The sequence below is a fragment of the Callospermophilus lateralis genome, unplaced genomic scaffold (genome assembly GCF_048772815.1).
Source record: "Callospermophilus lateralis isolate mCalLat2 unplaced genomic scaffold, mCalLat2.hap1 Scaffold_63, whole genome shotgun sequence".
Taxonomy (NCBI): domain Eukaryota; kingdom Metazoa; phylum Chordata; class Mammalia; order Rodentia; family Sciuridae; genus Callospermophilus; species Callospermophilus lateralis.
The window spans coordinates 6,788,106-6,855,158 of NW_027514713.1; the positions used below are offsets into that span (position 1 = coordinate 6,788,106).

The 67,053-nt window shown below is 50.0% G+C and overlaps 1 protein-coding gene across 1 annotated transcript; it reads left to right on the plus strand.

Moving 5' to 3' along the window:
- The first annotated feature begins 2,475 nt into the window (after positions 1 to 2,475).
- Positions 2,476 to 55,671, plus strand: LOC143389490 (MYND-type zinc finger-containing chromatin reader ZMYND8-like). The gene is given in 20 exon segments (XM_076842518.1): positions 2,476 to 2,526; positions 2,846 to 2,938; positions 4,050 to 4,137; positions 6,322 to 6,377; positions 8,887 to 8,964; positions 10,615 to 10,730; positions 15,511 to 15,992; positions 24,997 to 25,096; positions 25,098 to 25,132; positions 31,610 to 31,762; positions 33,845 to 34,336; positions 38,299 to 38,682; positions 40,999 to 41,192; positions 44,390 to 44,470; positions 46,199 to 46,277; positions 48,035 to 48,274; positions 49,593 to 49,753; positions 50,665 to 50,731; positions 51,765 to 51,820; positions 55,591 to 55,671. Coding segments are annotated over 20 exon segments (3,087 nt in total).
- The last annotated feature ends 11,382 nt before the right edge of the window (positions 55,672 to 67,053 follow it).

Sequence of the window (67,053 nt, forward strand, 5' to 3'; positions counted from 1 at the left end):
AAAGCACTGCACTCCCATTTTCATTGTAGAATTATTTAAAAACCTGGTAAAAGAACTAAAGCTCCTTCAGGTTAAAGGTAGGCTGGGAAGTTTCCACAGTTTTAAAGGCTAAAAGTGGAGGGTCAAAAGTTAAAAACTAGCCTCAAAAAGTTAGTGAGCCACTAAGCAACTAAACAAGATTTTAACTCAAAAGACTATCAACACTTTTATCTGGTTAGTTCCGTCAATTGTGAAATGAGTCCTGCTGCACAGCCTTTGCTACTTTTGGAAACTGTATGACAGCAATGCTGCCAGGCTTGGCTGTGCCCTCACATGGCACCCTGCTGGGAGTGCCCACCATACCCTAGGTGTGTGTGTTATTATTATGATAGTTTTCAGGAAAATGGCAGAGGGATGTCTTCTGTCAAAAATAATATGATGATACAATGGACATATTATGACTCTGTCTCCCTCCAGATGAATCTAAAGAAGTTTAAGGATGGGTCCCTCCTTTATGATTTGCTTTCTAAGTGCATAAGTAGTAGCCGAGTATCTCACTGCTTTTAGTGACCACTGTGGTTTTGTTTCTTTAAACAAATAAAAGTTTTGCTTTGAGATATTCTGAAATTTGTTATGATGAAGAAATTTAAGATGTGCCAATTAGATATTGAATTAGTTACCTATTTATCTCTTGAATTAAATCTCAATTGATGGAAGCAAAACTGTGCTAGTAGCTTTAGTTTAGTTAAAAAACAAAAATCTTGGGCCAGGGAAGGAGCTTGCCTAGTATGTGTGAGGTCCTGGGTTCAATCCTTGGAACCATAAAAAAAGAAAAAATCTTTTAATTTTTTTTTTTTAACCGTGGAGTGATTGAACATGATGACTATTTACAAAAAGACGGAGTATGTAGATTTGTCAACTCTGTCAAGTTTTAAAACAAAGGACACATAGAAGAAAGCTTTACTTTCTCACTCTGTTTGATGTAAAGTCACCGATTTTGTTGAAACCTCCATTCTGGAACTCAGGGCCTGGCACACGCTAGGCAAGTGCCTTTTACATGAGCCATACCCCTGCTCTGGAGCATTTTTTAAATTTACAGTGGTCAAACTTTCTTTCTGGATTGAAGTGAACACAGGTAATTGCAAATTAAATCTGTCCCGATTCTTTGCTTGGGTATAATTTGGTATTTAATTAAATCTTTGGGAAAAAAAGGGGTCTTTCCCACAGATCCTGCTCTTCCACTTTGCCTGGCCAAGGACCACGGGGCAGAGGGGTCTTGTCAGGACAGTGCCCAAATATGTGACTGTCATTCAAATCATTGGTATGCCAAAAAAGGGACTACTGCACTAAATTGCTCAAGACCCCTCTGCCCTGTGGTCCTTTGATAGGAAGCAATTTTCTAATTAACAGGATATGTTGATTGAACAGATTTTGGAAGTACATTTTTCTACAAAAGAAAGAAACAGTTTTTGAATAGAAAACTGTGGAAATATGTTTCTTGCTATTACAATGATTTAAGAAAATCTCTAGTGTTTGACCAAAGCAAAAATCCTATCAACTGAAATCCTCGCTTCATTCTCAAGATTTTATCTAAGAAATGATTTTTATGCCATAAAATCTGCTTTTCTCAATTTTCTTATTTGGGAATTGAAACCACTCTCTAATGTTACTGTTCTTTAGTGAATCCTGGGTCTCTGTTGATGATTCTAATCCTATGTTACCACCCCTCAAGACTCAGAGATCTACTTTTAATATCAGCAAACTTAAAAGACACTGAAAATTCACTGGGAAGAGACCACATTGACTAATAACACATTAAGCCTCTCTTTGCTTTTGGTTAGAATTGTATTACCCTAGAGTGGAACAAATTACTTGCTATTTAAGTTACTTCAGTAAACACTTGTAAAACACAAGCTGTATGGGAATAGAAAAATAAAAGAAACCACCAAAAAATAATTTATCGCTCTGACAAAACTTTAAGTTACAATTAGTGTTTCAGGTTCTTTATATACTGGTGCAAGGGTTCTCAAGATGCACACAAGATTTGTTTAAAATAATAACTGAATATCAAATAAACATGCAATGATGCCCAAGTAAGAGTCAATCTTTTGCTCTTCTGGATAATGGAATTTACGACTCTAGTCTCCTGAGAAGTGACTGAATTAATTTGGGTTGCTTTCAGTTTATGAATTGGTATCTTGAGCATAATGTACTCAATAGATATTTGTAGAATAAATAAACAAGAAACCAGTTTCAAAAAGCTAAAATAAATAAATAAATAAATAAATAAATCTTTGGATTTAAAAAGAAAAAAAAATGCTAAGTAAATACCACGCAGCCATCTTGAGCTGAGTCAAGTTAGAGCTTAAGCAAATGGGTGAAGGTAAAGACTTTTTGCACACTTCTTGTACTGAAGGCAATTTGACCTCTGAAAACAGGAACGAAATCTCACTGTCTAGATTTCCCATCATATCAGAAACATCTGTTGGCACCCAAATGACTTTGTCTGATGTGTCATCTTTAGATGTGAACATATTTCCCCCTCAAGTCAGTTTTGGTGATGAGTCCGTCTAGGGTGTGGCCTTGCTCTAAAGTGACCCCTGGTGTGTTGGGACTCTCAGCCTCACTGGAAGGGGACAGAACCTACTACTTGGGTGTATGTTGATAGTAAAGCAAATAACAAAACCCCAACCAGTTCATCTGGGCCCAGGATTATCAACATCCAGGCAGCCTGGGATGGTGGCCAGTGGAGCTGCCTACGGCCTCCTTCCTGGCAGTTTCAGAGAGGTTCTCTTCAGCTTCTTGGTCCAGTGTTGGTTGGAGTGTGGTCTTCCTGGCCTGTGCATGTGTACCTTTTCTCTTACAGACAGATGCATTCCAGAAGCCCATTCCCTTGGAACAGTATCCCGACTACACAGAATATATTATCCACCCCATGGGCCTTTGTACACTGGAAAAGGTTGGCCTTTGTCTCAGAGCCTCCCGTGTTGGCCCCGGGTGTGGAGATGCCAAGGCAGCTCCTCACTTCCAAGTTAGATCAGTTTTATTTGGAGAGAAAAACTCTTGGTCCTCTCACTTCGTTTCCTCTGTGACATCCTTCCAGGGGATGAGGGTGTCCTGGGAGATGTGCTCACTGCTCTTCTGGGAGTGATTCCAGCTTCTACCTGAAAGAGCCATACTTCTAGGAATTAGCAATTTGATCAATTCACCCTTACTTCCTCTTCTCTTTTTTTCGAAGGTGCTAATGAGAGCAGCAGGAAGGAAGAAGAGAACATTTAAGTAGCTGGGAAACCTCCAGATTAGCAATAAGGACGTGGCTTCTTAGAATCAACTTCTCAGCCGATAAGTCTATTTTGTTAATGCCTGAAGGTGTTTTTCCAAGTTCACGCTAAAATTCCATGGTGAAAATTATATTTGTAACACTTTAGATTGCACACACCACCATGATGCTGATCTCAACATGGGTAATGAAAAGTATCTATGAAGAGGATACATTGCTGGGTGTGTTGGTGCATGCCTGACATCCCAGTGACTCAGGAGACTGAGGCAGGAGGATCACAAATTCAAGGCCAGCCTCAGCAACTCAGTAAGACTCAGACTCAAAATGATATAAAAAATGAAAAGAAGGACTGGGGATGTGGCTGAGTGGTAGAGTGCCCCTGGTTTCTTCCCTAGTAGTCCCACCAAAGAAGAAGAGCATACATCTTTAATACTGTTGGCATAGTGTTGTGTGAAGTGGGGATGGTGATGTGTGCTTCCTTGAGTTTTCAGGAGGCTCATGTGAGACCTCTTTATAATAAATACAAATAGAGAAATCAACCTCTTCTTGGAAGGAACCTCTTAACAAATGACAGCTGCGTTAAGATGAAAAAATTCAAGTTCCTGTGATGAATTCAGTGGTGACTTTTTTTAAACTAGGGTCATAGATCTCACAATAATAGGATCATGGGAAATGAGTGGATGAGCCTTAATCAATTTGCCAAGTGGTGGTGAGAGGATGGTGTGAGGGGCAGGTGGTTCTGCTGGGTGTGAAGCCACTGCTTACTGTGCCCCGTGGCTTCTCTTACCAGAACACTAAAAAGTAAATGTACAGCTGCAAAGAGGCCTTCTTAGCTGATGCCAAGTGGATCTTGCACAACTGCCTCACTTATAACGGGGGTGAGTGGTCGCGTGGCACCAGAGAGGGCACCCCCCGCCTGTTGTGCGCTCTGCTGCGCCTCGGGAAGAACCCGGCTGCAGAGTCCAACATCAGGCTTCGGGGGACCGAGGACACTGTGTGCGTATTGCCGTGGCATGTGAACCAGGCCAGTGTGACCTGCACGGTAAGGCATGAGCCGACGTCCATGGCTCCGTGATGCGTGGTTTGCGCTCGGACGGTCATCTCCAAACTCCGTAATTTTACGGAGGTAGAAATGTCAGTGAAATGCACAGGCTAATGAGCACGTTCAGTGACTTAGACGGGCTCAGGTCAGGTGGAGGCTTTGCAGTCCACCTCCTGTTTCTGCTGGAGCTCTGCTCTCCCTCTGTGGCCTAGAGTTTCAGATGGTTGGGTTGGGGGTGCTCTGGGTATCAGGGCGCACACCCTGCGTTGAATTTGGTGTGACCGAGGATCATGCTTTTGTTGTTGCCCGGTGATCTTTCGTGCAGTCAGCACGCCGCGGTCAGTCCCTTGCCCTGGTTAATGATGGATGATCCTGTGGTCTCCGTCTTTGGGTTCCGTCTTTGAGTTGTTGTGGAGGAAGCTGCCAGGGACTCCTGTGGTGCCCGTGGTCTAGGCAGGTGTGCCCATGGCTCTTGGCTGTCTGGTGCTGGACCATCCAGTGCATCATCTTAGCTTCAGGAGCACTCTTGTTCCAGTGTGTGTGCACAGGGCTCATGTCAGTGTGCTCCACGGGAGGGCATGTGCTCTCCAGCCACCCCACATCCTGGCCCTGCCTAGCTTTTTGACATGGCCATTCTTGGGTGACATGAAATGTCTCCTATGTCACCAGGGATTTTGATTTGCCTTTTCCCCATGGCCAGGAACTGAGTCGTCATTACATGAACTTCACAGTGATTTGTGTGTTAGGGTGAAACCCCATGACTGTTCATTCAGAACTGGGCTGTTGTGCTCTGTGGCTCACTGCCGGCGTCCTTGATGAGCTGACGGTTGTGTTCATGGATTTGGAGGATGGAGCCTTCTGGCCAGAACGGAGGAGAATTTCCACTGATTTTCCTCTTTCAACCTCCCTTAAGGTTCTTTTCTGTCTGCCTCTGGCTGGGCAGGTCTCTTTCCTGGGCTCTCTACTGGCCTGCCTGCATCACCACAATTCCCGAGTGGTGCTGTTTGTATGTGCTTGATCTCTGCACCCGGAGGGTGACTCCTCCAAGGGTGGGTCTGACTGTTGTGCCCTGCGAATGAGTGGCCAAGTGCAGACCCTCAGCCAGCGTTCCAGGGGAGCTCCCTGAGCAGGAGTCTGCATACTGCATTGTAACTCCTCAGCCGCAGGGCCTGGAGAAAGGGGAGGCGCTGGGCGGTGAGCACAGAGAGACCAACCAAGCATGTGAGAGAGTGAGTGGGGTCAGGGTGAAGGAGAAGACCAGCAGCCGCAGGGATGGCTAGTGGGGTGAGGAGAGCAGGGACTCCTGGTTGTTTGGAGAGGCTGCTGTTGGTAGCTCCCAGGGCTTGTTGGTTAAAGGGTCATCAGACTTAAGGAGTTGGATATCTAGGTCGTGTGTGCGTGTGTGTGTGTGTGTGTGTGTGTGAAATCTCTTTGTCAACAAATGTAAAACTTTTGAAAATATTCTAAGGGTCAAAGAAAACATGATTTTTTAACCACCTTATCCCCTGCTTTAGAGCAAAGGTGAGGATTTGGGTTAGACCTGTCCAGGTCTCTGCTTTGTTATGAGTGTCCTGGTGGAAGAACCTGACCTTGGCTTAGTTGATAATTGAGCTTGAACACTCTTCCCTGCTTGCTGCTGTGGCTCCTGGAGGACTCTTTGGAAGCCCCTGGCCCAGCCACGTGGTGATGTCCCCGCCGCCTTCTTGGGTTGCTGCAGTCTGGGGTGACAGGTACAGTAAGGCTCCTCTCCAGGACTCTCCAGGAAGATCAAAACCTTTTTCAGATATTAATCCATGATCTGGGGAAAGCCATACCAGTCGCTTGGTTTTGGAGATGACCTTGAGGCATCAAAGACTGGTTGGTCTTGAAGGGTGGATAATTGGAACTGACATTAGAAAGCAGAAACTTTGGTCAGCTGCTGGAGGAAAGCGAGCTAAATGTTGTCAGGGGACATCTAATTGCAAGATGGGGTGTTACAGTGTTTCCGGTAGAATTAATCCTATTTTTTTTATTCCCCTAGGAAATCATAACTTGACGCAAATAGCAAAAGTAGTCATCAAAAGCTGTGAACACAAGGTATGTGTTTCCCGCTGACTTGTAGACACATCCAGAGCAGGGTGCTGGGATCTGAAGGCACGGTGGGGGGCCGTAGCCACTGTGGGCTTGGTTGAGGGGCTGATCGCGTCCCTGTCTCTTGAAGGAAGGGAAGGCAACGGGAGAGGGGCTGCGGTGTGATGAGCACCTTTGCCTCCTGGTGGCCTCAGGGAGAAGATGCTCCTCTTTGGTTTTCTCCCTGAGGTCCTGGCCACCGCCAGGGTCCTGAGCTCTTTTACTGGTTGTCACTAGAGCTTGCTGTGTCTGGCCCTGGCTGCACAGCCTGTGGCTTGGAGTCGGTGTCCTTTCTGTCCTCCTGAAGATGAGGTTTGGGTGAAACGTTCCGTAGGATGCCCGGGGTGTCCTAGAGACACCCACAGGCTGTGCTGGACCTGTTGGGTCTGTGAGCTGTGAGACTCGGTGTGGTGGGACAAGATGACAACCAGAGTGACAGGGAATGGCGTTCTTTAACATATCCCTTTGTAAGAATAGAAACCTAGACCCGTCTTTGTGCGTCTGTCTCTTTCTTCCTAAGAGGACCTGCCTGGGATGGCTGGGGAGCATCCATGAGGCACATGCTTCTGTGCATGTCCACAAAGAGAGAAAATAAGATTTTCTAAACTGCCTTTTACTTGAAGTTTGAGTACTTTCTATTTTCTGTGTAATTGAACACATGGGAAGAACTGAATTTTTCATGGCTGCGTAGTATCCATGGACATTTTTTGTCATTTGAGTGGAACCTACTTGTGACAGCACTTTTTTTTTTTTTTTTTTTTTTTTTTTTTTTACCTAAGGTGACGATGCATGCCATTGTCCCTTCATCTTAGGGTGTCTCATCTGCTTCTGATGGTCACTTTGCACAATGTTTAGATACACAGTGACCAGGTCAGAGGATGTGAACAGGGCAGAGGGCTAGGTAGATGCTTCCTGGTTGTCTTCCAGAAGAGCTGTTACACCTCACACAGCAGCTCAGGAGCTGACAGTGGGGTGGTGGTCTTCCCTCACTGTGGTCACCAATTTGCCTTTGTTGGATGACAGGTGGCTGTATGCGGTGTGCCTCTGGAAGAACCCAGCAGCTGAGTGGAGTGGGAGGAGATGCCCCCTCCCTTCAATTACTCATGTCTTTGGTCACCTGTTAAGTCAATTGGTTTTCAGTAAGTGGCCCCTGGCATGGTGATAGGTGATAAAGAACAAATCGGGGCTGCTGACATGGAAGACAGTAGCAGCAGCTCACCATGCAGTTGGGGAGCTTCAGGGCGTTGAAGCCTGGTTGCCTGGGTTTACTTCCTGACCCAGCCACCTTGGTGCTGGGACCCTTGAACAGGTTCCTCAACTTTTCTGGGCCTCATTTTCTCCTCCTGAAAAATGTTGATAAGAAAAATCTCCCCTCATTGGGAATTGTTCAGTCGATCCTCAGTGAGCACTCAGAAGGGCACCAGTCCCCAAGTCTTCGACAGCTGTTCACTTGTGTGGATACTGTGTCATGTGGCTCATTCCATGTATTTTATTAACCCTGAGGTTGGGAACCAATGGCACCCTTTTTCTTCCAATGAAGAGGGGAAGATCAGGGAATATGGAGCTAGGGAATGGTGGCAATGAAGTTGGATCAAGGAGCTTCCTGGCTATATATTCTGAGTCCAGAAGTTACTTGAGAAGTGTGCTGTCTTCTACAGGAAAGGGACAGAAAAGCAGTTGGATTTGGGGGTTGTTGTCACTGGAAATAAAGTAGGGATGATGTGATTAGAAATGGAAATGGAGCATGGTGTGTTTAGGGACAGAGCAGCCAGAAGGGCTTGGAGAGTGGCACTGGTACCAGGGGAGCTGAGTCCAGGGTGCACGTGACCTTGAGGTGCTTCAGGCATTTAGGTTTCATTGTTAGTTTCTCAAATTGGCATGACTGGTATTTGGGGCCTGGGAACTCTTGGTCAAGCAGCACCCGCCAGTTGTGACAATCCAAAATGCCTCAGACCTTGCCAAGTTCCAGGGGCGGGGGAGGGGTGAGGAACATGCCTGCAGACCCAGTGCAGGGAAGTCTCTGGAAGCTTTTGAAGCAAGTTCAGATTTCTGTGGCTCTGAATCCCGCATGTGGAATGTGCTGTTGTGGGGTGAGAGTCTGGGCTGGATACCTGGGGTGTCCTTGGTCCAGAATGTGATTGTGGTGCCAAGGTTGGATCTATTTCCAAGTGTTCCCACTGTGGCCCAAATCATTAAAATCATTAAGCAAACTATGTGTGTGAGCCTGCAGTATCAGCTGCTCAGGGGTGGGAGGATCCCTTGAGCCCAGGGTTCAGGGACAGCCTGGGCAACACAGCAAGAACCCTGTCTGAAAAACCAACTCCAGCAAACAGCCAAATCACCAAAAAAAAAAAAAAAAATCCCTGGACATTCAAATAAAAGCATAAATACTTTAAAAAAACCATCAAGCATTTATGAAGGCCTCGCAGATGTGAGGCTCCTGGTTGACCTATTCTAATGTATTTTTGTTTTACAGATAAATGAAATTGAAGTATGTCCAGAATGTTATCTAGCTGCTTGCCAAAAAAGAGACAACTGGTTTTGCAAGCCTTGTGTAAGTTGGATTTACTTTCTTTATTTCATTTTCTGAACTCTGTCTTTGATGGCTCAGCCTTCTCCAGGGGGGTTAGGAGACGAAACTTTGGATGAAGTTTTAATATATGTTTTTACTGATAAAATAACCTAGATAGAATAAGCCTCCTAGGCTGTTTGTGTGCGAGAACTAGTTAACCTGGGAGAACTGCAGAACCCAGAGTTGAAGGGAATTTGGTTCAAAGGTGGGATGCAAGCAGGGGGAGGTGTGGGATGTGGGATGTGGGGGGACAGGACATTCATGATGTGGGTCACAGTGTGCATGAATAATGCTGAGAGTTTTGTGAGTATTGATGCGTGTGTCATCCACAAATCTTCTTGGGCCTGTTTTAAGAAGGTTAAAAATCTTTCATGGATTAATGTTATAGACTCTTTAGTCCATGGTGGTATTTTTTTCTTGCTTTCTTTCTTTCTTTTTTTTTTTTTTTAATTAGCAAAGAGCAAAGTTCAGCGTTTTATTGATAATGTTAAGAGCTGTCAAAAAGATCAAAGCTTATGCTTGAACCTTGGATTCTTGGTTTCCATTTTCTTCTCTGGGGCAGAGAGATGGAGGGGAGGGACCTCCTGCTGACACAGCACCTGCTGCTGCAGCGCCCCCACCAGCCCTGATGATGCAAATGCATCTCTCCAGTGTGGACATTGGCCAGGGCCTTTGCAGACAAACCAGGCCAAAAAGATTCAACATTTACACCACCTGCCTCAACAAGGGTATTGATCTTATCCTCTGTGACAGTCACCTTGTACTCATGAAGGATGAGGGCAGAGTAGATGCCAGCTCAGGGACACAGGCCATGGCAGGCTGCAAGGTGAAGTGAGATCTTCACCCCAAGTGGCCTTAATTTCCTTGGAAGGACCAAGTACCTTGGTGGCATCTGAGGAGAGAACAAATCATGGTTCTTAAAGGATCTCAAGACACCTTGATTTCTCACTGTGGATCTGAATTTCCAAAGTGGTGTTTATTTTTTCCCTCTGGGATGCTGGAGGTCAAAGCCAGAGCCTCGTGCATGTCAGCAGGTATTTTGCAGAGAGAAGTGGTGTGGGGTGGGTGGAGGGGGTGGGGATGGAGGGCTGGAGGGGCATGACCGGGCAAATGAAGGGAGAATCAAAACGTGCTTATGTCCCTTCAGGCCTTTGGAGATAAACTCCTGAATAGCTGGGGCTCAGTGGTGGAGCACTTGCCTAGCACCACATAAAAATAAATAAATAAATAAATAATAAAGGTATTATGTCCATTTACAACTAAAAATATTTTTTTAAATGAAAAGAATAAACACAGCCTCTGCTGCCCTCTGTGCTGGCACAGGGCACGTCAGCCCACACTTGAGGGGAGTTGGCATCAGGGCTCTGTGTGGTGCACGGAGGCGAGTGCCTTGCTCACAGCCGTCCAGGTGACAGCGGAGCCAGGACTCCAGCCTGGTTTTGTTGTCCTCGGATTCTGTCCCCTCCCCATTGGAGCCCTCCCCAGTTCTGTGCAGGCACCATGGCCCCCCTCTCTAGGGAACCCCACAGGGGCCTCTGTGGTTACCTTCTCCCCGCCGTCTTGCCCTCCCCAGCTGGGAAGTGTGTCTCACTGCAAAATGTGTGCCAACTCTGGGTTCTGTTTTTCTTCTAGAGCAATCCACATCCATTGGTCTGGGCAAAACTGAACGGGTTTCCATTTTGGCCTGCAAAAGCCCTGAGGGATAAGGACAGGCAGGTCGATGCCCATTTCTTTGGACAACACAACAGGTGGGCATTAAAAACAGGCTTTGAATATGTAGCTTCACTGGAACCTTTGACACTGTCATTGGATAAGAAAAGAGGTGGAGGGTATTGCTATTATTTTTATTATTATTACCATTTTTTAAAAGCTGATTTTTCCTCTTGCTGTTTGCTGGTATGGCTGTGATTTGTTTACTATCGTGATACCAACTCTTGATCTCGTAGTAGAAAATGTTTTCCTGTGCTATGTTAAGCCTGATAATGTGTGAGCTTCAGTTTTTTTCCAGGTACGTCAGAAAATAATCTTACTTTAGTGGATTTGTTGATCTAACTGGCATCAGAATGGATTCCTGGGCTATTTTAAGTGCTGCTGTCCTTTTTTATTTTTTTATTTATTTTTTATTTTTCCCATCATAAATTAAATCTCTGTGCAAATTGCTTTTCAAAATAATGCTTTCAGGGATCAGATGTATTTTCCCAGATTGCCAGTAAATGAATCTCTTATCATCCTGCTGGGTAGTTTCCTCCTGTTCCCTTTTCTCTGGAAATTACCAGGGGATGCTGTTTTGACAGGTGTGAGCCTCCCCTCCCAGCCTCTCTGCCCTCCCCATTTCCACCACACACTGGGAAGTGCCTTTCAGCTAATAGCAGTTACCTTCAGGGCAGAGCACCTGCACTCAGAACAACAGGTAGACAGGGATGAGCAGGTTTATATTGCAGTCCTCTCCTGGCAACTTCCATTAGGGTTAAATGAGGCACAGGCCGGACCTCCCCTGCACCTGCAGTTTGGAGAGAGCATAGGGGAGTTTGTTTAAATACACTCAGCACAAATTATACCCCACACAGAATACACAGAAAATGCAGTTTGTATTTTGAAATTTTGCTTGAGGTCTTGCAGATTAAAGAACAGTGTGAATTCCAAAGTAAGTCACTTCCTTATAAGAAATCCCAACAGTGCTTTGTCAGGAGATGAGATGGAAATTCCTTGAAAGGGTACTGGGCTTGATAGGCGATATCATATTTGGATTTTAATGACTCTTGTTGGAAACCTGCTGGAAATTATTTTATTAAATTTTCATTCAAAGAAGTATACATTTGGAGCCTGCTCAGCCTGGGTGCTGGGTGCTGGGGACGCTGGAGTGAACAGGCAGGCAGACATCATCTTCATCATCGCTGGGAAGATGGGTCACACCCAGGAGTCTGTTGGGCTAGCTATCTCCATCAGGAGGTGGTGGTGGGCCTGGTGCAAAGGTTTGGGCAGAGTGGGCAGCAAGAGCAGAGGTTCAGGCAGGGAAGGGTGGACCTGGTGTGTGATTAGAACAGGAAGCAGGGAGGAGAGGATGGTGGGAGACCGGGTCCCAGGGGTGGGCAGGAGTTGTTGTTCTTATTTGAAGAGCTGGAAGAATCCATGGCAGCCTGTTGATCCCATGTCCTGTTCAGAGCGTGAGAAAGTGAGTGGTCTTGGTGGTTTAGGATTCCTATTCTGTAGGCTGGCACACCGTGGGGACATGCACTGGGATGTAGGTGACAGGGATAGCAGTGCTTGCCCCACATACCAAGTTCACCAGGAGGTGAGTCGATCATCCAGCTGCCTCTTCTGGGACCATCCTGCAGAGACCTCTTGGTCCTTCCCTTGCCAGCCATCCACTGTGAGTGGCTTGGGTTGTGAGAAGGAAGAGCGTGGGCTTTGCTCCCCAATGGGAAGAGGCTGTCCCCACAGCTTTCAGGTTCAGTCTTTGGTTCTAGGTGGGAGCCACCAGGGAGCCCAGTCCTTTGTATTAGGTGGTGAGACTGCCCTGCCCCTCTGAATGTTTCTAGTACCCTCTACCCCGGCAGAGTGACTGTGTTGCCCTGTTGGTTTTAACTTGGGTGAGGGGGGCCCAGGTAGGGAGTTTGGTAAAGACTGTCCACAGTGCTACAGTGACAGAAAAACCCTAAAATGTCCAGCTGTTTTCCGAGTGTCAGAAATGACCGGCATCCGGTGTCCTGACAGTCACCTTTCTGCTCATGTCTGCTGGGGAGGTTCTCCCCAGGGGAGTCCCTCTTTCCAGGAAGGGTTGTTGCCTCCCCAGAGGCAGACACAGGGGGGCAAACTCACAGACAGCTGCTCTGGTGGGACCAGGCAGCATGAGTCCAGGCTCATTGGCACAAAGGCCAATGCACTGTCCCCTGCTCAGGGAGCTCAGAGGTGCACCAGAGGTCAATGCACTATCCCTTTCTCAGAGAGTTCAGAGGTGCACCAGAGGCCAACCTACTGTCCCTTGCTCGGGGAGCTCACATTGGGGTGGAGGAGCCAAAACATAAGCCTGAACACATCCAAGTGAAGTAGGTCGGCAGAGGGAGAACTCAGCGCGCAGCTCCTGTCAGCTTAGTGAGTGCTGGGGTGGGCCTGGGGCCCTCCTGCCCGACTCCAGGCATGTTCCTGGAGTCCCATGTGTGCCTTTTGTCTTTTAGAAGAATTTGCTTGTGTTTTTTTGTTTTTTTGTTTTTTTGTTTTTTAAGTTTTATGATAGACCTGCACATGTACAACCAAGTTAAAAATTTAGGAACTGGGTTGGGAGTGGTGATGCTGGCCTGTCATACCAGCTATTTGGCTAAAGCTAGAGGCTGTCTTGAACCTAAGAGTTCAAGGTCAGCCTGGGTAACATATCAGGATCTGTTTTTTTTTTTTTTTTTAAAGACTAGACAACAACAACAATGAAAAAATAACTATTTTATTAAATACTTGCAGATTTTTTTTCTTTTGGGGGGGAGTTACTGGGGATTGAATTTAGGGGCACTTGACACTGAGCCACATCCCTAGTCCTATTTGTATTTTATTAGAGACAGGGTCTCACTGAATTGCTTAGCACCTCTCTAAATTTCTGAGGCTGGCTTTGAACTTGTGATCATCCTGCCTCAGCCTCCCCAGCCCAGTTGGGGTTACAGGTGTGCACCTGGCTCAGAATTTAATTTTAAGCTAACATTAATTGAGTACTGTTTGTTCACTAGGTACTATTTTAAGGTTTTTTAAATTTTTTTTTGTTTTTTTTGGCGGGGGGGTTATATTTTTGTTTTTGTAAGTTGCATTTATCTATTCTACTGATAAGAATATGGGGGCCTAGCAAAGTCAGTGCTTTGCCCAGGTGACTCAGCTAGCATGTAGCCAGACTGCCTAGAACCATGAGAGTGTGACTCTAGCCCTTGGGCTCTGTAGGGTGCTGCTTGGGACCTCTCATGACATGTCCTCTCCCAGAGACTTTATATAGTAAAGCAGATCTAATTTCCCTTTAAATATTTTCTAGGCTCGTTTTGTGGAAAAGAAGCACTTTCCCAAGGCCCCTTTGAAGGCACCTAGGAACTTGGGAGGAGACAGTTATATACTTGAAGCAAGCAAAAGTCTGGGCAGAAACAGAGTCACAAGATGTGGCTGCAGGCTCAGGAGTCCCTGGTGGTGCCTGACCCTTGGCTCAGGTCCACTGTGTCTGCTCCACTGGGGAGGCCTTGGGGACTTCACCTTCTATCAGATCTGCCCTGTCCAGCCTGAGCGCGACTGAAGAGAGGCCTTTGTCTCCTCCTAGCCCTCCCCAATCCTGAGGGAAGTAAGTCTTCAGGCCTCAGCAGGAAGGTGGCTGGTCATTTCTGACACTCAGAGAATAGCTGGACATTTTCGGGTTTTTCACTTTTGGTTTCTGTCATGAGCCGCTATTGTCAGAAGTCAAGATTGGCAATAAGGCACCTGTGTGCTCCATCCTACCCCCACTGATGGCCTTACTTCCTCTTAAAGCACAGGACTTCAGGGTGGACTGTGGACGAGTGGGAGAGGTAATGCTAGAAGCCCACAGTTTTGCTTCTTTTGAAAGCATGAGAAGGCAGGGACTCTTGGTCCAGGTCCTGCTCCTGCTGCTCTGCACGGCTCGGAGTAGGAGTCCGGCAGATAGTAGGTGTCCGCTTCTCCCTGGGAGCAGGCGCAGGCATCCATTCCCAGCACCCACTTGGCTTCTCCTTGGTTTATACCTGGATTGAGCTCCTGTCTCTGAAACCCAGAGGAATGCCCTAGAAGACCTTATTCCCACCACTTAGCAGTTATAACCTCTTGAGCTGGGTCATCAAAAGTGCTGCAGGCTGTGTTCTGATGTCCCCGTGTGCCAACACCCATAGTGTCTGTTCAGGTGTGCCAGCCCCCTCCTGCAGCCAGTTTTTTTTTTCTTTTTTCCCCCTTGCTATCAGGGGTCTGTGCAGAGTGTGCTGGGCCGTGGGGTATAGATGCTGGGAAGATGACTGGAGGTTGCAGACCTGAAGGCTTGGAGGGCTTCTTTGCAGTGATTTTCCCTTATGAATTATCTCACATTCACAAACATGAACCTCCTTCTAGGAATATGGGTTTCTGAAGTTCTAGTCTCTTTTAGAATAGCAAAAAGAAAGCTGTTTGTGTCCGTGTGCAGTTGAGGGAAATCTGGGGAATACCCTTTTTTGTGGTAGATTGGAGGAATGCAGTAACTTTTTTTTTTTTAATTCTCTACCAGCTAAAAACCAAAGGGGATTTATTTATTTATTTAATGGATTAAAATGACTAAGACTGTAGAGCCTTTTACTATCTTTGCTGAGTTATGCTGTTCTGTGTTCTGTCCTTGTGCCAGAACATGCCTGTTAAGTGGATCATTAATTAAACATTGAAACCAAGTCATTTATTTTAAATGAGAACAAGTATTTAGAATCTTGGCAAACATGCTAGGATAATTTGGTTTGTATTCAGGAAAGAAAAAAGAAAAAAAAAAGCCTTGCAAATCACTAAATTTGACTTGAACTTTCTCTTTTGCCCTCCCAGGGACTGGGTTCCAATAAATAATTGCTACCTCATGCCTAAAGAAATTCCCTTTTCTGTGAAAAAGCCTAAAAGCATCTTCAACAGCACCATGCAGGAGATGGAGGTCTATGTGGAGAACATCCGCAGGAAGTTTGGGGTCTTTAATTACTCTCCCTTCAGGACGCCCTACATGCCTAACAGCCAGTACCAGATACTGCTGGATCCCGCCAACCCCAGCGCCGGCACGGCCAAGACAGACAAGCAGGAGAAGGTCAAGCTCAACTTTGACATGACGGCCTCGCCCAAGATCCTCATGAGCAAGCCCCTGCTGGGTGGGGACGCAGGCCACCGCATCTCGCTGTGGGACATGCCTTGCTCTCCCATGAGCACCAACTCCTTGGTGCACACGGGCTCCGACATGGAGCAGGAAGCCCACAAAAAGGCCACCTCCAGCCACTTCAGCGCCAGCGAGGAGTCCATGGACTTCCTGGACAAGAGCACCAGTCAGACCCGGGCAGGGGACCCGAGGCCACCTAGGCGAGGGGGAGGGTTCCCGTGGGTGAGGGGCTGGCCGCGAAATAAGGGCCTTGAATGCAGAACCGAGGCCCAGACCAGAGGCGGGGCTGGACAGGCTCCTAGCAGCGGTCACAGGATTGGGGGGAATAGGGTTCCGGTGGGCGGAGCCTCAGGGCGGAGCCTGGGGCCGCTAAGGCTTCACCAGAACGGATGGGTGGGGTCAGCGGGGTTTGGCCCTATCGGGTCAGGGTCACGCCCCTGTGGTGCTGTGCTGGAACTGGAGCCTAGAAGGAGCTGGGGAGGACAAGCGCCGGGGAAGACACACACTGGGACCAGGTTTCTCCTACCAGCTGGTCCCCTCTGGGAGTCCTGATACCAGGCTTCCTGCCTGATGGCCCAACGTTGCTGTAGGTGGCTGTAGTTCTGTTCACCGAAGGCTCCCTGCCCCCTTGGGCGCTAGCACCAGAACCCGCAGCCTCCTCGGGAACTGCAGGGTTATGCTTCCCTGCCTGCAAATTTTCAATGAGTGATTAGATGAGATCCTTGCTCTGTGGGACCTACAAATGAGATTAGTGTTTCCAAAAGGCTCACTAGAATTCATTCCTACACCTGGGTGGAGGTGGCCAGAAATCCATTTAGAGTTCACTTCTACTGTCACTTCTAATGTCACTGCCTCTTGGACTAATCAGCAAACTCCCCATAACTCTGTTCTTCTCTAAGGATTTTATTTTATTAAAATAATTCACTTTTCAGTACATTCACATTCAGTGCTCAACTATCACAGAAACACATAAGGTAAAAAGTCCTTGTGGGGCTGGGGTCGTGGCTTGGTGTAGAGTGCTTGCCTAGCACATGAGAGGTATTTGGTTCGATCCTCAGCACCACATTCAAAAAATAAATAAATTTGATATGAAAATGCCATTGCAGGTCTCCCTGGAGTTGTCCTGCTCCTTCAGGGTCACCTGTCTCACAGTTACATTGCTTGTTAGGGACGTGTGGGGGGCATGTGGAACATTTGGGCAGGGTGCTTATGGTCTCAGTGCCTCGGTTTCCCCTCTGTAACGTGAGGATCTTAACGGTGTGCCTGGGAGGTTCTTGTAACTAAGAGGAGTTGGGGTGTACTTAGGACAGTGCCCCAGACAGCCCACGCTGCGCAATTGCAGGCTGCTGCTTCTCCTGGTGCTGCTGTCCACGTGGATCAGGGAACTGATGCCAGCAGGGATGGCCACTGGCTGAGAGGGAGAAAAGTAATGGTGGCTTGAAAGAATTCTTTCTTCCCCAAAAGAATTTGGTCATGTGTGAAATATTCTATGAACGTCATTGCCTTCATGAGGAAGTGGTTTTGCTACTTTTCTTGAATTGCGGTATTCTCTTTTTTTTGTTGCTCTGCCTTTGAGATATGGGCACAGAGAACCTTCTGAACCCAGCATGATGGTTCCTGGTTAGCCAGCTGTTGAGAATGGTGGAGACGGGGACACCCAGGGCATGTGCCTCATCTCAGGGACTTCACCCATGGCCACCTTGGGGCTTTCAGATCTTGATATTCTTCCAGAGAAATGGAAAATGTGGATTTTTAAGTAAAATCTCCAGGTATTAAATGTCAGGCTGAGATGTCTTGGGGTGTTTTGTGGGGTAGCACATGTGCAGTTGGAGCAGCAGCTTTAGACTTGGAACTCAAGTGCTCACCTTCAGTCAATGCCCCACCTTCCCACTTGCACCATAAAATAATATTCACTTCAGAATTTTTTTATCATAATAAGCAATGGGAGACTAGAGTCCAGCAATAGTACTTACTAGCATATGATGACTATGGAACCATTAAAGATAAGAAAGTCCTGAAGGATCAGCCATTCGCTCTTCAGGAGACTGCTAATGACCCTAAAGGTAAAATAATGATGGGGACTTGGTGGCTGTGCACTCAGAGGTGCACTGATTCTGGTGCGTTGTCCATGGATGGCCGCAGGGAGGCAGAGCTTTGGTGCTGGGTGGCTGCAGGGTCTTTGTTATAACAGACTGCAGCTCTGCCATGTACCCTGGGGTCTCTCATACTCGCAGTGCAGCTGTAGGGTGTTGTCCCTGGAGCCACATAGCTTGTGTGGACAGTGTCAGAATGTCTTTCCTTTTGTCCCCTTGTTTCTTACCAAAGGTCCTTAAAAATCATACTTTAATTCCATGCATGGTTCTGTGGAAGCGAACTTCACAGAACATGCATGGTCTGGATCCCCCAGACCCTCGGCCTGTTAGTTTTTATAGAGAGCTTGAGAAGGTGGGATTTCAGTTTTGGTGGCTATGCTTCGAGTCCTCGTCACTTTCTGTGGAGCTTTGTTCCATTGTTGGGTGTTGGATCTGCAACTCAGCTTTGGCCTATGCAAAGTGAAATGTGTAAGGCCCTGTTTTTAAATGGCTTTTTTTTCCCTCAATGCCATGAAGTTCACTGATGTTAATACAGAAGTTGCTACAATAAAATAAAAAATGCTGGTGTGTAAACTGCTACTAATTCTCCTGGGCCACATGTCAAGAAAATACAGTTTGTACTATTAGAACACATCTAATGTGTTAAATTTAGCCTCTCTCTTCCTTCTGGAGTGGCAAAGGAGAGGGATAAATGGCCTTAGACTTTGTGACAGAATTCCTCATCATTTGGGTTTTTAAGTGAGAGCCAGTAGATTCCCTTTAAACTACAGAGCTTCTTTCCTAAATTATAACTCTCTTTCTCAATATGTGCTCAGGAGTTGGCTAATCCTGAGCCCAATAGTGTAGGAAACAGGGATGACACTTATAATGTTTTTTTTTTGTTTGTTTGTTTGTTTTTTGGTGGCACTGGGATCGAATGCAGGGCCTTACCCATGCCAGGCAGGAGTTGCACCCCAGAGCAATCCTTGATCTTGCAATCCTCCTGCCTCAGCCTCCAGGGTAGCTGGGATTATAGGCATGCTCCACCCCACCCAGCCAAGAGTCATTTTAATCTTACAAATTGCCCCTGTTTCTATAAGGGGTCAAATAGTAGTTATTTTAGGTCTTAAAGTATATTTTGCAGCTGTAGACATGAGGTGGGCGAGTTCTAATAAAACTTTGTTGGTGGACACTAGAGTTTGAATTTTGTGTGACTTGCATGCTTTATATGAACTTTTAATTCCATCTTTCCTCCCAGCCACATAAAAATGTCAAATCCTTGTAGTTTGCAGGACACATGGAACAGGTGGCATGTGAGATTCGGCCCGTGGCCCAACTTTGACAACCACTTCTATAGACTTGAGAGAGTTAGGGGCAACTCTCATGGGTGCCATCGAGGGCCCTGTAGAGAGCAGGGGAAGCACAGATCCTGCTTCCTCCCATGGCAGCCTGATGCCCTCTGCTGTCCCAGTGACAGGATCTTTTGTTTTTAACAGGGAGCAGGAGCTATTAATGGCCCCCACGCAACACAATGGAGACAAAGCTGTGGCTTATCCAAAATCCTGTTTTAAAGAGAAGACCTGTCATGTCATAGGATAGGAAAACCATATAAGTAGTTTATGACAGTGACAAAATACGCAAGTCACAACACAAAACCACAAATTGGAATAAGTTATTCTATAAAATTTCTAAGAGACTTTGGAAATCTCCCTTTTGTTTGGAGGATTAGAGGCACAGACATGGGCCTTCCTTCTCCGGGCTGGATTTGCTCTCTGAGAAGTTCTTTGGTCAGTGGAAAGCCGTTAGCTCAGGGTTTCCTGGAATCCCGCAGGCTTGATGGCCAAAGTGGTTCTCATTCTCAGTGGTTTTTCTGGTTCCTCATTTCTGTAGGCCTCCTGGCCATAATTGATGCCTTCACCAATATTGGCTTTCAGGATCCCCGTGCAAGACATTAAAATGTATTAGGGGAGCACCCTGGGGCCTGCTCTCGCCCCTGTTGGGGCTAATGGTCCTTCGGTGTCATAGCTCCAATGTGGGGTACCAGTCATGGAGCAGGGAATGCAGTTCTATGTTCTTCATCTCATGGTGACATCAATACTTCTTTGTTGTAAGATAATTGTTAATTACAAGAACTAAAGTCACTAATGATCCCACCTCCCATAGTCAGCCCTCCGATGTTATTTTAGGGCCTTTTGGGGGATAGGTTTATAGGTCACACTATTAAACTGAAAACTTCAAATAGTCCCCCAAGGACCAGGCTGCTATGGAAATGCATAGGTCAGACATGGTGGAGACTGTGGTGAGAAAAGCAGCAAGACACAGCTGTCCCGACCTGTCACACACGTCTGCCTGTGTGCACATTTGGGTAACACTGCCACACATGCTCATTCTTCTGATAACTGGATGCATTTCTAATGTCTGTGTTTTGTTTGTTTGTTTGTTTGTTTGTTTTATCATAAAGGTGATGCTTATAGCTAACTAATGGATCTTGATTGACCTGTAGCTCTCAAAATGTGGAGCGAGCTACTGGGGCCTTGTCTTGCAGCTGGTTCTGGCTAAGGGAGCTAAGCAGGCTTCGTATTGCCAGATTGGTGATATTTCAACATATCTGCAAATGGTTTTTCAATTGCAAACTACCCCAATTTTTACCCACTGTTTCAAATTCTCTAAAAATCTCTCTATCCTGAATCAAACATTTTTGTGAACTGCTTTAGTTCATGGATCCCCTTGTTTCCATGTCTGGTGTAAATGGTGTAGGATTTTTGTTGTTGTTGTTTTAACTTTGAGCCTCACTTTCTTTCATTATTGAGATGGGATCTTGCTGTGTTGACCAGGCTGGTCTTTGACATCTGAATACAAGGGATCTTCCTGCCTCAGCCTCCCAAGTAGCCGTGACACAGGTACATGCTATTGCACCTGGCATCTTACCCCTCCAGGTGTGTTTCTTTTTTTTTTTTTTAAGAGTTTTTATTTATTTTTTAAAGAAGGAATTTTTTTTGAGAGAGAGAGAGAGAGAGAGAGAGAGAGAGAGAGAGAGAATTTCAATATTTATTTTTTAGTTCTCGGTGGACACAACATCTTTGTGTGTATGTGGTGCTGAGGATTGAACCAGGGCCGCACGCATGCCAGGCGAACACACTACCGCTTGAGCCACATCCCCAGCCCCCAGGTGTGTTTCTGTATTAGTAAATAACCCTTAAAAACAGCACTTGCCCAACACCTCTTAGCTCACCCTAGACCGTCCAGTGTCAGTCTGCTGCTCGGCTCACCTGTCCTGAGGCACCTGAGTACAAAATATTCCGCATACTTTGGAAGAGACCTAAGTGCTTCCTTCAAATTCCTTAAACTTGACATCTTCCTGTGTCATCATGCAGTATGCTGTGTCCTCCCCTCCCCTCCCCTGCCCTCTCCTCCCCTTCCCTTTCCTGGAACCCAGGGCCTTGTGCATACCCGACAAGTGCCCTCCCACGTGGCTGCATCCCTGGCCCTATATCTTTGTGTCAATGATCACCCAGTAGTAGGGCACCATATGAAGAGGGACTCCACTGATGTTTCTATATGAAACTGTCATATTTATTTGTCTTTATTGTGTGTTTGTTGCTTGTCATGACCACCGTAAGAAGAGGAGAAGTGGAGTCCTCATTCTTTGGTGAACATAGTAGGTGCTCAGGACATGTTGGGCTGTGACCTGAGGTTCCGGTAGCCTGGAGGAACTGCTCTCTGACATTCTCATAGCCACAGGGAGCCATAAACTTATGTCACCTTAGATGGGCCAGCAAGGGAGAGCTCTGAGGAGGTGACGTTGGGGGACCAGTGGCCAGTGTGTGGGCAGGTGTGAAGGCTGGAGGTGGGATCTGGCTGCCCTTCCCAGGTGTGGCTGGAGCCCCCTGAGGTCAAGGACTGGACATAATTGATTAATATTTTTGGTGCCACTGTGTTGCTCATGCGGCTTTCTGAGGTCGGGTGTGGAATTCTGCACTCCTGCTGTTGTGGGTGCTCACAGAGCTCTGAGCCGGGGCTGTCAGGGGAAACTCAGTGGTAGAGCACAAAGTCCTGGATCCCATCCCGGCACCAAGAAAGAAAGGTCAAGTTCTGGAGCATTTTGGGTTTTCAGATCAGGGACTTGTGTTGGACATGTGTTTCGTACTGCGTGTGCCCCTGTGCCTGAAACAGAAGGGGAGACAGACACTCCCGGCCTCCAGCACCCTGTGCAGCGTGTATGGAGACAGGACAGCAGGAGTGGAGGTCATGGAGAGGCAGGGTGAAGTAGGGTGCACAGACCCCGGTGAAGAGTCAGGTGGTTGGAGGCCCAAGGGCGCTCAAGGAATTGCATTGGTGGAGGGTGTTAGACTTGAACTAACAAGGGGATGGTCATGGCATTATCTGCTATGAGGAGGTACAGGACATTACACAGGCTGGTGAGGTGGGACAGGGTGCATTTGGAGGTGGCATGGGAGGTCTCTTTCTTAAGGAGATAGAGTTCTGCCCAAATGGGATCTGTGGGTTGCTAGATGACCCTAAAGCTGTGTTCCTTCCCGAGTCTGTGAAGCTTTGCAGTCCTAGACCCCCTGTGGGTGAGTGGGCCCTCTCCTGTCCAGACCTGTCTCCACTGGAAACCAGTGGAGACTACCTCATTCTTGCCACAGCCATGTGGTATGACCGTTTCTTCAATCCTAATATTTAAAGGTTATCAACAAAGGAAGGATCCATAGAGTTAAAAGCTTCCAATTATTATTTTAATGAACATGCATGTATATAACAGTTAAAAAAATTGACTTCATCCTGTGTGTTGCTAAAGCCCACAGCAGAATCTCAGGTAGGACAGTCCTGCTAGAGCCCTGGTTAGCTTCACTCGCCTGCTGTTCACTTGAACTTGACCCCATAAGCAGGGGACTCTCTATGTTGGGTTCTGTGTGCTCAGTGGCTCTTCTGTCCCTCAGGATTAGGTCTCCTTGTCAGTTCCCAAGCAGTTCCTGACTCACTAGTTGATAGGAATTAGAGAAGCTCCAGTCCTCCATCTGCACAGGGAATTCATTATTTGGATCTCTTTAGCTACCACAAATCTTGTCTGCAAGGAGGTACGACATACACGAATAAATTATTTAAAAGTCCATAGTAAAGATTTTATTGGTCATGTTTCCTTAAAATGCCTTGTGTTCATCTTGTTTCTTTGTGTCCCATGGTAATGATGGTGATAGTGGCAGCAACGCCCCCAGTTGAAGGACTGCTCTGTGCCATGGCTGGGCCAGTCTGCCAGTCCACCAGTCCTCGCAGTAGAATGGACCTAATTGAATATTTTTAAAACTTAATTCTCAAGATGATTTCTCCCATTAATTGAGCACTTGCTTAAGCATGAGTGGATGGGCCCATCTAGCCCTCACCCCTGCCCCCACTTCTCGGGAGATGAGGATTTTCATGTGGCATTGGGGGCCAGGTAGTTCTTGGCTGTGTGGTGTCACAGGACATTTAGCCATGTCCTGTGTCTCTCCCTACTAGTTACCAGCAGCAGCCCCACTCCCTTTGTGCTGGCCACCAAAATTGCCCATGCACATTGCCAGTCCTGTCCTGGGGAGGTTGTTGGGGGATAGGGGGTGCATTTGCTTCTGGCTGAGAGTCACGGGTTCAATGATGAAACTGAAGCTTTTGAGGTCAGTGAGGACATAGAAAACAAGTGCCCAAGAGCAAGAAAGGGTCAAGCACTTGGTAGGTTCCAGGTGAGGCTCAGATGATGGACAGTTGCTGGATTCACTCCCCAAAGTGGCCACAGGAGATGTAGCTTTCCTCCTCCCCTTGGATCAAGCTCTGAGCATCCCCCTATGCTGCTGCCAGGTTGGGGGCTGTGTGGCTGCCTGCCCAAGGCCTCACAGCAGGCCAGCAGCTGGGATGGGATTTGAACTGCAATGTCTGCCTTCTGACCCCTGCTTACTCCAGGCCCCCACAGTCTTTCCCACCAAATTATATGAAGATAAAGTTCACAGATGCCGGGCTGAGCTTGGCTGATGGAAACCCAGACTTGGAGCTGGTGTGCAGAGTGAGCCCGTGGGGTCCCTTTTCTGCACATCTGTGTTGGGAAAGCAAGGGGCCCACCCTTGCCCCAGTGGGCAAGCACTTTTGAAGTCCCTGGGGAGTCTCATTCCTGCTCCCTTTGCCATCGGTAGCTGTCTGTCAAGACCAGGTCACCTCAGAGTCGAGGTTTCTTGCCGGTCTGAGAAGAATTGGCCTTTTGTTGTGGGTCATGGCTTTAGACCCAGCTGGTTTAGAGGAGCCCATCAGGCCCAATGGTACAGTCCCAATGTAGTCGAGTAGCCAGGGCCAGCAGGCAGGGTCTGGGGGGCTAGGGTTGGCTCCTTGTTTTATTAAAAGAAGCACTTTGGTTTCTGTCCTCCTTCTCTCTCCCCCAGTGAAGGGAGGCACAGGGGCACAGGTGGGTGGTAGGTAGTTTGAGGTTCAAAGCTGCAGTCTGCAGGACCACCTTCATCTCCCTGTTGAAGTTCCAAACACAGAAGGAGGGGATAATCACCAACAGCTCCCTCCCTCCATCTGGTCCTGAGTGGGGGTTACCTGAAGCCTGGGAACCTCTGGAGCAGTCGCTGCAGATCTTCCTGGGCCTGGCTGCTCCCCGGGCCTGGCTGCTCCCTGGGCCTGGCTGCTCCCTGGGCCTAGCTGCTCCCCGGTAGGTGTGGGCTGTGTGAGCGGCCCCTGTCCCCCCGCCCACGGAGGCCATGCCATTTTCCAGCCTGGCTCCTAATCTCCACATCTGGACCTCGTGGGGGCTGCTGCAGTTCACTGATGTTTATTTTGAGAATTACACCCGTGGATGGGCCAAACCAATTTTGTGGGCAGCTTAGCTGATTTGTCTTAGAGCTTTGTGTTTAATAAAGGACTGGGAGGCCGCCTTCCTTTTGGCTTTAATGGTTTAGCGTCAGGTGTCAGGTGATACTGGAAATCAGCCACCAGCCAGCCCCGCCCTCTCCTTCCAAATGCCTGTGTCCCAGCCAGAATGGTACACTCGCCCATCTGTTCCCCCACCCCACCTGTGCCTGTGAGCACTCCTGTCGGTGTGTAACTCTGACTTCTAACAGTGCCATACCTTTTCAGCCTCACCAGCCTCCATGAAGACGGGACAGGCAGGGAGTCTGTCTGGCAGCCTGAAGCCTTTCTCCCTGCAAGCATCTGCACCCATGATGACGAAAACGGACATCCACCACCAGAAGCCTCCTGAACCTTAACCTGTGTCAGTTGGCATTTCTCGCAAAGTCTTTCTGTGACAACTGTGCAGATAATTAAAAAGGTGCAGTGGGTAAAGGTGAGGTGAATCATACCCCCAGCCCTTCTTAACTTTGTTTTGTTTTGTTTTTGGCATGGCCTCACCTAGTTGCTGAGGCTGGCCTTGAACTTGCAGTCTTGGGGCCTCAGCCCAGGACTGTCACTGGAATAACAGACATGCGACACCACACCCATTTGCAGCTGTTCTTGTCTTGAAGGGCCTTAGGGAAGTGTTCAGAAGCTTGTTTCTCCTTAAGCCTATAAGCCAGATCACTGATATGTGAATACATACATGTAGTGGAAAGAAGTTCCATGAACCAGTATTAACTTTTCTGTGTCCAGTGTACTCTGATACACTGTTCCCATTAATTTTCTGATATCAATTTTCATCCCTTGAATTATTATTTTTTAATCCATTGGGTTTAGGTGGTTATTTAGAAAATACTGTGTTAGGAGAAAAAAAAAAAACCTGTTAGGCCAAAGTTTTACAAACATGCACTAGTAATGCCAAACAGCCAAGTGCGAAGTCGTTTTGAGCCATTCTGTCATGACTCCTTCTTTTGTTGAGCACCTAGTATTGGGTAGTATTGTAGGCCTGGGATCAAGGTTAGCCAGTCAGCTAGAGACCCGGCTCTTTCAAAGCTTCAGGTCCAGAGAGTGTACTCAAGGTAGATGGGCAAGAGGGTTCACGCCTCCATAAACACCTAGGAGGAAGAACCAGCCATGCCAACAGGAGAAATAACATTCTAGGGGAAAGAAGAGGTCCTAGAGGTGGTGGGTGAGGACCCACTCGCTGTGCTGTAGGAGTGGCCAGGAGGCCTAGGTGGTTGCATCCCATGGGCAGGGGCAGAAGGTGAGTCCATTGAGGGCTTGCAGACCCTGAGGTGGAGGGACCTGTGCCCACCTGAGGTGCCAGAAGGACAACTCTCTGTTGATCAGTCATTTTTCTAGTCAGTTGTGTCTCTACCCCACATGTGGCCATGTCTGGGACATTTGCTTGTCCCCAGTGCTGCTGAGTCTCCTGTGGTGCCCAGGACCCTCATGGTGTATAACTTCTGGACCACGTGGTAACTGGGCTGACTCCCTGGCCAACGGCAGAGCTATGGGCCAAGAGCTCCCCTTGGAATCAGTTTAAGATGCTTGTCAGACCCCAGGTGGGGAGGGCAGAGGGCACTTGGTGGCAGGTGCTCTGAGGCCAGCTCTGCGGGAGGTGAGTGCTGGCCATCTAGACTGACAGGCCAGGCTGGGGGCATGCAGTGCCTCTGGAGCTGGGAGACATCAGGTTTGGACAGCACCCTGGGTGCCCAGCAGAGCCCAGCAGCCCAGCTGAAGCCCAGCTATCTGTCCTTGGAGCCTGGGTCTCCTGTGTGCTGGGTTGCCTGTTCCCGCAGCCCAGGTGGAACAGGGCACTCAGGGTGGAGCTTGGGGGTTCAGATTCAGAGTGACTAGAACAAAAGGGAACCCACTTGCTGCCTTGGGAACATTGACTGTTTCCTACGGTTCCCAGAATGTTGGCCTCCTTTCCCACAACCTCCTCCCTCCTGCACACCCGAGCAGCCAGGCTGTGGCTGTGCCATGGCCTGCTCCCCGCATTCCTCTCTGCCAGTCACGTGAGGCCAGAATAGCTCTTTCCCTAAATGGGGTGACCGGCAGGCATCCTGGTGACACTATGGGTCTCTCAGTGTGGCTTGACTCACATATGTGGAAGTGCAGGACCCTTCCTGGGGCGTGTCTGGTGGGTGGGGCAGTGCTGAGGGCTTCCAGCCTTGCCTGGGGCTGAGCATGAGCTTCGGGGGCTTAGTCACGTCTGTCTCTGTGACAGCCTTTGCCAGACAGGAATGAAACAGGGCGCCAGAGACAGAGGAACGGTAACAGTCACAAAACAGAATTCCATTAAAAAAACCCCAAAACAAAAACAAACAGACAAATGGACAGATAGACAGAACACTGGAAAAGGCAAAATCATAGTGATGGAAGCAGCCTGGGGTTGGGGTGGAGGAGGGTTGGACTGCAGACCAGGAGGGAGCACTTGGGGACAAAGTCTTGCCCTGGGGTGTTTGTGCGTCTGTGCCTCTGTTCAGACAGAGCTGGATTTCCTCCAAAATAAATTTTGCTCTCTGTAGATTAAAATGACTTTTAAAAATGAACAAGCAGCACAGCCTTTTAGGTAGTTAAGACAGCCCCATTTTGTGGAAGGGCAAGGGAGGCACAGAGATGCAAAGTCACCTGTGCACAGTCACACAGGATTTGGGTGGGGCTTGGCCTTCCGGCTTCTGCCTGTCTGGAAAGCTGGAGCTGAGAACCCTGTGCTGCAGTGCTGTGAGCCAGGGCTGTGCTAGGCTCAAGGGCCTAGCCCTGGAGTCTACTGTGCTTCTTGGGTAGGTAACCCCAGGGGTCAGGGCTAGGTGAAGATTCTCTCTGGGCAGTGATAACATGGGGGACAAAGGAGGAAGCTCCTGCCCATTGCATCTGTGTTTGGAATTAAAAATCAGAATTCCCCGTATGAGCATGTACCCTCCTAGATTTAAATTCTTGGCTGTTGGAACTGAGTGCAGTGGTGCACACCTGTAATCCCAGAGACTGGGGAGGCCTAGGCAGGAGGATCCCAAGTTTGAGACCAGCTTCAGCAACTTAGCAAGGCCCTAAGCATCTTAATGAGACCCTGGCTCAAAATTTGTAAAAAGGCTGGGGAGACACAACTCAGTGGTAGAGTGTCCCTAGGTCCCCTCCCCATTCCCCCCAGTGCCCCAAATTAAAATAAAAACTGGCTCATCTGCATTAAAAGCAAATTATAAAACTCTACTTGGAGAGCCAAATACATCAACCCAAAATACAAAACCCAGCCCCTGGGCTGGCAGCTGGTTTCATGGCTGGGCCCAGTGAGTCACGGTTCCTGCGCTGCCATGCGGGGGTGAGGGTGGGAGCGGCTCCCTCCCGCCAGCTCACTGCCCTCACTTGCTGTCTCAGGCCTCTGCTCTCCTCCTTCAGACAGAAGCTGAGTCCTGCTGGCTTGTTTCAGGCTCCCTTCTGTGATTTAATCGCAGCGATAAATCACACATCCAGAACCTGAAATCTGCCAAGAACACAGTGCTGTATTCTTGTCTACTTCTAGAGCTCCTGGTGCAGAGGTGAAGGGCCAGCAGGCCAGTGCTCCTAGTGGTGGCCACAGTGAGCTCAGGTGCTCTGTTGAAGGTGCTGATGAAGCAGTGGAGAGCTGTCTGGCTTGGAGCATAGCTGCTGTCATTCTGCTGTCACTGACAGGGGCCACCTTTGTCCCCGTGCAAGGCAGTCCCTTGGAAGCCAGCCATTCCTTAAGAGTGTGGTGTGAGCCAGGCCTGGGCTGCCCAGATGTTCTCCCACTTCCTTACAGTGAATGGGCTGGGAAGCCCTCTGCTGGGCTTTGGTTGAGAGGGACTTCTGCCAGGGTCTCTTTGTCTATTGAACTGTCTCCTTGAAGGAGCCGCCATGTTGTAGCTCCTGGAAGTCCATTCATCATTGTTTGCCAACAGTGTTAAAACAAAGGAGATCTGTTTATCTTTAAGCTATTTATCCAGGCACCTTATTTATTGGCTCCAGGTTGTTGTCCATTTTTTGGTTATTGAAAACAGCTACAGTGAATACTGATTTTTGGCCATGGGGGACAGTGTTCGTAAGGTAAACTCCTAGAGGTGGAGTAGAGGTCGGAGGCCCCATGCAGTTGACATTTTGAGAGAGATTGCCAAGTTAACCTCTAAAACGGTTGTTCTCATTTGTGCTCCCTGCAGAAATGTAAGGTTGTTCGGCTTTCTCTAGCATGGGTATTTTTTTTTTATCCCTGGCTTCCATTTATAGGCTGAGCTGTCTTCATATTAACTGTAAAGTTCAAAATCCTGGAGCACGGTGAATTCTGAAGATGGTCCCAATATAGAAGGGCAGGGGTGGGAGAAGCCCTGATAAGCTACCATGAGCCAGAGGAACAGGGAAGCTGTTTCTTCTCCCTGTGGAGGAGAGAGAGCCCCAAATGCTGCTGATTGCAAACTACTAAAGCTCCCAAGGTTCCAGGGCCTGAGCCCAGCCCCCCCCACTTGGTGATTTCTTTCTTTTTTTTTTTTTGGAATTGGGGATTGACCCCAAGAGCATTCAATCACTGAGCCACATCCCCAGCCCTTTTTTATATTTTATTTAGAGACAGGGCCTCACTGAGTGGCTGAGACTAATTACAGGTGTGTGCCACCATGCCTGGCTGGTGGTTTATTTTTTCTTTCTTTCTTTTTCTTTTTCTTTTTTTTTTTTTTAGTTGCAGACAGACCCATTATCTTTATTTTATTTTATGTTTTAAATTTTTTCTATGTGGTACTGAGGCTTGAACCCAGGGCCTCATATGTGCTGGGCAAGTGCTCTGCTCCTGCGCTTCAGTTGGAGCCCCTGGTAGCTTATTCTTAACAAGAAGGAACATAGTAGCCGTTGATCGAGGCGAGAACCCTTATTTTGTAAAAAGAGGGTGCTTTCCTTTGGTTGTGTTCTTCCTGTGAATATGCAACAGGTGAGTCTTCCTAGAGTAAACTTGAAGGGCTGCATCTATCATAGGCATGCACACACGTGCAACACAGGTCGAGGGCTCAGGTGAGGGCTGTCTCTTGATGAGCCCCATTAGGCGATGCAGCTACCGGAGTGAAGGTTGTGTGGGATTTCTTTACTCACAGAAGTGGTCTTACACCAGGGTCTCAACCCCAGCTGCCCCTAAGAGTCACCTGGGGGGTTTCCCCAGGTCTCCCAGACTGTAAGTCAGGGTTTCTGAGGGCCTGATGGATGCCATATGTCAGCACATGTATATTTTTTATTTGGGGGTTTTTTTCTTCGTATTTGTTTTTAACCCCATTAACATTAAAGCTCCCGAGGCAGAGGCACGGGGTATTTTGCACTCCACGTGAGCCTCGGTTGGCCACGGGGTTGATGCGCTGTGCTGCTGTTTCACTATCAATGCTCTTTGTAAGCTGCAGATCCAGGCAGGTGCAGGTGAGATTCTAGTTCTTCCTTGAGGAAATTTGAATGAACGCTCTTCCCTCGCAGGCTTCCTCCCTCCCTTGAGGGCCTCTCTGAACAGCCTTTCGATGGGCCTGTGAACACACAGTGCACACACACAGGCAGGAACATGTGCACACCTGGACTTTTGAGGGTGCTTTTCTGGAATCCTAGTGGTAGCATCTTTGCTAGCTTTGAGCACTTACTTCCAGAATCTTGCACGTTTTGAGGAAAGAGCCCTTCCCAGTTAACCTGGGTGGGAAGGAAGGTCGTTGGAGGAAGTTTGTTGCTTCTGTTGGGTGAGGGTTTTTGGGGACCTCGCTCCTTTTGGTCACTAAAGGAACTTGTTTTTCCAAGTGCAGTGCTGGAGAATGCCCTCACTGGTTGAAGGTGAAGGGCTTTGGCTCATGCCAAAACAGAAGGAGAAAAGCAAGTGAAAGCTTTGCAAGCTCTGGGATGATCTCCTGGGGCTTCTTTAATAGGCCAGTGAATAGGTTGCCTTGGGTGCGGGGTTAGCAGGGGAGTGAAGGGAAGTCCTGGAGATGAGCCCACAGTGGCTAGGAGCAGGCTCAGAGGTGGCTTCTCCTCTCTGGTGGGTGATCAGACGTCACCTGCTTTCTGACCTGTGTTCTGGGGTTGGCTGGGTTGGGTTGGAGGGGATGCCATAGGATAAGGTCAAGGGAATGACAGGCTCCCCTCCCCTGTGATCTCTCACTGCTTTATGGACCTTTGTGGCCACCATAATTCTCTTCCTCTTACCTTGCTTTGGGATGGGAGAGCAAGTTCATCAACATGGGCTCATTGGCCCATTTGGTCATACAAAGAGCCCTTGGTGGAGTGATGGAGGGGACTTGGGTTAGGGGATGTCATTGCAGAGGGCTTTGCCTGGGAGTCATGATGAGGAACTTCGGTTCTTACCCGAGAGACCTGTTGGTCACAGGTTAGTGTCCAGGAGGAATCTACTTATCTGGCCTCTGCGGAGGCTGTCAGATGAAGGGAGGCACAGCCAGGAAGACCTCCTCTCCCCGGTTTTCCATTTCTAGTTCGATCCCCAGATTGGGTAGACCAGGAATTACCAAGGAAGCCTCTGTGGATGGTAGGCAGCCAGGGTCCCCAGCCCCAGGTGTCTCCAGGGGCCCGAGCCTCATTTGGGTGGAAGCCCCCCTCAGTGGGCTTGGGGAGTTTGGAGCAGGTGTTGGATGCCGGGTGTTCTCTCCCTGCTGATTGTGAGACTGAGCTCCTCTGGCTTTGGATGGTCTCTGGTCCCATAGACTCTTTTCCTGGAACCCTCCAGCTTACACCTGAAAGCTGCCAGTGGGAATCCACCTGCTCTAGGAGCTCGCTGGCCGTCACCCCAGCCTCCCATGTTGCAGGGGGGAGCTCAGTGGTGAGTACCGCTCGGGCCCCGCGCCTGGGCTTAGGGGGGTGCAGTGGTGTCTTCCAGATCATAGCAAAGCCAAGATGGACCTGAAGGTGCTGAGTGAATCCGTGCAGCAGCAGTCCTCCCCGGCGCCCCTCATCTCCCCTAAGCGGCAGATCCGCAGCAGGTTCCAACTGAATCTTGACAAGATCATAGAAAGCTGCAAAGCACAGTTAGGTGTGGCTTGTGTTGGCTTGCTGTTCCTAATAATGTTTCTAATTGTTTGTAACAATGACATCCACCTGGACCGGTGAGGGTCCAGTCCTGGCTGCTCTTAGTGACTGCTCTGACCTTGAATCACCGGTGGAACTAAAATGTATTTCCACTCATGGCAAAGTGTACTGGACCTGCTAGTTAATTATTTAGTTGATCCTTGGTGAAGACAGCCTTGAGGACTCACGATGCTGAGTTCTCCTCTGCCCCTGCCTCACCAGTGTCTCACATCTGTCCTGAGTGGGTCTATAGCAACCTGTCCCTGCAGGTGGGCCAGTCACTTAATCCCTCTTGGGTCCTCCCACACAGTTTTGTAAAGCCCCCCATTTCTGTTTACTGAATGCCTCTGGTACATCCTGCCCTGTGCTCAGCACAGTGCATCCATCATTCTGGGAGATTGCTACTATTCTCAGTCTCATTTTTCAGATGAAGAATCCGAGGCTCAGAGAGGCACATCACTTGTTCAAGATCACACAGCCAGTGACACCAGGAGCAGGATGTAAATTGTCACCATTTTGATTCTGGTACCTAGTACTTACCACATTTCTGCTCCAACTTGTCTTTCTTGGGTCCAGACATTAGCTACACTAGCACAAACCTGAGATCTAAAAACCATACCATGCCTGGGTGTTCTGAATTTCTCCTGTAATTTTGATCAGGCCCTGGTGGAGGCAGGAGTGTTTCCTACAGATCTGCCAACCTCCCGGGTCCTGGGCTCCTCATGGCTCTTGTCCTCTTGTGGGTCTCTCTTGGTGTGTCCAGGTCAAGAGAGATGATTCAAGAGGCTGTTGCTCCTGAGGGAAGAAGTCCAAAGAGTCGATTAGGTTTTCTTTCTGATTTTAATTTTTTGGCATAGTATTGTTTACCTGTGGCCTGGCCACACTCGGGCATTGCCAGAAGCGCAGCGGGGCCGAGCAGTACTTCTGCTGGAAGGGGCTTCTTCCCTGTTTGGAGCACCTGCTGTTTTGTTCCCCCTCCCCCCTCCTTTTTTTTTTTTTTTTGCAGGGCTGGGTATTGAATCCCATCATTGTGCATGCGAGGCGAGTACTGTACCCACTGAACCACATCCCCAGGCCCTGCTCTTACCTTTCAGTGGACATGGGCACATGCAAGTCCATCTTGGCCCCTGTGAGTGGAAGAACAGTGAACAGTCCACTCTGTCCTGGGGCCTGCTGGTTACTGTGTCACCTGAAGAACCTCTGCCCCTCCCCCATGGCTGTTTGGCCACAGGCCTATGTCCCAAAGTAGGCGAGTCCTGTTCTTTGCTGACTCTGCCCAGCATCTTGGTGAGTTGGGCACCAAATCCTAAGTTAGAAAAAGCAAAACACAGACAAAAATGGGTGCTGCCCGCACAGCATTCCCTAGTGAAGGTGCCTGTGGCTGGGTGGGCTTGAGGGCCTTGACTTACTTCTGGAGTCCTGGACAAAGGGTGTGAAGGGCACAGAGGCTTTTTGGAAGAACACGGGAGGAGGCTGGTGATGAGTCCGAGCCTGAGATCCACCTTCTGCTTTTGTCTCCTGGTTGTCTTTGTGTCCTGGGACAGGTGATTCTGTGAGCCTCTATTTATTTTAGTTGCAGATGGACACAGTACGTTTTATTTTATTTATTTATTTTTATGTGGTGCTGAGGATTGAACCCAGGGCCTTGCATGTGTGAGGTGAGTGCTCTACCACTGAGCTGTGACCCCAGCCCTGAGCCTCTATTTTTTAACCTGCAGGTTGGCTGGTTTGAGTGGCTTGTCCCTTTGTCCCTCTATCCTCTCCCTCTCTTACCAGCCATGCGGATTTAGCTTGCTCCTGTTTAATCATATGTAGGGAGGTCCCAGGTCACTTCTGAAGGCTAAGGCCCAAAGCCTCTGCAGACACGGCTCCCTTGTCACTTGTATCCAGCCGCTGCTTCCATTTACTCCCATCTCTCCTGCCAGTGTGATGTGATTTGAGTGTGTTTTTCTCACTCCAGCCTTTGGAATGGGAACATCTGCACTTCCTGGTCCTGATTTTGGTTCGGTGAATGCACCACAGGCTGGGTTTTCTCTTTTGAATTTAGGCATCAATGAAGTCTCAGAGGACGTGTACACGACCGTGGAGCACAGCGACTCAGAGGATTCGAAGATGTCTGACAGTAGCAACAGTGACGACGAGCAGAAGTACAAGAATGAGCTGGAAGACGCAGAGGACAAGGACGGGAGCATGCTGGACAAGGAGACACCCGCTGCCAAAAAAAAGCCCAAGCCTGCCAACCCCGCAGAGGTCCCTGAGGAGCCGAAAAGCGTGTCTCCAGTCCCCGAGAAGGCGGAGTCCGCAGCTGCGAAGGCCAGCCCGGAGCCTGAGAGGGACCCTGCAGAGAGAGAAAAGCCATCCCTGCATCCCGCCAAGGATAAACTGAAGGGCAAAGATGAGACAGATTCCCTGATGGTGCACTTGGGCCTGGACTCGGATTCAGAGACTGAACTTGTCATAGACTTGGGAGACAACCATCCTGGGTGGGAAGGCCAGAAAAATAAGAAGGAACCCAAAGAGCCACTTCCCAAGCAGGACGGTAAGTCCTTGTGTCCATCTGCAGGTTCTCACGGGGCTTGGAACGCCCCTGGTCCTTGTGTTGGCAGAAGCCATGGGGCCCCCAGCACCATGCAGCCAGGAAAGCTTGTACAGCCTTATGTTCCCAAGCTGAGGACAGAACAGGACCAGGGCTTAGGTGTAGGCCCCCTGACCTTGGCCTGCTCAGTGCCCACCATGATTGATTGGGAGCCCAGACAAGGAAGCACTTAGAAAATGGTGGTTGATTTTAGTGAAGTCCTCTTTAGCCTAAGCCACTGATTTTCCAACAGGCTTACTCATGTCCCTGAAGTGTTTCTTGACATGTCGACCTCTGACCAGGCTCAGGTGCCTACAAGCATTCAGTCAAAGGTCCTCCTTAGTCCAGCTTCCTGTCTGTCCCTCATTCTACTTAGGCATTACCAGATACATTTTCTTACGAGAATGTGAAACTGTTTGGTAAGTGGTACCCAAGTGCCCGAGAACCTTTTGAGGACCTAGAAACCGAAGGGGCAGCGTCTGGTGACATGCCACCTGATTTGATGTCCGTCCTGTTCATTTAGCTGACTCGAGCTCAGGGCTGCTCGGCCTGGCACTAGGGACACTTTGCCCTAGAGAGTTCTCTGTCCTTTGCACTGGAGGGTCTCTAGGAGCATCCTGGCCTCTACCATTAGGTGTCTGCAGGACCTTCGTGTACCTGGAGGGCATGACACTTCATAGAGCACCTTTTCTCTGGAGGAAAACCCTGTAGTGGGAGCTTGAGAATGAGTCAGAGGGTATTCTTGCCCTGACAAAGCTGTCAGCACATTTTCCAGCTGGCTTGGCAAATAGGTGGTGGGTGGAGCCCAGCATGCACACAGAAGGTACTGAAGAATTAATTAAGGGTCCCTGGAGAAATGTTGCCTGAGGACAGATTAGAGGTCATAGCCATAAAGCCTTATGTACTTTGTGGGTAACTTAAAGTGTAGCCAGGTTTATTTTTTGACTATGCCTTACTTCTGACAGCTGCTAGCTTCTTATCCAAACCATTGAGTAGGATGTGAGTCTGTGTCCTTTGAATTTCCCCAGTCTGGTGGCTTAAAGCAAGGTCTCAGTGTGTGTGGAGAATCTTGCTGCTGTGAAGTCTCAGTTGTTAGTTGGGAGAGAGGGTATTCTGCCTCTCAGGAAGAGAGAACAGGATGTCTCTGAAGAGTGCAGGAGTGGAGAGGGAAAGGAGACACAGCACAGAGAAGGCAGGCTGACAGTCTCTGGCCATCGCTTAGATTCATAGATGCTTCTGAAAAATACAGTGACGTCATGCTTTGAGTTCTGAGAGACTGCTCTTTATTATTGCAGAGAAAATGGGCAGTAGCATTTGTTCCATGAGGATTGTGGAAGTGTGATTTGGGTGTAGGTGGTACAGGACTCCTGAGGCACATTTATACTGGAACAGGCCTTTTGATTGATTTGTTTAATGTCCCTTCCTTTTCCAGACAGGATTTGCAGCAGATTGACAAGAATGCATAACCATGAAACAGAAAGAAAATAAAGAAGTCAGTGTAAAAGGGAAATAAAGGTAGAATAACTGGGCAACAGTTTTATGCAAAAGTATGTGCTATCAGCATTTAGAGTTGGGCTCTGAGCTTCCTGGCCATGAAAGCAAAAAAGGAAGAGATCCTTAAAAGATCTCACACTCTCCAAGAACTCAAAATTAATCCAGTTATTGAAAAAAAATAGAGATTTTCCTCATGCTGATGTCTCCAGAAAACTTCTCCTGGAGCCCCTGAGTAGATGCTGGATGTTTGAGCAGAAGATTCTAGAACCCAGTTCAGTTAGCAGCTTCTTAGTGATTAGGAAAAAACGAATGATCTTAAATCCAGAGTCTTGTGGTGGTTCGGGTCTCAAAGGCTCAGTCTTGGACTCTGCAGTGGAGCAGGGTCCCCACCAAGTGCCTTCTCTTTTGCTCAGTTGAAGGGGAGGGCTTTTGGGACTGTGCCATAGGAACTCCCACTCACCCTCAGCATGGAGTGCAGCGTGTGGTGGAATAGGTACCTTCAGAGCAGAAACACTCCGATCAGAAGCAAAGGGAGCCCCTAGAGACCCTGCTCCCTGCTGTGCCCAGGAGTCCTGTCACCCTTCCCCACTGGGGTGCTAATGCAGGATGGCAAGTTCTGAAATATGTCAGGGAATTTGATTGGGCAGCTTTCGGGGTGCCAGCCCTTTAAAGGCTTCACCCTTTTGGGATAAATTTTGGGTGATTATATACTCCGGATTTCTAACCAGTGAAATTTCCTTGAGATTCCTCCCCACCAATCATCAGAATACCCTAGAAATTAAAATTTGCCTAAATCATAACGTGGGGAGCTGGAGGCGGGAGTATTTTTGGGCCCCCCACCCATTTTCCTGAAGGAAGAGCCAGCATGACCCTTGCAGAGCAGCTGCCCCACTGCACAGCTGCATGTTTGCTCTTATAAATCAGGAGGGAGTGACCCTTTGGCATTGCCCTTGGCAGGGGCATGCAGGCAACAGTGCCCAGCGATACACACATTTTTTCATTGGCAGAGAGGGAGGCGTTGAATGTGCTTCTGCAGGTGGGAGACCAGCTGGTTCCAGGCCTCTGCCCGGCTCTCAGTAGAGCCCAGATGAATGCCTCCTGTGTAACTCGAAAGGGCAGGGGCTGTGTTCAGTACTTGCAGGTCACCCAGGAAAGATTGGGACCCCTCATTGCAGGAAGAGAACCCCGCCCAGCTCCACTTGGGCTGATGCCCAACAGCAGGCTGAATGCTCCCCTCCAGAGAAGCAGGAGGGCTGCCCCAGGCTGGCCAGGAGTCGGCCAGCTTCTGTCCCTCATCTTTCTTCTCCCGGCCTTCTAAACCCCACAGCATCCTGATCATCCTCCCTTCATCACGCTCTCATGTTTCATTTGAGGAGTTTGATGTCCAGGCAGCACGGAGTCTGAGGTCAGGGGTGGTTGACCTGCACCCGTGTTTGCAGTGTGTTCCCTGATGTCCTCTTGGGGCCAAGTCTGCCTAATCCACGGTTGGGACTTTGGTGGCCATGACCAACCCCCTGTCTGAACGAACCCCCTGCTCTCTCAGTGCTTCTGGCTCTTCTGCTCGGCCACTCCTGCCCCACTGTCTCCTTACCATGGTGGCCCTGTCATGGCCTGGGCTACTCCCTCTGTTCTCGCTCTGCTGGGTGAAGCCCCAGACCCAGCCCCACTCCTCCAGGAAGACCACAGGGTAGCGGGCATCACCTCAGGCCTTTCCATGCACAGTTTTTGTAATTCTCAAGTCCTGCTTGTGTAGTTGGTGACAATATTTTTATTAAGAGAAACTCATTTTAAAAGACGTGAACACGTGTTACACTTGACCACCACACAAAGGGAGAACCTGGACTGTGTGCTGTGGACACAAGATGGCAGGGCGGGCAAACATCCAGAAGTAAAACTCCCAGAATGACTGTGCTGGGGGAAGTTCTGGCTGTGCGTGGCGCAGAGTTCCTTATCGTGTCAGCACCTCCCTGGGACGTTGTCCTGGAGGGAATTGAAGAGACAGAGGGGGCTTTTATTTCTGGGCAGGTGGCTCTGTGCTGCTCAGTGCTTGGCAGAGGAAAGGCCATCTGGTTCTTGGGGTGCGGGTGTTAGAGGATCCCTACCTGAAGGGCTTCCCCTGCCCCTCTGGAGTGAGTCCTTTCTCAGACAAGCACTTGCAGGGATTCTGTCGCCCACTGCTTCGTTCCCTAGTGGGTGGGGGGTCGTGTTCACCTCCTGTCCCCCAGGGTTCTTGGCTTGGGTCTCGATGCCAGCCAGGCTCAGTGGAGGTGAGATGGAAGATGGAGCTGCTGCTCCTGGGTGGGCACCTGGTGCGGACCTCCCTGGGCCCCCTGGCTTTGGTTGGTTTTGCCCAGAACTCACAGGCAGGTCCCTACCAGGAACCAAGTCCAACCTGCTCTGTTTGTCTGTCTGTCTCCACAACCTGGCTGTAGTTGTCAGTAAAGGGCCGCCGTCCATGACTTCGGGCAGCCGGTCTCCCCCTGAGATACCGGTGCCCACCCGCTCCTCCTCCCAAACCCCCATGGCCAGCGTCCCAGCCACCACCAGCACAACGTCCACCATCACAGTCACCATGCCGGCCCCCGCTGTCACAGGAAGCCCGGTGAAAAAGCAGAGACCTCTCTTACCGAAGGAGACTGCCCTGGCCGTGCATCGGGTCATGTGGAACTTATCAAGTAAGTTTCAAGCCTCCTCCCAAAAGTGGCACATGCAGAAGATACAGCGTCAGCAGCAGCAGCACCAGCAGCAGCACAGCCAGCAGCAGCAGCCTCAGTCTTCCCAGGGGACAAGATATCAGACCAGACAGGCTGTGAAAGGTATAGCCCCCTTCTGCTCTGCATAGCGCCCACTCCCATTGCCACATCGATGGAACAAAAACCATTGCCGTTTTATTTTTTCTCTCCCGTTTGTGTTCTGGCCATGTGTCCTGAATGCCTCACACGTTCCATTTGGCGTTATTTTTTTTTAAGTTGGTTTGCAACTCACTTTTTCACTTAAAAAAAATTTTTTAAGGTGATACATGCCTCTCTTCTCCTTAGAAATGGGACAGGATGTTTATATGAGAATTTTGTTGAATGTTGTCCCGTTCACCTTCCATTTAATTGTCCTTCCTTCCTCGGTAGCAACTGTCACCTAAAACTCTTTTCTATGCATGTACACACAAGTATGTACACACACCGACCCACATACACCCACACACAACACCATAAAAGTACCTATTTTCCCCTTTTTTTTCTTTTTTAAGACATAAAAATGGTACCATACTTGCTTTTTTTTTTCACCCATCAGTATGTTTCGAGGTCTGTCTGTGTCCCAGCATATGGCCCTGCCTTATTCTTTTGGACTGCTGTGTAGTATTCCCTAGTTTATGTAAAACATTTCCTTCCCCGTGGGCTTAGGTTACTTCCATTATTTTTTCCTATCATAAGCAGTGCTGCAAAGAATGTTGTACCTTTATATAGTGTTTCCATGGGCACATGAACAAATCCCTTGGCCTTGTTTTGGGAAGAGTACAGTGTAAGAGGTTGACAGCAAAGCTTACTCTAAAAACCATGGATTTGCCACACCCATGAGATATGCCAGTGGCAGGAACTGCTTGCTGAAGTTGCAGAATTGAAACTCCCACCAGAAAGCAGGACGCTCCATCTGCAGCTGAGATCAGGGCACACAGAGGGCTGATCTGCCCAGAGTCAGTTTGCCCAGGTTTGTGAGGCTGGGGTACATTTTGTTCCTTGGGGAACCTCCTCAGGATCCTGGAAGGTGGGGCCCCTGATTGAAAGTCTCCTAGTGAGTGCACCCTGGTGAGCAGGCCTTCTGATTAGCAACAGGATGCAAGGTAAAAAGGTCACCTCAGAGGAGCCCCATGTAACCTTCCAAAGATTGAGTTTGGGAGAGGAAGGAATGGAAAACTGGAGAGGTCAAGTTGGAAAACAGTTGAAGTGACCTAGTGCTTAAAACGTGGTTGGAGCTTGACGCAGTGGTCCACACCTGCAATCCCAGCAGTTCGGAAGGCTGAGGCAAGAGAATTGAGAGTTCTAAGCCAGCCTCAGCAAAGGCAAGGTGCTGAGCAACTCAGTGAGACCCTGTCCCTAAATAAAATAAGTCTGGGGATGTGGTTTAGTGGCTGAGTGTCCCTGAGTTCAGTTGTTGGGACAGATCTAGGTTGCTGGAGATGAGGATGAGTACATCTTGTCTTCCTCCCTGTGAGCAGATGCTCCTTCCCCAGGGGAGGCTTGGTGCTGCCAGAAAGACTCATGGACATTATGGTCCTCAGCTTTCCAATTGTCTCTATCAAAATAAAGTGATGGGCTGGGGATGTGGCTCAAGCAGTAGCACGCTCACCTGGCATGCGTGCGGCCCGGGTTCAATCCTCAGCACCACATACAAACAAAGATGTTGTGTCCACCAATAACTAAAAAATAAATATTAAACTTCTCTCTCTCTCTCCCTCTCTCTCTCTCTCTCTCTCTCTCTCTCTCTCTCTCTCTCTCTCTCTCCCTCACTCTCTCTTAAAAAAAAATAAAGTGACAAGGACCGATGGCATGTTTGCAGCACTAGTTAAGGTGATAAGACACACCTGAATCAGCTGGGCACTCCTGCACCACTAGTTAAGGTGTAATCAGTCATACACTGGTGCGCTAGACAGGGAGTCCAGGTGAACTGACTTCTGCTTTGACCTGTGTGGAGGTTTTGGGCCTGTAGGTAGGTTGAGGGAGCAGGGAGGGTGAAGTGGGGGCTCAGGAGAGTCAGGAAAGTTGGACAATATGGGGGCAGAAGGGCAGGGCCATCCAGGGTGGAGAGGCGCCTCCCCTCCCATGGGGCCGGAAGACAGAGCCCCCTCTTCCATTGCCGTGTTGCAGGTCGGAACCAGCTGCGGTTCCTTGGGCAGCCTGGAGTCTGCTCCGGTCACTCGGGGTATCAGGGCTGCCTCACAACCTTGAGCTCTCAGAGATGGTTCATGTTTCCTCAAGTTTTTCTACTGGGGTTGGGACCTATCCTGGCTCCTTTGGTCACTTTAGAGTAAAAAATCCCACAGGGTGCATCAAGGGCTGGGCTGCACTTGTCCCTACAGCGTTGTGCTGGGACAGCCCTTCCTATGTTTCTGGGGTGACCAGGACCCTTTGTTCTCCTAGCTGTCCAGCAGAAGGAGATCACGCAGAGCCCGTCCACGTCCACCATCACCCTGGTGACCAGCACGCAGACATCCCTCCTGATCAGCAGCTCAGGCTGCACAAGCACCCTTACATCATCAGTCAGCACCTACCTGCCCATTGCCACCGCCTCGGCCAATGTTGTCGCCGCCGACATCGCCAAGTACTCGAGCAAAGTGAGTGGTGGGCGCCTAGTGGGCTGCTGCAGGGGGCCCAGGCAGAGGACCCTGATGCTCCCAGCCCAGATCTGCACTGGTTCTGAAGTCCATTCTCAAAGGGTATTGTAGGGCAGACTCAATCTCATGCCAGGAAGGTTTAGATCCTAAAACCTGCCCATAAAATCCCAAAGGCGTTGGAGTCCCCTTTGGAATTCAGGCTGCTCATTAAGGACAGGCTTTCTTTGAGTGCTGGAGCAAAGGACAGCTGGCCCAAGGGTTCAGGGTCCCCGAGGTTCTGAACAGGGAGAATTCCAGGGTCAGCAATGTGCCACTCACGATGGTTTTCTGGCCTGTTCATCACCTGAGCCAGTTTTGAGTTAATATTTTTATTTAAACTTAATTTCTGTTGTTTAAATCCATTCAGTTTAAAAACCTGAATAAATGAAGCTTAATCTCACCAGATACTGTTTGTGTCAAGGCTTGGACTGGAGGGAGACTGACCGGGGTGTCACGGCCCCCACCCCCAGGGAGCCTTTCTTGCTGATGGCTCTGTGGTATTGGAAGAGGGCTGATGGGGAAGTGTTTTCATTATTGATGTAAGGGGTATCTTGTATTTTCTGTCTGTTTTTAATGTGCATTTGTCCCTGCTGTCCCCCTCCTTTCATCTGCTTCCAGCTGTTTATTTACAGCTAGGTAAACTGAGGCCAGCTGGGTGGTCAGGCTTATCACTGACACTAAGCCCATGTCCCTGGTTCCTGTGGCCGTGTGCCTTCCACTGCCCCCTGCAGTCCCCTTTCCTCTAAGGCAGGACCTGTTTCCAGGGACGTTTTCTTCACCATTTAAAAGAACAAACAGGTCACTTTGGGGGATGGAGGGTGGACTGTTCCTGATGAACTTTTCTGTCTCTCAGGTGACCTGATGTTGGAGACCCGGGTTTCTGTGTTTTGGCAGAAATGTGTTCCTTATTAATTCCGAGGTCTTGGCTGTATTTGGAAGTCGGCGTAGAAGTCACTCCACAAATCCATCTTTAAAATGAAAAGTCAGCATTGCGTTCGCGTCGTATTGAGTTTCCCCCACTGTCCTGTGTTTTCTTGTGAGGCTGTTTGGTTTAGTGCTTTCTGTGGACGTGCCTGGCAGCAGAGTCCGGGGGCTGGGAATATGGCTTAGAGGTACGCACAGCAGAAAGTGCGTAACCTGGCAGCAGCCTGCAGAGGGTGGGACTCACAACAGATATTTCACTCATTTGACTCCCATTTTGGGGTGAATTGGAGTTCCTCTCTTGGGGCACACCAGCTGTCATGCAGTTGCGTGCTCACACGGATTTGTTTTTGTGCAAAACAGAATGCAAACAGGCATTTCTTTATGGCCACCTCCCCACTGGTGGGCAGGCCCCGGGGTGGCCTTGGCCTGGTTTTCCTAGTCCCTTGTGCACACCCCGCCGGGTGCTCTGTTGGCACCTGGCTTTATTCCATGGGGAAACCACAGCTTAGGGAAGGTGAGAAACTATGGCTGGACAGAGGCATTGGATGCAGGGTGTTCTTTGTCCAGCCTTCCCTCTGAGCTGGAGCTTAGGAAAGCCCAGGAGAGACTGGCCAGGGTCAGAGCAGGTCTGACAGACCTCTCTCCTGACCCCTGCTGGCCCCTGTGGCAGGGGAAGGAGGAGAGAAGGTCTTCCCACAAATACATTTGTTCAGCACATCTCTGGGTGGCTGCCACAATGCCCTGGCTAGTTTCACAGGCTCACCAATGCCTTGAGAGACTCGATAAAGGGAAAGAAGATGGGAATAAAGTAAGCAGGCAGTGCCTGGGCTGAGGGCATTAAAATGGCAAATAGCCAAGTTTACCTGGCAGGCTGCAAAGGAATGAGATGTTGCTGGTGGGCAGGCCTCGAGCCAGCACCAGGGCCTGCGTGTTGCACAAGTTCATTTACAGGAAATGATTGGAATAAGCAAACCTGTAGGGGTAGAGAGCAGGTTGAGGTTTGATGGACAGCTGGACATGCCTGTGATCCTGGCAGTGTGAGGCCAAGGCGGGAGGAGCACAGGTTTGAGGCCAACGTGGGCTACTTAGCGAGACCCTGCCTCAATATAAAATATAAAGTGAACTGGGGGTGAGCTCAGAGTGAAAGTGTCCCGACTGGGTTCAGCTTCTATTACCAGAAAAGGGCCAGGGTTGTCAGAGACCTGGGAGGTGCAGGATGGGGACATTGGAGGGATGGAGACTAATAGGAAGCGGGCGCTCTTTGGGGTGTAATGAAAATGTTCTGGAATGGGTCACTTCAAATATTTTAAAAGCCATTGGTGTTTTGTGAGCATGTTTGAGCGTGCACTGGGGACTGAACCCAGGGCTTTGTGCCTGTTAAACATGCTGTGGACCTATCCTGTCACTGAGCTATGACCCTGGCCACTCAGTCCCTAAAAAACACTGCATTAGGGGCTGGGGATGTGGCTCAGAGGTAATCCACTGGCCTGGCATGTGTGAGTCACTGGGTTTGATTCTCAGTACTGCAAATAAATAAACCAAATAAAGATCTAGCAACAACTTAAAAAAGTTAAAAATAAATAAATTTACATTTTAATAAAATTGCAATATTCAGTTTACATGGTATGTTGTGGATTCTCTTTCTCTTTCTCTCTCTCTCTCTCTCTCTCTCTCTCTCTCTTTCTCTCTCTCTCTCTCTCTCTCTCTCTCTCTCTCTCTCTCCCTCCCTCCCTCCCTCCCTCCCTCCCTCCTCTCTCTCTCTAGGATTTGAATTGAATCCAGGGGCACTTTATTGAGCCTCTTTGAGACAGGGTCTCACTCACTGGCCTTTAACCTGTGATCCTCCTGCCTCAGCTTCCCTAGTAAACGTGTTTTTAAAAGAGAATTAATTAGGGCTGGGGTGTAAGTCAGTGGTAGAGCACTTGCCTACTATGCATGAGCCCCTGGATTTCATTCGCAGGAGTGGGGAGGAGGGAGAGGATTCAAAAACAGTAGCAAGACCATCTCCCTCAAGTCTACCGAGTTAGACATGACACATCTGTGGACTGGTTGGGCCTTTCTGGTTCAGTCTGTGGGTGTACAAACTAGCATCAGAGTTGTGAACTAGTCTTCAGGGTAGGGGGACAAGTGTCTTGGGAGGGACATGGTCACTGCTGCCTTCTCCATGTCGATACTAGTTCTGTTGCCTGGAGAAGCCGCCGATGGTGACTGGATTGTTTGTGTTTATCTTTCAGATGATGGATGCCATAAAAGGAACGATGACAGAAATATACAATAATCTTTCCAAGAACACTACTGGAAGCACAATCGCTGAGGTTAGAGGTGACAGGACTCCTTACTTGCTCTGGACCTTAGAGGCTGCTATAAGGGTGGTGTGGTGCATGAGCTGCCAGGGCCCCCCGTGCCTGCCTCCATCGCTGCTGCCCCTGCTGTCTGAGGGGTGGGTGAGCTACTTCCTCCCCGATGCCCAGCCCGCAGCTGTACCACTTGGCCTGGTGTGATAAATAGCCCCGTCTGAGCCAGAGTTAGTCCGTGGGTGAGACGGGAGACCCATCCTTCTGCTTCATTTTGAATCAGCGCTGTGGTCTTTCCATAGGCCTGGGCCTCTCTGCAGTCGTGATCTAAGCATTTGCATACAGAAATTCTCAGGTGGCCCAGAGAAGCCTCAGACTTCTGGTGAAGCATAAACTGTCCCTAGGGAAAGTGAGTTTCTAGTGCAGTTTGCAGAATTCCCTCTCTGGCTGATAGACCTGGAGAATGTGCTGCTGGCTGTGTGGCTGGGACAGCATGGGCCAGGTGCTCGCAGGTCACCAAGTGATGTGCAGGTGGCAGGGTTTCTGGAGTCCTGAGAGGTGTAGGACAGAGGTGGGGAGTCCCATGCACAGCCTCTAACAGGGTTCTTTGCTTTGCTCAGACCTGGCAGTTTCTAAAGGAAAACTGTGTGAATAGAACGGGTAAGGAGGAATGGATTTAAGAATTTATTTTAAGAACCCGCCTATGATTGAAGGTGAGCGGATTCATACTGTCTCACCTGAAGCCCTGGTCAGCTGTGGGCTGCACTTTTTTCCCATTTTGGGCATTGATATCCAGCTCCCTCCCCCACCCACTAGATGTGAGATTTTGGCACTGAAATGAGGTTCTTCACCCTTGGAGAGTAAATCAGAAGATTTCAATCTCAGCCCCTGTGACGTTTGTGCTGGGGACTACTATCCTTAGAGCAGCAGTGGCCTCTACCCACTAGATGTCAGTAGCAATCCTCAGTTGTGACAACCAAAGTGACTCCACATTGTCATTGTCATGTGTGACCAAGCTGCTTGATAATTAAAACCCTCAGATCAATTCAGCCCAAGCTTACTTTTCCCTTTAAATCAATATGGTCCAAATTGGGGTTATCCTCCTTCCCCCAAGATACCCTTTCATTTCAAAGATGTTGGGCTTTGGGATTTCAGATGAATGATCATGGATTCCACCTGGATGTTTAATTAGGTGAAAAGTCACAGCTACCTTTATTTAATTTTCTTAGACAAAAATGCAAACTTTTTTTATTATTTTTGGTTTGCTGGGGATTGAACCCAGTGGTGCTCTGACACTGAGCTTCACCCCAGCCCTTTCTGTTTATTTAGAGACAGAGTCTTGCGTAGTTGTCAAGTCTGGCCTTGAACTTGCCATCCTCCTGCCTCAGCTTCCTGAGCCTCTGGGATCACAGGCTGTGCCACTGTGCCTGCCTCTATCCAGACTTTTGACGTATTGTTTGGGGGACTTGGCCCTTAACTCTAAGTGTTTTTTTCTAGTGCTGGGTCTTTCCATGGTAGGTGGTACTCTCCGCTGGTCTTCATAGCCAGCATTTCTTGTGAATTTGGGTCAACCTGGGACTCCCATCCCTGGACAGGTGCTGGGGGAAGGTCAGCGCCCAGCCTGGCTGCCTGAGTCAGCCCCGTGGCACCTGTGACCCTTCCTGTCAGGAGAGGCTGAGCTCTTGGGGCCTGCTGGGGAGCAGCTGGACCCACTCAGGGCCTCTTCAGAACCTGCTTTTCTCATTCCAGATCAGCAGGCTGAGGATCGAGATCAAGAAGCTGCAATGGCTGCACCAGCAGGAGCTCTTCGAGATGAAGCACAACCTGAGTAGGTCCTGGCTGCTGGGCCTGCACCAAGCATGGCTGGGGGGAACCTCAGATCTCTTAAGTTGGGCCCAGAAGTGGACAGAGTCAATGCTAGGCCAGTGAGACACCATTTTTCTGTGCTTGAGTGGGGTGGGCACACAGAACCCTGAGGAGGCTCACCCGGAGAGGTCACTGGTGGAAACCCTGCTTTCCTTTGAGGCTACTGATGATGGTCACTGACTTACAGGGATTCACCTTCCAACTCCTCCGTAACTTGCTGGTACCTCAGTCTCTTCACTTGAAATCTGGATACATAATACAAACCCTCCACATAGGGTTTCTTTAGGTATTGCATTAGCCAGTGCATAGAAAAAATAATTAAATCCAAAGAGATGTCTCCTGAGAAGGGTCTACAGGGTGCCCAGAGGAGACAGGGACCACATGGTACATGGCCGAAAACACTGTCAGCACAAGCCAGACAGAGGCAGAGACAGGGTGATTCAGGATGGGCGAGCAGCCGTGGCCTGGGCTGGGGCTGAAATTTACAGAGGGGCTGCATCTGAGCTGGGCTGGAGGTGGAGCCTGGGTGGGGCTACACAGTTTCCCCCAGGTTTTCCTGGGTTTGCATATTTCCCTCATTTCACAGGGATGTGGGCCAGGGTTTGCAACTGTGCTTTCTGAATCTCAATGGCTTGTGGTGTCTCCTTTAAGAGTCTGCATTCCTCTCTATCCTGAATCCCTGTGTCAGTTGGGTGGCTGGGAGGCTCAGATCTGCCACAATGTGGTGGTTTTCTTTGTCCCCATCCCTTATTGGAGTACTAGAGATTAAACTCAACCACTGAGCCACAGCCCCCATCCTTTTATTTTATTTTTTAATTTTTGATACAGGGTCTTTTTAAATTGATGAGGCCCTTGCTACATTCTGGAGGCTAACCTCAAACTTGGATCCTCCAGTCTCAGCCTCCCCAGTCTCTGAGATCACAGGCCTGCACCCCAGCTCCCCAGTGTGTTTGTGTTCCTTATGAGGGATTAATTTTTCTGAATTTTTTTAAATTTCAGAGAGAGTATTTCAGGAATTGAACAATGATCATTTTCCTTTATTTCTACCCAGGTCACTTGCAAATGATTTGCAAGTGGACTTATTTTCTGAAGTAACTGGTCTTGACTGCCTGATGTAAACCTAGAGAACTCTCATTATTGGGTGACCTGACACTTGTCCTTAGCACAGTGATCAGCCCCAGAGTTCCTCTGATGCCTTGGATTTAGGGCCACAAGACACACCCCTGAGTCCCAGGCCCTGCTTTGCTCCATTTCCTCCTCTGGGAGAGGAGTGGAATGGTCCAAGTTCTTACCCCTCAGAATTATTAGAAGGGTTCCACAAATTAATTAAGTGCTTCAAGCCACACCTGCAGATAGTAGAAGCTGTGTAAGTATTTGATAGGGAAACAAAGTATATGCTAATGTTTACTTGAAGGGTTTGTTTGAGGAATTCCTGTGACATCTTGTGGGGTTGAGAATCACCATTGGTCTCCTCTTGTCTCCATACTGGGGACCTCACAGACACTGTCATGTGTGGCTCTGTAGGCCCGAATGGCGGATTCCCTGTTTACAGATGACGTTTGGACTCAGAGAGGCTGTGTTATGGGCCCAGAGACACACAGCTGGTGGGGGACTTTCCAGGTCGGGGTTTACACCCCTGCCTGTCTGAGTGTGGGGGTGCATCCACCCTGTGCTCAGCCGGGGTCAGTGATGCAGCCTGTGCCCCCGCCCCTCCCCCAGAGCTGACCATGGCTGAGATGCGGCAGAGCCTGGAGTGGGAGTGGGACCGGCTCATTGCCAAGGTGAAGAAGCAGCTGGAGCTGGAGAAGCAGCAGGCGGTGGAGGAGACCAAGAAGAAGCAGTGGTGTGCCCACTGCAAGAAAGAGGCCATCTTCTATTGCTGCTGGAACACCAGCTACTGCGACTACCCCTGCCAGCAGGCCCACTGGCCCGACCACATGAAGTCCTGCACCCAGTCAGGTAGCGAACTCCCTGGGGCAGCAGGGCTGGGGCCTGGGCTCCCGGGGACCCCACGCTGAGGGCAGCCGGCTGATTAGTGTGGATTTTGAGAGCTAGCATGAGTGTGGCACACAGACGGAGCTGATCATGGGTGCCTGGCTGGCGACTAGTGTGCAGGGCTTTTGATCTTCTCTTAGGGCGGGGCAGCAGTACTCTGGTCGATCCTGTTTTGGGGGTGAGAATAGACCCATAGCTCTAAATATCGGGGATTCTTACATGGAGGCCCAGTTGTGGGTGTGTGGCCTGTGTTGATGAGGCCGCAGCAGCAGTTGTGACCCCCTCCGCAGCTGGAGCAAGCCGGCTTCAGCCGAGAGCCCACAGCAGAGAGGACTTCCTCATTGGGGTTTATCAATAACACTTCAAAAGTTAATCTTTAGAGCTAGCATTTGTGGCAAAGGACTCAAGCTTTATGGGGTTGGAATTGAAAGTCTTGGGCCGGGGTGCGGCTTGTGGTAGAGCACCCTGGGTGACATCCAGAGCACTTCCCCTACCCCCAAAAGTCTCCATTAAAAGAATTCACTGGAAAATATTATATAAAAAACACAAGGTTGTATGTCTATAGCAAAATTTGCAGAGCTGGCATGTGAATGATTCAAACTTGAGAAATGGCAGTCCAGGGCTGGCAGACATGGGAAGGGCCCTAGTGAATATTTGAGTCTTTGTAGCCAGAATCCGGCTGTGTGCCAACAAGATATCATTCATAAGAACCGGTTACCGACTCACTTTCTGTTGCCGTCCACAAGAGGTGTCTTATCACAGTCTTTAGACTCCTGCTGCTGTGGTGTGGCACTCTGCTGGTGTCTAGAGTGTGTGAGGTGCCCCGTGCAGGCCCTGCAGCTTGGTCACACTGCCCTGTGGCTCTCTGAGTGTGGTGAAGCCTGGTTTATATGAGTCCAACGCCCACTGTTCCCACCGTCTCCACAAGCTCTGTGTTCTCTGATGGGTCTTTCCCACCTGCCTCAGACAAAAACAAGTGTCCAGGGCTGTGGTGGACCTAAGCCTGTAAGTCATGGTGGGCTCTTGTGGACAGGTGTCATTAGTTCCGAGAACATGCTTTCCCTTCCAGAATGACTTATTGAATCACTGAGTATTAGAAAGCCAAGACGCTCTCACAGAACCTGACTCAGAGACCTCTGAGTGCCTGGCCTCTCTGGGTCTGCACCTGGACCCTGGGTGGGGCCTGGCCGCTGGCACCATGGGGCATGGAGTGGGCTCCACAAGGGGCCTGAAACCATTGTGCTTGGCTTCCCATGCTTCCCTCTCTCCCCTTTGTCCCCAGCCACCGCCCCTCAGCAGGAAGCGGACATTGAGGTGAACACAGAGACTGGGAACAAGCCCTCCCAGGGGGTATCCTCCAATGCCCAGCCAACCGCCTCAGACATGACCAGCACCTCCAAAGAGAAGGAGCCATCAGCTGAGAAGAGCAAGGACAGCGGCTCGGTGAGGACCTCCCTGTGCCTTGGCCAGTGCCACCCACCCTTTGTGTCAAGGACCCTTGCCCTTGTGTGTCCCACTCACCAAAGTCCCATGCTGTCTGGGTTTGTCTGGAACAGTCAGAAGACAGGGGTTGAGGGTGTGCCCCCGGGCTCTTCCTCACCAGTGAGCCCTGTGGATGGGCTAGGAAGGCTGAGTTGGCCTGTGCAGGACCTGGCAACTGCTCTCAGGACCCTCCCAGTTTAGTGCAGCGCATCCAGGAGAACTCTGTGATGGGAAGGATCCCACCCACTGTGGCTGCCAGTAGCCCCTGCAGCTATGGAGTACTCAGGATGGCGAATGAGACCAAGCATCAGATTTTTAAATTTGACCTTAGTTCACTTAGATTCAAGTAGCCACATCTGGCTGGTGCTGCCATATTGGACCATGAAGGTCACAAACGCTCATCTCCTGTTGGGCTGTACACGTGACATCGATCTTAGAGGGCACACGGATCATCTTTTATGTTTGTAGTCATTGGGGACTTTGGACGTCATCATCAGATTATTAGTTGAGACCCTTCTCTCAGAGTTGGTACTGTCTCACAAGAGGCTTCCAAAGTGAATGGATCCATTTCTCCTTCTGTGGTGCAGCAGACTGTGCGGGTGTTGGGTCGGTCAGCCAGTGAGTGCAGGCCACAGGGAAGGTTCTCAAGCTCAGACTGGAGTGCTAGGGAGGGGCCACCCCCGTACCGGAGGAGTCTGGGAGTCAGAGCACAGGTGTGTGCACAACTGTCCAACTCGGCCCCGCGGACCATGCCAGGTGGAGGGCACCGAGATGCCCTGGAGGAGTGGTGAGCACTCCCAGGACTCCCTGGGTTTCCCTGGGGGGTTCCATTGGCCCCAGTGCCCTGAGTCCATCTTTCTTTGTATTTCTAGACCCTCGACCTTTCTGGCTCCAGAGAGATGCCCTCCTCCATTCTCTTAGGATCCAACCAAGGCTCTGGTATGTAGCCCCCTGGTGGGCTAATGGCGCTTTCATTTCATGCTGGCAGGTTGGGAGCCATCTTGTCAGGGAGCCCAGGGTTTAGGGCAGTGGTTTTCAAGCTGTTAGGGATCTTTGGGGTGCCTTAGCTGGGCGGGCTTGTGGGGTGAGGGTGTGGCTGGGTGAGGCAGTTTCCCCACACTTCTCTGCACTGGTCAGGATTTACCTGTGTTTTTGTTTAGCAGGGCCCACGTGACACTATTTGGACACAGGGTCCTGCCCTGGGAAATGCCAGGGTAAGCAAAGCCCCGTAAAGTCAGCTCCTGAGGGTCCTTAGGCCTTCAGAGAGGTAAAGACAGTGTGGAGGTGGGCAGTGTTTCTGGACCATCCTTCCCTCTGGCAGGCTGTTTGAGGTCTTTTCTGAGACGTAAGGATTTCTTTCCTGGGGTTTGGGCCACCCTTCTCTCTCAGGCCCGTGGTCCCCCGCCCACTTTTTCCTAAACCAGTTCTGGCCACTGCAGGAGGGTTCAGACCCAGGCCTTGCTTGTTGAGAACTGTCTTGCTGAATACAGGATTCTTGCCTATAACCTTTCCTCCAGGGTCTTTTTGCCTGCTGGTTCTCTTCAGTTGGAGACCAAAAACTTAATGTCACTTGTGAACACTGAGTGCTTAGAGGAAGCAATGTCTGTGGTCAGGTTGGAAGGTTCCCCAGAGGCAAGGGCCAGTGGGAACTGCTTGGTGGAGATGGTAGAGTGGCAGGAGTGAGTCTAGGGAGGATGTCAACTTGGCCTTGGATTTGATTGAAGTGCCTGTCAAGAAAGCACTGCCCTGGGGCTGGGATCATGGCTCAGTAGTAGAGTGCTTGTCTGGCATGTGTGAGGCCCTGGGTTCGAATCTCAGCACCACTTATAAATAAAATAAAGGCCCATCAACAACTAAAATATATTTTTAAAATAAGCACAGCCCTTCATGCTTCCCTTGTAGTCCCCAGATGGAACCTCAAGTCATGGCACAGCGTGGCACTAAGATGCCATGGCATCTCAGTTCATTTCAGAACAAAGCCAAAGCAACTTCAGGTCTAGTGGCGTGGTAGCCCCAGAACATCGCCCTGTAGTTTGGCTTTCATGATGGTAATTTGAATGAGTTGCAATGATAAAAGCTTCTTTTGGAATTGAAGTTGAAAAAAAAATGAGCTTTAAACAGGAACCGAGCAGCCTGTGATGGGACTGTGGGTGTGTCAGAGTGAGGGGGCGGCATGAGGAGGGCCAGGCTGCAGAGTGCTGCTGCCCACAGCTGGTGCCGTTCAGAGGTTCTGCAGCTGCGAGGTGATGGATGGAGGCGGCCAGGGAAGACTCGTGATGCTGTGTGTGGGAATCTGCCAGAATAAGGATTGCATGTGGCACGGTGGCCAGGAAAGAGTGGTCAGGGCTGGAGGGACTTTTTGTAGGTGGCCAGAGAGTAACTGAAGCATTGCAGGCTCCGTGGTCTCTGTCCATTTGCTTCGCTCAGCCGTGGTAGCAGAAAAGCAGGAAAGCAGGCCTAAGATGACACAGAACCAAATGTGGGAGTGTGTGGGTGGGTGTGAGTGTGGGTGTGTGCGTGGGTGTGTGCTTATGAGATTGGAAGTGCAGAGGCAGGTGTTGTGCTGTGCGGGGCCTAAAGCATCATGGTATCTGGGGAAGTGAAAGGAAGGTCACTTGGGAGCCTATGGCTGCTGCGGGTGGGGGACCTGAGCTGGAAGGCCATTCTACTATCATCTCATTTTATGACTGAGAAAACAGGTTTGGAGAGGGGAGGCTCCTGTGGTTGGAAAGGGAGGGCTGGGGCTCAACCTGAGCCCCAAATCTCAGCTCTTTCTCTCCAGGCTGGGAATAAGGTGGGCAAGGGCTTTTCCCAGGGCCTGGTATGTGGCAGAGTTAGAAGCGGGCTTGAGATTGTGCCCTCATTGGCCACACAGGTGGCCAGGAGGCTCCCTGACCTCTGGATCTGTGGGCCCAGATACCAGCAGGTGGGAGCAGGCAGGGCAAAGAGGTGCCCTCCCCGTAAACAGCTCACCACATAGTTCACGATGACTTTTAAACTCAGTGTCTGTCCAGCATCAGATTAATGCCATCCTTGAGAAATTTCTGGATGTCAAAGTAAGCCCCTACATTTTCTCACTGATCTACTGTTACACCCTGGAGGCCAGTGGGAGGGTTGACATCGAGTGAGCCTTTGTTTCAAGATAAAAAACATGAAGGATGGGGCTGCAGCTCTGGGCTAGAGCACCCTGGGCTCAGTCCCCAGCACATGCACACACACGTGGGGTGCCCAGGTTCAGAGCTGGGCAGAGGGCAGGACCTGCCTTCCCCATCCCTGTGGGCTGCCTGATAGCACTTGAAGCCACCAGCCCCCTCACATTGTGTCTGCTGAGGCCCGGTCAGTGCAGAAGGGACCCCACGGGAACTCCTGGGCCTGAATAGGCCAAAAATGAAGCTATCATCTCATCAGAGTGATCCCAGCAGCAAGCACAGCCTGAAGGAGATGCTTTGGGAATCTGTTCAAGAAAGGACCTGCAGTCCCCCAGCATATGCACACACACAATGGGGGTATGTGACCTGCAGTCCCCCAGCACACATGCACACACATGTTGGGGGTGCGTGTGTCTTGGTTCCACCTCAGGGCATCTCAGGGCAGCGCCAGCCAGCTGTGGGCTTTAACTGCCCCCTGGTGGTCACTGGTAAGCACAGCTTTAGCAACCATTGCCTCAACCTAGGCTCAAAGCACCAGGAACACTGTCCAGCTCCTTAAACCCTTACCCAGAACGAACTTGGCCCCAGCAACATGGATGCACCTCGAAGACATACTGGTGTGGTGGCGCACGCGTGTGATCCCAGTGATTCAGGAGGCTGAGGCTGGAGGACTGCAAGTTCAAGGTCAGCCCAAGCAAGGACAGACAGTGCTTTACCACTGAAAATCTTGGTTGGGTAACAGCCTCACAGCTTCATCTCTAAGTGTGTCCATGTGGCCCACAGATGAAACCAAAGGAGAGGAACAGAATTTAGGATGGAGGCCAAGACGGTGCATTTGAGGGACATGTCTTCAATTCTGTATGGGGCGGGTTATCTGAGGTCACCCATTCCTGAAACTTTCAGTCCAACGAACCAAGGAAGTCTGTTTTATTTTAAGTCACTTTGTTTCTGTAATTTGAGATGAGAAAAAAAAAGCCCAAAGACAGCTCTCTGAGTTCTAAATCCCTCAGCCAGGCAAATCCCTGCTTCCTTTCCAGAGGCCAATCTGGGGACATCTGTGGGGTCTTCATCCTGATGGGCTTCTCTGGAAGATCTGGAGACATTCAGAACCTCTGAGAGGCAAGTCCAGAAGAGTCAACCTCCTCTACTTCTTGAATGTTCTGGAGAGCTGCAAGGGACACAGGAAAGATAGGCAGGTTGGGACCATGGACTTGGTGATTTGTCTGTTGGTCCATTCAGCCAACCATCAGTCTTTCACCAGGGATGTGCCCATCCATGTGTCACCCACACCTGTCCACCCAACATGCACAAAGTTCTGCTTTATGGAGGGGACTGAGACTACAGAGAAGAGAAAGATGCCGTCTTTCTCTTCCAGCAGCTCTGGATCATCCAGAATCCCAGCTCAGACGCATCAAGCCTGGACTGCCACCTCTTCAACCCTTGGTCATCACAACAGAAAAGCAGTCCACACCCATTAACTTCAACGTTAAGGGGAAGGTCCATCTGTTTTGCCCAAAATTTTCGTGTGTGCTCGACTGAAATTCCATTAGTGTTTCTAATGGGCACCTGTTAAATGAAAAAGTCTTTTAAATAAGTAATTGATTTTATTTTCCCAGATAGTAAGCTTTGGTGTTAGCCGAAGAGGGAGTGGAAAGATTGTCACCACACATGGTGCCTGTGGAAGGAGGGCTCAGGCGGAAATGGGGCACCCAGGACTTTCCCTCCCTGGATCTGGGCAGCTCTGCTCCATGTCCTTCTCCACTCCAGCCAGGAACCAGTCCATCCAGTAAAATCCTCTGTTCATCCCGGAAGAAGCCTGGGCTTGCAGCCCATAGGAGCCTGAGCCAGGTGCTGCAGGCAGGGGGAACTGGTGGTTGGGGGAGGACAGGTGGCTTCGTTTTGTCCCGTTGTTAATTTATGGCCTGGCCTGCACTCTGGCCACGCTCGGGCACCATGCTGGTTCCTTGGTGGGTGGTCTAGTGGCTGAACCTGGCATGGGGGACCAGGGGCAGCTCTGGTTTCAGGGCTCTCTGCTCAAGTCATGCTCTGGGGGGACAATCATCCTCTAGCATCTGTGAGGGATGTATTGGGCTGTTGGGAAGACTGTGGCTCACCTTTGTTTTTAAAGATGGCTGTGGACAGCACAGGCGCCCCTCAGAGCAGGCTGAGTGGGAGGGAGTGGCCCTGGGCTGTGCTTTTGAGGGCTGTGCTTTTGAGGGCTCTACCTGGATCTAGGGACAGCAAGACCCCAACCAGGGTGTGGGGGACCCCGGAGGCCAGCGCAGGCCCCGCCTGTCCCACTGCAGAATGTAAACATGGTTTTATTTAATGCCTTTTATCCATCACAAAGTACCGCTCCCTCCCCAGTGTACTCCTCTCCCAGGAAACAAGATGGCAGCATAAGGCCTGATCAGCCACTGCTGTCACAACCTGAAGGTCTCCGGCCCTCCCCAAGGCCTCACGGTGGGGATCGAACTCCAGCGAGACCCTGGAGGGGCCTCACGATGTAGTGAGAGCAGAGTCTGGACAGGAACCGCTCCCTCAATGTATGACATGGCCTTGTGGCCCTGTGACCAACACCCTGGAGGCAGACGGGAGGGTCGGTGGGTGCCCAGCTGGCAGCCATGCTAACTTGCACTCTGTCCACAGCACAACATGCCCTTCTGGCGGATTTCCTGCCACGCCAACCTGGAGGCGCTCAGGCAAGTGCTGGAGCTCCAGTACCTATAGCAACACTGGACACCTGCCATCGCCACACCCACGGGGCCCCCTGGATGCCCCGCCTACCCTCCAAGAGCCCCAAAGGCCCGGACGCAGGACCCCAGGCAGAGCGCTGCACCCCGAGAACTGTCCAGTGGCCGTCGCAGAAGCTGTCCAAGGGGACCCTCAGAGCAGAGGGCTGGTGGAGTCGCGGCAGAGGCTGCTTGGAGTTCTGACTTCTGCAAGACTCACGGGATGCAGGCCTGCAACCCCAGGACCACCGGCCAATGGACCAACCCTGCAGAACTCACCCGCTGTGGTGTAGGGGGTCCCCAGTCCTGCTCCCCCAGGGAGTTGGGCTCGCTGGGGCGGGGCTGGCTCCACTGGAAGGAGCACAGCTGCTCTGAACTCCTCCTCCCTTCCTTCCTTCCTTCCTTCCCTCCTTCCTTCCTCCTTCCCTCCTTCCTGCCCCTGCCCCACCATTGGGGATGAACCCAGGGATGCGCAAACCGAGCTACACTCCCGGTCCTCGCCATGGGGGTGACAAGAGAGAGGTGACTGGATGGCTGGCCAACTAGGAAATGGCCCAACATCTGGGTGGGTAAAGGATGGTGGATAACAATGTCTCACAGGTAGTTGGGTGGACTGTGGGATGGATAATCCGCAGGGACAATCAGACAGTTGCATGGTGCATGAGGGCATGGCTGGAAGGAGGGACAGATGGCCAGCAAGGTCAGTGAGTGGACACGTGGCAGGGTGGCGGGGTGGGTGGCTGTGAATGGAGGGCCCAGGAGGTGACGCTCTCTAATGCTGCCTAGAGCACCTGGCTCGGGCTCCTATGGGCTGCAAGCTCAGGCTTCTTCCGGGATGAACAGAGGATTTTACTGGATGGACTAGTTCCTGGCTGGAGTGGAGAAGGAGATGGAGCAGAGCTGCCCAGATCCAGGGATGGAAAGTCCTGGGTGCCCCATCTCCCCATGGCCCCCCTTCCACAGGCACCATGTGTGGTGTGCACCACCATGTCTGGCTTATATACTTCTTTTTAAAGGCATATTTCTTTTAAAATAAATTGATCTGGAGGGTGGATTTGAGGCTCAGAGAGGTTGACTAAGTTGTTTGTTAGATGATTGAAGAATCACGAGATCCATCCCCATGTGCACACACTAGGTCCAAGATTTTCCCGGAGCAGGCCCCCACCCTCTATGAGTGGCGGCCACAGAACCCACTGCCCTCTCCTCACACCTGAGATCACAGATGCGGGATTTTCTTTTTCATTAGCTTAATGCTGTTTTTATTAACTGGGAAGCGTTCCTGGAACACGGATCAGCGAGCATTCAATAAAACAGCACACACGTGCGTGCGCCCTGCTGGTCAGCCCCAGCCAAGTGCCTCTGAGATCCCTGTGCAGCGCGCAGAAACAGTCCAGGGCTACCAGGGGCGCAGCCAGAGGCACAAGGGAGATTTGCAGATGGAAATTACTCAGGATGCTTCTGCGATTTGCAAATGGGAATAGACTGGCCAGCGATGGCAGGGAGGAGCCAGCTGCCGGCGAAGGCGGGACAGGGCGTGGCGGGTGGCAGGTACCTTTTTGGCTCCTTTCTCCTCTTCCACACCATTGCCGATCACGATGTAAATGGCTTTCCTGCCGAAACTCTGCATTATCCTCTCCAAGCAGCTCTCCTTCCCTGTACACATGGAGGGAGGGAGGAAGAGACCGTGCCTGAGGCTGTCTTTCACCCAGACAACCTGCGCTGGGACCATCCCCACCCAACGGATGGCAACACAGCCCCATGGAGGTTGAGCACTTGCTCAAGCCTGGGCAACATCAGGAAGAAGCCTCACTGGGCAGCACGAGGCTTCAGTGCACTCCCCCCCCCGCAGTGCACCCTGCAGCACCTGGATCCGGTGCCCAGAGCACCTACCCCACCAGCTAGGCCCTGGGTGACCCCAGCTGTGCCAAAAACCAAAGCAAAACCAAATCCCCTAACCCACGGATAAACAAACATTTTATATTGTTAAATAATCACAATTAAATTTTTAAAAATATCATAAAAGTAAGAGGTACCAAGGACACCTGCCTAGAGGAATCAGGGAAGAAAATGAGAAGGCCCCCAAGGTTTTGTTTGCAAATGTTAGTCTAAAAACTTTTTGGCCTGAATTGTGGTTATTTTAAACACTAAAGGCTCCTTTAAGTCATGGTCAGACTTAGAAAATCACTACAGGCAAAAAGCAAAGAGCTGCTCTAAGACACATTGCTTCGAAGAACTAGAAATCGATTTTTTTTTCTTCTCCAGGAAAAAAAAGTAAGAATTTCTGATCAAAAACATGTCCACTAACTAGCTTTATTTTGTATTCATATACATTTCCAGATGATATGAGAATTGAAAAAATGCCAGGCAGAGTGGAGCACACCTGTAACTCCAGGGGCTTCGGAGGCTGAGGCAAGAGGATCACGAGTTCCAAGCCAGTTCATCAAAAATCAATGAGCTAAGCAACTCAGTGAGACCCTGTCTCTAAATAAAATACAAAATAGGGCAGGGGGATGTGGCTCAGTGGTCGAGTGTTCCTGAGCTCAATTCCAGGTTACCCCCACCCCCAATAAATCAGCTCCCCACACACAAAAAAGAAAATCAACATTCCCTGTCATAAAAAGAAGATAAGTGGTGCAAATCAGCTGCTCATTCTAGTCATGCAGGAGGAGAACCCTCAGTTCCATTTAGTGCTATTAATTTCCTGTTATCCAATTTTAGTTGTCCACCCTGGTGAAAGGGCTGTGAGGGTCATGGACAGGTCAGTAAACCTCCTCAGTTACCTTTCCCTGGCTGCCCTGTTCCCAGGACAGGAAGCCAGCCCCTGCCACCCCCCGGCCAGCCCCCCCAGCCCCCTGTTCCTCTTCCCCGAAGGCTGGCTGCACCCTACCTGTCTTGGTGGCACTGTAGATGTTCTAGATGGGGAACATGGAGCCCAGTCCATACAGCGGGACTTTGGCCAGGGCAGGGATCAGTTGGGTGGTGGTGACCAGCACGTTGACACAGTTGAGCCTGAGGAAGGAAACTGGGGATTAGAACTCAAAGGTACCCAGGCCAGGCCTCCCCACCCTGCAGCAGGAGCCTGGAGTCGGTGATGACTCTGGGGCCATGGTCAGGTGTGGGTGGAGCCCAGGGATCCCCCAGCTCTTCCTGTCTTCAGGCCTCTAGCTGGTTGATGTTAACATGCAACATGGGTGTAATACTTTGCTTATTTTTAAAAACATTTTTAGTTGCAGATGGACACAATACCTTTAAGTATTTACTTTTATGTGGTGCTGAGGATGGAACCCAGGGCCTCACACATGCTAGAGGAGCACTCTACCACTGAGCCACAAACTTGCTTATTTAATAGCAAATGTTTATTGCAAGATCCATGTGTTTGTTTAATTAGCTGCAAGTGTCTAGGTGACGTAACTGGGTCACAGGGACTGAATGTAGGACAATAGGGAGGGTGGGGGTAGGGGCAAACTGGAGACCAAGTGCCAGTTCTGAGCTCCATTCTAGCCCTTTTTATTTTATTTTGAGACAGAGCCTTGCTAGGTGCTGAGGCTGGCCTTGAAATTGCATTATTCCTGCCTCTGCCTCCTGAGTCACTGGGACTGCAGGTGTGGGCCACTGTGCCCAGCCCCTTCTGATCTTTGGAGAGAATCCAGAACCCTGAGGCCTGCTGGACCCCAAGAAGTCTCTGCTGCTACTTGCCTCTCACAGGAAGCTTAGGAAGGGCTGCTGGAGGTGTCCAGCTCTCCTAAGTGTGGGAGGTCGAGTCACCACTGTCTCCTGGAAAGCTCAGTGGTGCAGAGTGAAACAGGGCTCCTACTTGCCAGGAGTTGATGAGGTTTAGCACCTTCAGGGAGTGTGTGAGCCAGAGGTCTGTCAGCGCCTCCAACTCATCTCAGAGCTGTACCCAGGTCTCTCTTTTGGGAGCTCCTATCAATCCTGCAGAGAAAGGAAAAAGAGGTGCTGTGATTATATTAAAAATGGTAGAGGGACAGAGTTGGGGAAGGGGAGTGAGCTACTGTACCCAGAGGACTCAATCAGATGGCACCCAATGCCAACTTCAACCCAGCAGCCCCTCCTAACCTCTCCTGGGGTCACCTGATGGATTGATGAATCCATCCACTGACTGATACTTCCACCCTCCATCAGGCCATCCATCCACCCATTTATCTACTCAGCCATCTATTCACCATACATCCATTCATCCATCCATCCACTCATCCATCTACCACTCATCTATCCAACTACTCATCCATCCATCCATCCATCCATCCATCCATCCATCCATCTACTTATCCATCCACTCATCCATCCATCATCCATTCATCCATCCATCCACCATCCATCATCTGTCCATCATCCATCCATCTATACATCTATCCATCCATCCATCATCTATCCATCCACTTACCCATCCATCCATCCACTCGGCAGGGCTATGTGTGTATGGACGATGACCTTGCTGTGACACAATCCTGCCCTGAGCCTGTGCTGTCTGCCATCACCTTCTCCACTGGGTGACCCACCACCCCACAAGGCCCTGCAGGATCTAGACACTCTCCTCCCACCCCCCACCTCGAGCCCCTCCAGCTGTCCCTGCCTTTTTATCTTTTTGAAAAGCAGAAGAATCATTGTTCTCAGGGATTTTTCATTTGCTGTTTGTGGAGGAAACACAGTGATTGTCCTCCCACCATCCATCCTTCTTTTTAGTAAATATTAAAAATTTAAAAAATCTTCATTTGTAATAAAACCTTTGGTTTTTAAGGGGCTGATGCTCTCTGGGCTAAAAGTCTCCATTGCCATCTTCCACTCAGATAGGTGTGCTCATGTGACAGAAGTTTTGGCAGGTGAGCTGTGGAAGTGCTGTGTGGCTTCTTGGAATTGTCCTTAAAGAGAGGACAATGTCAGGCACAGGCTCCAAGCCTGCTCTCGGCCTCTGGGATGCTACTCCCCAAGTGCCTCCTGTCTAGCCTGTGTCCTGCAGTCACCCCCTCTGAGCACCCTCCCCCCTCAGCACCCGAGTGTCTGTGCTGGACTCTGACTGGAGGCTGCAGTCCTGCACCTGGCTCGTTTTCTGGTACTGAAGTAGCTGGCGGGCCGGGGCTGGCTCCTGCCAGTGGTGGTGCCCTATTGACACCAGGGTACCTTGCCCCAGCTTGGGGAGAACAGAGCAGACCGAAGAAGCCCAGGGCATTTCCTGGGCCTTGATGTGGCGGGGAAGCAGAGGGCCTCCACTGTCTCCCTACCCAAACACATGGCTCCCTCCTGTTGAAGGCCCCGCAGCTAGGACATGTCAGCATGTGGCAGAGACGGGTCCTGTCCGGGATGAAAACCGACTTTCCTGGTTCTGGGAATGGAGGGCCCAGGACATGGCAGGCCCACCCCTGCTGTCTTAGACCCTCATTCACCTCTAGGTGCCAGGCCATCTGGAGACCCCAAGGCCTCCTGAGGTTCTTCCATTGAGAACCGCTGGCCTGGAGAATCCTGAAACCGGGGCCACCAACTCGTCTCCAGCCCCCTTCAGATGCCTACTTCAGGTGGTGAGAAAAGGCTGCATGTGAAAACCCAGGGACCCTGAGCCTCAGGTGGCTGCAGCCTGACCCAGAGAATCTGCTGACCCAGAGAATTGGCTGCAGACATTCTTGAGGGAGGGGAGATGGGGAAACTTGTTTGGGAACCAGTGGCTCCTGGTGACCCATTTTTACCGAGGGAATTGTATTAAAGACACAGATTCTGAGTTAGTGGCTTGGGACAGGGCCTGGGGTTGTGCATCTCTGTCCAGCTCTGTGCTGCTCTGGACCCAGCCCTGGCCCTCAGGCCGCAGGGCCCCAGCATTGCCTGGACGCCTGCTGGAGCACAGACCCTGGCCCAGCTCTTGAGTTTTGGATCAGCAGGTGTGAGGGGGTGCAGACCCTGCATTTCTCACGAGTCCTCAGGTGGAGGCCGCTGGTGAGGTCAGGAGGAGGAGACTGGCCGTGTGGGGGAGTGGGCTCCCAGAGGTCTCCTGAGCAGCAGGAATTTACTGAGAAACTTGGGGAAAGTTTATTTTAAAATCGGGACAAACATGACCTGGAGTCCGCAGCCTTTCCAAGGAAGGGAAAATGCCTGGCCAGTCCTCTGGGGTCCCCTCCCGCCCCCGGAGATTACTTCACTTAGCCTTGGTAAGTTCCTATAGCTGCCTTTCACCTTGGACTCCATGAGTCTCATTCTTTGAATTCATGAGACAAAAAACCCAGCTGACTCCAGGCTTGGTGATGCTGCCATGGGGAGCACCTTGGCGAGCCTCAGGTCCAGCTAGGGGCACTCGACCACGCCTAGCTTATGCTCTGGGGGCCCAGTGCTCAGGGACAGGAGGTGCCCTCTGTCCTAGGCTTCCTCCCCCTCAAAGTCAGGGAATGAAATGCTACCGGCTGGTCCTGGGGACTTTTGCTGCTCTCCCACTGCCCAGTCCATCCTGTGGAAGTCCCCACACTCACTGCCCACGTTGTTCCAGTAGGTGTTGTACATCTCCTTCATCCGCTGGTAGCGGAAGGCCAGCTTCCTCATCCAGTCTACGCTGCCATGCACCCTGGTGCTCAGGCACAGGCCGGCCCCCGGGGCTGCACTGTGGAAGCCATCAGTGGAGAAGTTGTAGGTGCTGGGGAAATAGGTGAGGGCACAGCGGGATTAGTGTTCTTGCTCTGGGAGACGCAGGGCCTGAGGACCACGGGTGGCTCTGAGGTACCTGTGCGCCCCTGGATGAGCTCAGGATATCACCTGCACACCTGGGAGGAGCAGCACTGACACCCCAAGAAGGCCATGTCTCCTGCTCCTCTCTAAGCAGCCCGCACCCCTTTCTTCTGTATCAACAGAGCCTCTAGCTTCTTCAGGATACAATGGCTGCCCCTGCAGGCAGTGGCCACCCCAGGAATGCCTCTGTCCTCTCCCTTTGGAATTCTGAGCTCCAAGGGAATTCTACAATAAACGGCTGGGATCAGATCATCCTGATGGAAGAGTCCAGTTAATCCCCACTACGGGGATCCCCAAGTCCCCCTGGGAAGGCCTGGCCCCACCACTTCTCCCTCCCGTGTCTTCCCACAGCCATTCTCCTGTCTTTTGTCAAAGGAGGTGCACTCCGCTGCCAGGTTGGTGTTTTGCAGATATGAACCTCGACCCCCAGAGAAGCATGTTAGGCTAAGGAATTCTCTGTGTGGCCAGGAAACTTTAGAAGTGACACAAAAATGGCATTTCCAAAGGTCAAGGAAACACATCCCACTAAAAAAGGGGGTGGAAGCCATCCTCTGGGACAGTGCTAGGCACTTTTCCACCTCATTCTCTATCCGTCGAGGAAGGGGCAAGACTTCTAGTCATCAAGCCCCCTGAGTCCAGACGCCAACTCCTGACCACCCTGCTACCCTCCCTGTCCAGCGAGGCTCCCATCCTGCCAGGACTTATTCTTAAAGAACTAACACTATCAATTTGGAGGAAGCCCTGAGGAGATGCCCAGAGATAGAGGCCCCTTAAGGAGGGTGGGGTGGGATGCCCAGGGGGACCAAGGGGTCAGTAAGAGTGGAGCTCTGGAGCTGGGCTTCTTGGGTTTGGATCCTGCCTTTCACCAGCTATGTGAGCTTGGGCAGGTGTCTTGATCTCTCTGTGCCTCAAGTTCCTCAACTATGACAGGGGGTGACAGGAGAGTCTCTTAGAGCTGCCTCAAAGATGCCAGGGGTTAACCCACAGGAAGCATTGAAAGCAGGGCAGGCGCTCAACAGGGGCCCTAAGGTTGAGTCTCACTGCCAACCGAACCCCTGTACCCACCAAAAAAAAAAAAAAAGACATTTGATGCTTGGTGCTGAGCCTATAGTAGGCTCAATATAGTGAATATTTCCTGAATGACTAAATGGGGAATTTGACTTGGAGAAACACCCTTGAACGGTGGATTCCTGGCAGGAGATACCAGACAGCACAGCCCGAGGCGGGTACCCAGCAGCTTCAGGGGAAGCACTAACCCCGGACCCTGGTGTCTCACTGCCTTGAGAGGGAGCCTGGCTCCCAGAGATGACTTCACAGAAATGACCCATTAACTCTGATCTGGCCTTATTTACACCTGAAATCAAGCCGCGGGATGGCGCTGCTCCTCACCAGCCTGGGGACAGACAGATGTCCTGGATAGCTGATCAGATCACTTCTGATTGTGATGGGCTTTGGAGAGACTGGCAGAGCGCCCAGCAGGGACTCTGTTCTGGTTCAGGCGTGGGTGGGGAGACACCCACACTCGTAATCAGTATCCAGGATGGATTGGAGATGCTGAGCTGTGATGATTTGGGGATGGCACAGAGGAGCTGTGGTTCTGTTTAGGTCATGTCTCCGCAGGAACAGGCTTGGGACATTTCTATCTCACTCCTTGTTTAGTCAGGCAGCCGGTTACCTGATTTCCAGAAACCGTCTTAAGAGAGTTTTCCCCTGAAAACCAGAATCACCACTTATTTGTTCAGGAAGTGTTTCTTGAGTATTGACTGAATCAATTTTTTTTGTATTAAAAATACATGCCAGCTAACGAATGTCATGAAGTCTCCAAGGGACGTGGATCAAACTCTTGATGGCAATGATTTTGGGAGGGGGTGAGTTTTTACGACATGCACCCACAACTCCAGTAAACTGGGAGGGAGAGAGTGTCGCAGCAGAGCCTGAGTTCAGAGGTGACAGAAGAGGTGACAGAAGAGGCTGCAGAGGGGGGCAGGGTTGTGCTTTGAGTTCAGAGGGATTCAGGGTCCAGATCTGGCTAGTGATGGGCACCTCTGCTCCACGTGACTAGCCCTCCCCTCCTGAGAATCAACTGATAGACATTTCTGACTCCCCAGATTCCCACCTTAAATCTTGCCCGTTGTCATCTGATGAGACGTCATCAACGTGAATCTGGTCACAATCCTATGGGGAATTTGGAGAAGAGAAAGAAGAAATAGGCCTGGTGAATGTGATGGCGGCTTGCAGAACCGACTCCTCTAGCCACAGGGGCGGGTGAGCTGGGCCGGGAGCTGGGCTGGGGTCCGAGGCTGGGCTTTGCCACTGGGGGTCAGAGGTGCTCCTGTGGGGTCTCCTCTCTCTCTCTCTCTCTCTCTCTCTCTCTCTGGTTTCCTATTAGGCAGCTGGTTGGCCCCGAGGGAGTTCGAGCAGAAAATTTATCTCCCAAATTGGGACAGTTTTTCAAGGAAGAAGGAACTGTGGGTGAAGTATGTGACACTGGTGTCTGTAGGTGCAAACCTAGCCTCCCCAGTCTTCCATCCTCCAGGAAAAATGGCAGTCCTGGTCATGATGAGGTGGAGGCCTTTGCCTCACTGTCCCCTCTGCTTGGATACTCTCCTGCCTTTGCCTCCAAGAACCCCATGTTCTCCCAGTGTTAGCTTCTGGGGCCACCCTCTGGGTCCCAAAATCTGTGACCATCACCAACTGAACACCATATCCCAGGCATGCTCTTTCCACCCCCATGGGTCCGTGGCCTCCTGTCTTTCCTTAGTCCTCTTCAAGTGCTCAGCGGCCACCTATACCCAGGGAGTTCTGTACTGGATTCTGCACACATTTCCACCATCAAAGAAAATTTTATGGGCAGTGCAGCTCTAGAAGAATACAGGCTGACTCTCCCCTGGTGGTAAGTTCAGTCAGGGAGGAGCAGAGACCTCATCATTTAGCCTGCCATGGGTTGCAAAACATGTTTTTGGAATGAGGGGCAACGGGTCAGCTCAGGGGAGCTGTACAGGAATAAGCAAAGTGTGCTGCCCACAGCCAGTGGGGCACTAGTGACCCTTGAGAAGGAGGGAACTCTGACACACCAAGTAGCACCCATGCTCCCGAGTCAAGGTCATGGACAGCAGGTAGAGCAAACAGACAAGGAGTGTCTTCCTCCAAGTGCACTTTCTAGAGTCACCGATTTATGGAGGGAGAGAGAATGGAGGCTGCTAGTGGCCTGGGAGAAGAACAGGGAGTTCTCTTTAATGGTGCATGGTTTCATTTTGGGGAGATGAAAAGAGTTTTCAAGGTAGATACTGGTGAGAATTGTATCGATATGTGAATATACTTAATGTCACTGTTCACTTAAAGATGTTTAATACAGTGCAAAAAATTAAAGAAACTTGCCCAACATCCTAGAGTTACTGAATTACATAATGATTTCTAAACAGGTCTAAAGCTTAGTCCGTCTATAACACTGAGAAGTTGGAGTAGGGAAGAATGGGTTGGGGTTTCCTCCAGGCTTGGGAAGCCAGTGAGAGCCATGGCCAGGGTTTTCATGTGGTCACCAGGCACACAGATCATGATTCAGAGATTCGGGGGTGTGCAGAGCACAGAGGTTGGCAGGTGAAGACATATTTGACAAAGAAGTATGTCCATGGGGTGGAGCAATCCAAGGCAGAATGCTCTCCAGTCACAACTAGCATTTGGACTTAGGGTGGATCTTGGCACTCCGTAAGAGCTGCACACCTTCTGCCATGTGAGTATGATGAAGCAGGCAGATCCCTGAGGACAGACTAGTAGCCATATCTGTCCAGTTCTGGGCTTTTCATCCAGTTCTAGCAGGAGAAGATCAAAGACAAAAATTGATTTAAAGATTTTGATTCTATGGGGAATGAGGAAGAAATTAATGTTTCTGCACTTTTGTAATAAAGAACCAGATTTTTCCTTACCCAGTAAATAGTGCATCTTTAAATCAATACAAAGCACTGTTGAAAGATGAATGAGAGAGTGCATTGAGCAATAGAGCTCCACACTAACAAACAAACTCAAATAACACTGATTACCTTAAGTTTAAAACTGTGGAAGTGACTAAGGTACTACCAACTTCACATGAAGTTATGCTTCTGTCTGCAGACGCTGTCTTCCTGCCTTCTAGATCTGAGAAGGTATGCCCTCCAGTTTTAGAAAGGGCTTTCCAGATTCAGTCAGCGTCAGGGAAAACATCATGATTTGGGTAGTTTAATCAAGTTTCATGTGTTTTAGATTTGGAATCTTCATTATTAAGTACATCATTTTTTGAAAGTAAGATATTGACAATTAATCTCTAAGAGTATTGATCATGCAGGACACCACTGAAGCATCAATATGAATGACACATGTACATCATTTCCTGCTCACCTATTTATTTGGGCACCAAGTAACTAAAAAGCCTCTCTTGCATGTCAGTTGCAACTTCTCAAGAATTAGGATTTGGTATGCCAATTAACACTCAACCTATGAGGCTTTTATCATGTGAAACTTCAAAATGACAAAAAAAACCCTTTAAGTTAATTTTATCTTGATTTAAACATGTTTAAAAAGTAGATGAAGCTGGGCATGGTGGCACATGCTGGTAATCCCAGCAGCTCAGGAGACTGAGAATTGCAGGTTAGAAGCCAACCTTAGCAATGGTGAGGCACTAAGG